The sequence below is a fragment of the Pantherophis guttatus genome, chromosome 6, assembly GCF_059756535.1.
Source record: "Pantherophis guttatus breed Tessera chromosome 6, ASM5975653v1, whole genome shotgun sequence".
In the NCBI taxonomy this organism is placed as follows: Eukaryota; Metazoa; Chordata; class Lepidosauria; order Squamata; family Colubridae; genus Pantherophis; species Pantherophis guttatus.
Genome location: NC_142068.1, coordinates 7,501,667 through 7,573,255, shown reverse-complemented (window position 1 = coordinate 7,573,255; position 71,589 = coordinate 7,501,667). Strand labels below are relative to the sequence as shown.

The following is a 71,589-nucleotide window of genomic DNA, read 5'->3' as shown; positions in this document are numbered from 1 at the left end:
TTTCAGCACCGTCGGCGCGCCCAACCCTGCTTCCTTTTCCCCCCCTTTTTTCCCCCCCTTTTTTAATTTGATTTATATGCCGCCCTTCTCCTGAGACTCAGGGCGGCTTACACTGCGTTAAGCAATACAATTCCTTAACGCGCCTGCAAGATTGGGGAGCCCCCCAATCAAGCCCCCCCCCCGACCCGCTTGGATGCACTGCCTGCGGAACCGTCCACCGCAGCCACAATTTGGGGCTATATTTTGTCTTGTCCTTAGCATCTTGCCCCTTCTTTCCCCTCTCCCCCCTTCTCTCACTGACACACACACACACACAAACAGACACAGACTTCCGGTTCACAACAGCAGCAGTTTGCGTCCCCTCTTGGTCTTGGGTGACCCCCCCCATGCCACGATATGACGGTGCTGAGCCACAGGATCGCCCCTAGTGCTCTTAATTTTATTTTGTTTTTATTTTTTTTAAAAAAAGGGGGGGTCTCCTTTAGCAATGCACTTTACGCCTTTCACTTTCTGGGGGTGGGGGTGGGGTGGCTGCATAGCTGACATCTTGCATAGGCATAGATACCCAGATAACAAATACCAGACCCACGCTGTACTCTTCAATATAATAGGTTTCATCGTGTCTGTATAATAGTCCACACTGGTAAACTGCTTCATTTAGAGTTCACTCCTTGATCCCTTATTCCCCCCACCTGTACAAATAAATAATTTTAAAAATAAAAATCTGTTTGCAAAATACCAGCAGTTTGGAAGCAAACTCAAAGCCAGCAGTGCTGAGTGGAAGAAGACAAAAAAAATAATAAAAAGATTCTGATATGGATGGACTATAAGTATAAAAGACAGTGATTATTTTGCTGTCCAGAGACATTTTTGCTCCATCTTTTATGCATGAGCTTCCTGGTCTCGGTGCCACGTCTTGGTGCCACTGGTCATCCCACTATGGCACGCTTCTTTTTAACAGAAAACTCTTCATATTTGTATTTTTATATCTGAATATTTGTTAACAACAATCTGCTAATGTCTAATGTCAAAACGTTGCATCAAAAGATTGTTTGTATTTCTTTTTCCATAAATGGAAAGGCAGACCAGATTTATATGGTGGGTTTCTCATAGGAAGGCAGAGATATTGAAAAAAGTTGGCTCTCTTAATTATATCAGTATTGAACAGGACTTACTGAATGTGTTTTGCACTCATTGTTGACAAGAAATGTATTTAATGAATCTTATACTGTGGTCATGGCTTAGTTGATGGACTTTGACGAATTTAGAAAAAAAAAATATTGCACTGTTTATGAATGTGTCCAGATAACTTGCTGGTTATATGATGCCTCTTTCTTAAAGAGGGGAATATTCAGAGCTGTTTTTAATTTTGTACTTTAGTTTAATTTATTTTTTTTAAGAAGCTTATTGTCTGTTGTGCATGGAAAAAAAAAAAGATCTTTTCAAGAATATACAATGACATTTTATGAAGACAAGCAAAAAAATAAATAAAAGAAAAAAAATGTCATGACATTCTAAGAATGACCCATTGTAAATTTTAATGCCATTTTTCACTGTATTGGTGAACAAAACTCAATGAATAAATACATACATGTATTAAAATGGAAGCATCTGGCTTTGAATCTCTCGTTGGCAAAGATCTCTAGGATGATCTGGAGGCTAGTTGGTAGCAGTGCAAAAATCCTCCTGCGATTTCTCTGTCGATAATGATTCTCATGGAGCTGCTAGACAGAATCTTGCTGAGAACTCTGCTAAGCTCTATCCTTTCCAAGAGGGTTGCTCGGATCCCTCTTGGGCAAACTCTTTGGGGTGTAGGAAATGCGGAAAGAGATCCAGGACTTTTTTGGGGGGAAGGGCACGATATCTCAGCGATGGCAGGCTAAAATCCCTGCAGTTGTTTGATTGGAATGGTAAACAGTAAATGACCTAGTTTTTTTACTTGACAGACAGAAATAGACATTTGGGTTGCTGAGCAGCTTGTGGAAGTTAAATAATTTAACGGAGCCTCTCCAAGGAGCAGCCCTTTCCTGCCTTTGGGAAAAAAGAGAGAGATGGGTCTGACAGAGAAGAAGGCAAAGGGGGGAAAGCTTGGAGGGCCACCCTCGGGAACATGGGAGAGAGGATGCTTGAGCCTGCTGGATTTGGGTGGTTTTTCTACCTACACAAAGGTGAATGGAACAAGGAATGGTCATTGGCAGGACCAAGAGCTGCAGCTGGAAGAACAGCACACCTGGGGAGGTTTATGGATCTCTTCCAAGCAGAAGGAATGTTTTGTAAACCCCTGGGAAGCGCTGGCAGTGAGGAAGGATGAGCAGGAGAGAGCTGCGTGTTTGTGTTTTGACTCACGTCAGAAGGAATCTAATTTTCAGTTGCTCTCAGACTTCATGGTTCGGGTTAGGGGAAAGGCTGCTACCATTTCCTCTCCCTTGCTCGACTCAAAAACATTATTTATTTATTATTTATTAATTAAATTTCTATACCGCCCTTCTCCAAATAGGACTCAGGGCGGTGCACAGCCTAAGTAAAAACAAAGCATACAAAATTTAATTTAGGTGCATTTAAATTAGGGTGCAGAGTTTCAGTATAATGGACTCCTGCTGCCTGTATCATTTATCTCTTTCCCACCCCGCCCCCCACCCCCCAGCTCCCAGTAAAACAGAATGAACCATACCCTCTCTATGTAAACGCACTGAGGTTGACCCAGGTATCGTGGTCCAGGTCAACACACATTCAAGGGAGCCGAAGAGATTCTTTTGCAGAGATCCTGCTGGGACCCAACAAAGCAGTTGGAGCCCGTTCCGAGAAGCAACCCTAGTAGTCAAAACAGCCTGTATTTCGAGCAAAAGATTACTCACGACGGATTAGGATAACCCAGACAAAGGCATCTTTGCTTGTGCAAACCGCTGTGGAATGCACTAACGATGGGCATGACGCTACGCCCATCATTAGAGGTGTCTAGAACACACTGACTCACATCCAGACATAATTCACACACCAATTTCTCTGTGTCTGAACAAAGAACCCCAAACAAATTCCAAAGTCTTTGGGTGCAAGCGAACTAAATCTACAGGGGTTTTTTTCTTCTTCTACGAAACATCTGCCTTGTTCACACACACACAAAAAAAGTCACAGGAAGGGAAGGGAAGGGGAGAAGGAAGGAAGGAAGGAAGAGGAATCCAGATTCTTTGGAACTTGTAGCAGGAGAACTGATGGGGAAGGGAAATTGTCTAGATATTTAAAGACTTTTTTTGTTACGGCATTCCATGCCATGCTGAGCTCTCGAACGGGGCTGTGCTGAACCCCAGCTAACTTTGCACAGAGTTTGCATTTTGCCATCAGATCTTTCTCTTCACAGGCCAGTCTGTCCCCTCCAAAAGCAGCATTTCATTAAATATCTCCTGGTGTACACAGGACATGCCAGCACCCACTTGGTCTCTTCTCTGGAGGCAGGCATGTCTTTCTTTTCTTTTCTTTTCTTTCTTTTTTTTTTTTGTTAACCTCTACTTTTATTTTATTCAAAAGAAAGTTAAAAGGCAACACTCCAAAAACTTAAAAACAAAACAAAACTACCCCCCCAACACACAAAGCAATCAAGATATTAGAAAACGCATTGAAAAGAAAAAAAATAACCCACGTTATCTCCCCCATTTGAAATTCTGATTAATACATTGCTACAATATTGGTTCCCGTTCCTTGTGAAACAGCACCCACCCACCCCATTTTTTTTAAAAAAAGTAGTAAATCTATTTGCAAATGATTGGCTTGTCTTCTATATAGCATATTGATGATGACATAGTGAACAGGAAGAACAATAATTATATATAAAAAGACAATGGTAAGGTTTCAAAACTCTCTGTTAACAAACTGTTAGAATAGAATAGAATAGAGTAGAGTAGAGTAGAGTAGAGTAGAGTAGAGTAGAGTAGAGTAGAGTGAATAGAATAGAATAGAATAGAATAGAATAGAATAGAATAGAATAGAATAGAATAGAATACTTGATTGGCCAAGTGTGATTGGATACACAAGGAATTTGTCTTTGGTGCATATGCTCTCAGTGTACATAAAAAGACATTTGTCAAGAATCATAAGGTACAACACAGTGATAGTCATAGGGTACAAATAAGCAATCAAATCATACTAGGAAACAATCAATATAAATTGTTAAGGATATAAGCATCAAAGTTACAGTCATGCAGTCATAAGTGGGAGAAGGAGTTATGAATCACTCGTAGAAAATTTGCCTCGGCATCTTATCTATCCCAAATCCATCCCAAAAGTTAAGAGTAATTCATCCTGGATCAAATATTCTGGGATAGCCACATCTTACTGGTGAGAGATACTCAAACCATTGTCAACAGTGGCACCGAAAGGATACCCCCCCCCCCAAAACACTTCGTCGACTATGAAGATTGTCCGAGAGGCGAAAGGAATTCAGCACGAGTGACAGCCTTGGGACACAACCGTATGAAGGCGACACGTTTTTCAAGAGAGGAAGACATTCTGATCATGATCGAGGGGAGGGACAATCCCCGCTTGCGGTGGGTCAAACAACACACTCCCTCCTCCCCGTCCCCATTTTTTAAAAACTTCACTGAGATCCGGGAGGGGGTAGGAGGAATCCTTGGGATTTTTGATGTGTAGTTGCTGAGTGTCGCTCCATCACTTGATGCTTTGTAGAAAAGAGGCTCATTCACTTTTTCAAACTTTTTCTTTCCCTGGGCACAAGGTTGTTAGTTTTCTCCCACCTTCACTTGTTTAGGTTTGTAAATCTTTAATGGATTATTTAAAAGAATTTTAACAGATTGGAGGTCTTCTAATCCAACCCTCTGCTGAACAGAAGACCCGGTACCATTTCAGACAAATGGTTATCCAACATCTTCTTAAAAACTTCCAGTGTTGGAGCATTCACAATTTCTGGAGGCCAGTTGTTCCACTGGTTAATTGTTCCCACTGTCAGGAAATTTCTCCTTAGTTCTAGGTTGCTTCTCTCCTTGGTTAGTTTCCATCCGTTGTGTCTTGTCTTGCTTTCTGGTCCCTTCCAACTCTCTTCTACTTTTTCTTCTCTCTTCCCTCCCTTTCCTCTTGTCCCCTCCACCTTTCCTCCACCTCCTTGTTCTTCTTTACCTTCTTCCCCCATGTTGCAACTTTCATTTCTTCACTGATGGGATAGCACAGTGGTGGCTAACCTTTTCCGGATCAAGTGCCAAAAGCACAAGTGCATGTGTGTGCAAATGCGTGCATGCACACCTGAACCCCCAAGATGCAATGTGCATCTGGCCCCTGTGCATGTGGCCTGCCCCCCATTCATGCACGTGCATCCCCCTGCATGCCCTCCACATGCACCCCACCTTCTGCATGCACACACGGCCCTCCCACACGCACCCCACCCCCCCGCGCATGCATGGCAGAGATCCGAAGACCAGCTGGCCAGTGGGAGGCATGTGCGTATGCGCAGCAGAGCTGAACTGGGGCAATGGCTCATGTGCCATCAGAGAGGGCACTGCATGCCACCTCTAGCATGCCTGCCATAGGTTCACCATCACAGAGATAGCAGATGTCTGAATTGCTTTTAAAGATGACACTAAGGCTCAGACACCCTTGATTTAAGCTCCAGACTTTTTATACTAGGCAATTTCTGGGAACATTCTGCATCAATTGCAATGTGTCTTTTTCCTTCATTACTTTAAGAGTGCATGTACCATTGTGTTTGCATCTTTTTTCTTCTTCTTTTTAAAATACATTTTAAAACACACATATATATATATATCTTTTTAATTGTATTTTAATGTTTGTATCTATGTTTTTTTTTATTTTGGCTGTACACCCCCTGAGTTCTTCGGGAGAAGGGCGGTATATCAATTTGATAATAAATAAATAAATAAAATAAATAAATTTTCTTGGAGTCTGTGATATGTATAAAAGACTTCCATGTACTTCTCCTTCTGCTGGTAGCTGCCATGATCAAATACCTTCAAACTAACAATTCATTCCTGGGAGTAACTTTCACTGGTTGAATTCACACAATACATTACCCAGTTTTCTCGGTTTGGACAATGCACTGAAGCAGCAACGGAAAAAAACATGCTGGTTCTTGCGACAAAGTCCTGCACAAATGCAATTTAACCAGGGTTCACACTAACCAAGATTTGTGCATTGTATGAGGGCATCCCCAAGGATTTCAACTGACAAGAGTCAAGAGTAGTGAATGTGAATCTAGCTATTGTGTATTTGGTGTTTGACCAAGCACTGGAAAATAGCAATTGTATATAACCAGGTGGAAATATTTTGTTATTATTGTTGTTCTACCCACAACTCTATCTTGGCACTTAGCGACTGCCTGGACAAGTTCCTACAGTTTTCTTGGCAAAACTTTGGAAGTACTTTGGCCATTGTCGTCTTCCTAAGGCTGAGAGAGAGTGACTGGCCCAAAGTAACCTAGCTGGCTTTGTGCCTAAGGCAGGACTCAAACTCACGGACCCCAGTTTCTCATTTTTTTAAAAAAATTGATTTATATGCCGCCCTTCTTCGGAGACTCAGGGCGGCTTACAATGCATTAAGCAATAGCCTTCATACTTTTGTATATTTATACAAAATCAGCTTATTGCCCCCACAATCCTGGTCCTCATTTCACCTACCTTAGAAAGGATGGAAGGCTGAGTCAACCTTGAGCCTGGTGAGATTTGAACTTGCAGTAATTGCAGGCAGCTGATGTTAATAACAGTGCTTTAGTCTGCTGCGCTACCAGGGCTCCTCATGCCTTAACCCTCTACACTAAATTGGCTCATATAACTATAGCTGCACAGCCATAGGGTATTTTTATTTATTGACTTCCTTTCATAGCAAATAAATAATATACCTCTGGAATGTTTGTTTTCACCTCCCCGGAATAAAATATTCTACAGGATATTAAAAGAGGCAGGATAGAGTATTTCCCCTAAAGAAGAAGAGGAGAAAAAAATCTCCTTAACGAAGGCAGAAAGCAGCCCCCAGTCTTTCTGCTATAGGAAAACAGCCTCCAGCAGAAGCCTGAAGAGGTTAGGCTTTAGGAATGGATATTCTGTATCTGTTCATAAAGCCAGGCCACTCTATTCAGTTTGGCAGTTCGATCCTGACTGGCTCAAGATTGACTCAGCCTTCCATCCTTCCGAGGTGGATAAAATGAGGACCCAGATTGTTGGGGGCAAATAGACTCTGTAAATCGCTTAGAGAGGGCTGTAAAAGCACTGCAAAGCGGTATACAAGTGCTATTGCTATTGCTAAAATGGGGGCAAAACACACTTAACAAATGTCTCACTTCACAACAGAAATTTGGGGCTCGGTTGTGGTCATAAGTCAAGGACTACCTACAAATTAAAAAATTGGAGGGATAATGGCTCTACCGTTAGGCAACCAAGGTAGAAAATTTAGAATAGAATAGAATAACAGAGTTGGAAGGGACCTTGGAGGTCTTCTAGTCCAACCCCCTCCTTAGGCAGGAAACCCTACACCATTTCAGACAAATGGTTTATCCAGCATTTTCTTAAAAACTTCCAGTGTTGGAGCATTCGCAACTTCTGGAGGCAAGTAGTTCCACTGATTAATTGTTCTCACTGTCAGGAAATTTCTCCTTAGTTCTAAGTTGCTTCTCTCCTTGATGAGTTTCCACCCGTTGCTTCTTGTCCTGCCCTCAGGTGCTTTGGAGAATAGCTTGACTGCCTCTTCTTTGGGGCAGCCCCTGAGATATTGGAAGACTGCTATCATGTCTCCCCTACTCCTACTTTTCATCAAACCAGACATACTCAGTTCCTGCAACCAGTCTCTTTCCCCCCCACCCCCCACCATTGTATCCCAGGACCAATTCTAGCAATTGAGGGGGGGGACCTACATCACCCGTGAAGCTTTCGTCTCTCTGCTTCTTCATCTCCCTACCTAGGATAAAGAGGCTGTCTTTGTGAGCCTTTGGAGCGCAGCCAGGGAAGCCAACAGCAAGCAGGAGACTTAAAGGAAGAGCAGAAAGGGGAAGGCCATCCCTTGAGGTCAGAAAAGCTGAGCGAGGCGAGGGCACAACCTGGTCTTCTCTAAATCAACGCAAAATCTTGTTAAAGGACCACCAGGCAAGCAGCATCACCGCAGGAGCAGAGGCGAGATGGATGCTGACAGATCAGCTGTGGCTCCCAGCAATTTTCATGCTGCGGTTTGAATATCTGTCTTAGATTCCTCACTGGGCTTGAACTGACAGTAACGAGAGTTCAACTATATTTCACACAAAAAAGGAGGGAGGGAGAGAGAATGGTCCTTTACCTTCCCAGCATCCTCTCTTCAGTAAAACGGTTACCACAGAGCGAGGAGAAGTGGCGCATGTGAGGGCAGTTCAAAGGGTGAACGTGGAAAGAAAAAAAAAACAAAACAGCCCAACTCTTAAGAAAATACAGAATATAGAAGGACAGAGTTGGAAGCAGGGTGGGTTTGATTTAAATCGAGTTGATTTAAATCACAATTTAAATCACGATTTAAATCACTAGTAAAAAGGCTTGATTTAAATCAACTCGATTGAAATCATAATTTTTAAAGAGCAACTGTCATCTCTGCTACTCCTTTGACCCACTGTTGACTCACCGATAGTCCCAGTGTTGCAGAATATATAGCCTCCTGCTACATAACTCAGCTCCATTTCATGCTGAATAAACTAAATTATTTATGCATCTTAAATAGAAAACTATCTTATGATAGATTTTTACCCCAAAAGTTTTTTTATTAAAATAAATTCGATAAAAATCAAAGAAATCCGATTTAAATCAAAAAAATCCGATTTAAATCAAAAAATCTGATTTTTTTTATTTTTTTAAAAATTGATTTTTATCCACCCTGGTTGGAAGGGATCTTAAGAGGTTTTCTAGTCCAACCCCTTGCCCAAGCAGGAAACCTTACACAACATTTATTTATTTATTTATTGGTTCGATTTATATGCCGCCCTTCTCCGGAGACTCAGGGCGGCTTACAATGCGTTAAGCAATAGCCTTCATACTTTTGTATATACCTGCTTAGTAGGGCTTTCAGGCCCCCCCTAAGCGGTGTTCTTTTTTATACAAAGTCAGCTTATTGCCCCCACAATCCGGGTCCTCATTTTACCTACCTCGGAAGGATGGAAGACTGAGTCAACCTTGAGCCTGGTGAGATTTGAACTTGCAGTAATTGCAGGCAGCTGGCAGCTAAGTCAGCTACTTTAACAGCACTATAGTCTGCTGCGCCACCAAGGCTCCTTGAACAAATGGCTGTCCAGTCTCTTCTTAAAAATTTCCAGTGAATGGACCATCCACAACTTCTGGAGGCAAATCATTCCACTGATGAATCGTTTTTACTGAGAGGAAATTTCTCCTTAATTCTAGATTGGATCTCTCTTAGTTAAGTTTCTACATACAGTAGTGGCCAAAATTTTTGGGAAACCTTTTGGGAAAAGTGTATTTTCTAAAACTAGCTAATAACACCACTTTTTTTTTTTTTTGGAGTAGTACCATAAAATTATATATCAATGGAAAGATAATGTAATCGAGAATGTAATGCAATAACTTTTGTGAAGGATTTGCTATTAGAATAGCAGTTACAGGGTAAAGAAGAAAAGTGAAACACGTAGAAAAAAAATGAGATATACAAAAATTATCACCATAGAAAAAAACGGGATATACAAAAATGATCGTGTCAAGTTAATACTTAAGATGGGTAACCTTTAGCATGAATTACGGCCTTACAACGTCTTCCCATGGAGTGAACCAAGTCTTTTCGTTCTGCAGCTGGTTATAATGTGAAACCAAGATTGAAGGATGGCTTCGATTAACTGGGTTTTATTGCTGGGTTGCTTCTGACTAACCAGTTTCTCTAGTCGGCACCATAGATTTTCAATTGGGTTAAGGTCTGGGCTATTCCCAGGCCATTTCAGCAGTGGAATAAGATTATATTGAAACTCCCCCAAAAAGTGGTGTTATTAGCCATCAAACTTCAAAAATACACTTTTCCCAAAAGGTTTCCACAATTTTGGCCACTACTGTATGTTACTTCTGGTCCTTGGGAGAATAGTGTGACTTCCTCTTCTTTGTGGCAATCCCTCAGATATTGGAGCACTCTTATCATGTCTCCCCTGATTCTTCTCTTCACTAAACTAGCCATGCCCAGTTCCTACAACCATTCTTCATACCATGTTTTAGCTTCCAGTCCCCTAATCCTCTTTGTTGCTCTTCTCTGCGCTCTTTCCAGAATCCCAACATCTTTTTTGAAGAGCGTTTCTCCTTCTTAGCATGGAGAGATGACCATCTTGGCAGTTCCCTTTTGAAGTTCCACCCATTGTTGGGTTTGTTTTTTTGACAGGGTCACTGTGAGGCTGCTTTCCCTGGATCTTAATTCTCATGTGTGATTTTTCTGTAATGCCTCTGCCTTGGAAGTTATAAGACAATTGCTGTGTTTCCATCCTAGATATAACCAGGTTAATTAAAAGCCAGCAGATCAGAGGTGGGTTTCAGCAGGTTCTGACCAGTTCTGGAGAACCGGTAGTGGAAATTTTGAGTAGTTCGGAGAACCGGTAAATACCACCTCTGACTGGCCCCGCCCCCATCCATTCTCTTCCTCCCAAATCCCAGCTGATCGAGAAGAAATGGGGATTTTGCAGTATCCTTCCCCTGCCACGCCTACCAAGCCACACCCACCAAGCCATGCCACACCCACCAAGCCACGCCCACAGAACCGGTAGTAAAACAATTTTGAATCCCACCACTGCAGCAGATGTGTTTGCGGAGTAGGGTTAGGGATTAACCTGAGTTAAGATTGGGATATCTTCTTACTAAACTCTGTTTAATAAACTTGATGTTGAAAGCATTGTGAAAATTGCTCCAAACTGGTAAATTTAATTACTGGTTGAAGTAAGGTGTGTGAAGGTAGCCAGTGCTTTATAATGTCCTTTTTTTGCAACTTTCACTCTTACTTTTGCAACTGCTCCTATACGCAACTTCCTTCCCTATAAATCTGGAGCGTTCAACCTTGGCAACTTTAAGACTCGTAGACTTCAACTCCCATAATTCCCCATGTTGGTTGTGAAATTCTGGGAGTCAAAGTCTACGATGGTGGTACAATTGTTAGAGTGCAGTACTGCAGGCTACTTCTGCTGACTGCAAGCTGCCTGCAATTTGGCAGTTCAAATCTCACCAGGCTCAAGGTTGACTCAGCCTTCCATCCTTCCGAGGTGGGTCAAATGAGGACCCAGATTGTTGGGGGACAATAGGCTGACTCTGTAAACTGCTTAGAGAGGGCTGTAAAGCACTATAAAGTGGTATATAAGTCTAAGTGCTATGGCTATTGCTACAAGTCTTAAAGTTGCCAAGGTTTGATACCCCTGTTCTAAAGCCTGGGATTGCTTCCTTGGGATATTTTTGTTTATTGCAATTATTTAGGGTACAAACTGTATGGAGATGATTTCCAAGTAGCAACAATCAAAACAAAAAGCCTCAGCAAATATTTGAAAAGTAGAATAACCACGGAAGACCTCCAGTAACAGGAAGGGTTAGGACAATTTAACCACCCCTAATTTTCAGCTCCCCTCCTCCCCCATTTTCTTGCAAGCCAACTAGCTGAGAAGGACCAATAGATCAAATCTACCTTGTCCAACCTCACCTCACGCTGTCAATATTAGGCTAGATGGAACAAGTTTAATTGGTTCACCCACAGAGCTAAGCCATCATGCCTTTACTTGGGTTTTGCTGGGCATAATGTGTGAACATTGCCATGCTGGGTTGAAAACATGAATTCTGGCAGGGGATGCAACATATAAATAAAAGCCTGCAAACTACAATCATTCCCTTATGGCCCAAAGGGCTAATCAATAAATAAAAATTGAAATACAATCATTCCCTCTGTGGTCTCTACAGAATCTTCTCCAAGTAGGGCCAAAAATTCAGCATTATTTTAAAAAACAAAAAAAAACAAAAAAACACCATATTTGATTGGCAGAGTTATGCAGCAAAATGAACCTTGTACTTTATTACTTCTTTATAAATCTTCAGTCCTTTTAAAATTGTACCCATTTTGATTTCTGGCTCAGTTTATTTTTGACATGTTCCTGTTGACAAGCTGTGAAAAGTCCAAGATGGCCCCTTAAGCTATCATAGTTATGCTTCCCGTCTTATGGCTCGATATTGTGTACCAGCTAGATTATAATGGCTTGTTGGACAAAGCATCGTTGAAATAAAACCACAGCTTCGTGTGATGTCTAAGCTCAGCCGTAGAATTAAAAAAAAATGTATCCTGCCATTCTTACAAAGATGAAGGCCTTCATACGTTAGCATCCTCTTCTTTTTTAGGAATGAGTCATCATCGGCCACCATAGGGGAAGAGAAGTTGCTGAATAAAATTGGCCAACAACATGGCATATTTGAAGCTTTGAAGCAGTTGCCTTAAATTCAACGCAGGCTTCTTTTGAGAGCGCCAGGTACATTTTGAGGTGTGTTGAGCTCAAAGGGGTCTTTTCAAGCTTCCAGAATGGACAGAGAATCCCATTTCTGAATTTGGGTGGGAAATCTAAATCAAAAACAGGGTGTTTGAAGATTGAAACATTTCAAACATTACCAATTTAAAATGTATGGCGTACCTCCTGGCAGTTTACAGGCCTTGCACGTAGAAAAGTCTAATTTCAAGGCCGGGGGAGGGGAAGGAGGGGGAAATCTTGCCTTAAATTCTGTGTGTTGCATCCCGTAAGCGCAAGTGGAGCAATGTACCACATTGTTGGATGTGATGGCCTCAGAGGTCATCTAGTCCCGCCCTATTCAATGCTGGGATGGAAAAAGGAAGCGTTCTCCAAAACACCTGAAGGCAGAACAAGAAGCAATGGGTGGAAAATAATCAAGGAGAGAACTAAGGAGACATTTCCTGACATTAATAACAGTTAATCCGTGGAATGGAAGTTGCCTTCAAAAGTTGTGGGTGATCCATCACTGGAAGTTTTAAAGAAGAGATTAGACAACCATTTGTCTGAAATGGGTTAGGGTCTCCTGCTTGAGCAGGGAGTTGGACTCAAAGATCTCCTAGATCAGTGGCAACTTGAAGATGAGTGGACTTCAACTCCATAGCTGGCTGGGGAATTCTGGGAGTTGAAGTCCACTCATCTTCAAGTTGCCAAGGTTGAGAAACACTGTCCTAGATCTTTTCCAACTCTTGTCATTCTATTATTCCTACGTGACTGTATGTTCCTCAAATCGTTGTGCATGTAGAAAATTAGCAGTTCTTTAAATAATAATAATAATAATAATAATAATAATAATAATAATAATAATAATAATAATAATATTTATTCAATTTATATACCACCCTTCTCCTATTGGACTCAGGGCGGTGCACAGCCAAGGATAAAAAACATACCAATACAAAATTTAAAATCAATTAAAAGAATTATACAGCTTTGGCCCACAATTTAAAACATTGAAACTAAAACCCATTTGACAATTTAAAAAGCTAAAAAAGGCTAAAAAGAGGGGGGGGTTCACGCCAGCCCTGCTTGATGGAAAATAAAAGTTTTTAGGGCACAGCGAAAGACCCAGAGATCCGATATCCTTCGTATCTCCGGGGGCAAATCGTTCCAGAGGGCAGGAGCTGCCACAGAGAAGGCCCTCCCCCTGGGGGTCGCCAGCCGACATTGCCTAGCTGACGGCACCCTGAGGAGTCCCTCTCTGTGGGCGCGTACTGGTCGGTGGGAGGCTATTGGCGGCAGAAGGCGGTCCCGCAAATACCCAGGTCCTATGCCATGGAGCGCTGATGACAAGATGACAAATGACAAGCAATGGATGGAAACTGAATAAAGAGAGAAGCAACCTAGAAGAACTAAGGAAAAATTTCCTCAGAGGGAGAACAATCAACCAGTGGAACATCTTGCCTTCAGAAGTTGTGGGTGCTTTTAAGAAGGGACTGGGCAACCATTTTTCTAAAATGGATGAGCAGGGGTTGGACTAGAAGACCTTCAAAGTCCCTTACAATCCTGTTACTCCGTTCTTCTGATAAATGTATTTGGAGGACTGGAAAACTAAGCATTGAGTTGGCATGCTGGCTGGGGAATCCTGGGCGTTGAAGTCCACAGGCCTTAAAATGGCTGAGGTTGAGAAACACAAGCTGAGGTTTTGCTGCTTGCTTGTCAATTCCCACAAGCAACTCATCCCGAGGGAGAAATGCCTCAAAACCCCATTGCACCTTCCGTGGAGATTCAGCCCCACAGGGAACGAGGCCTGCCCCAAGTTCCTCTCCAGCAATTTTCCCTCCATGCTCTCACACCAGAGTGGGGAGGGAAAAATATATATATATTTCATCCGCCGTCTTTGAACAAGTCTTCTCTGGGCTTTTGTTGCCAAAAGACAAAAAAAATAATAAAAATAAAATAAAAATCCCTGGAGAGCGTATAGAAACAAATCAACTTAATTACCTTCGACTCTTCCCAGAGTGGCAGCTGAGAAGTGAGGTATTCATTTTCTCCCCCAGCCTGGTTAAGGAGAAATATATTATATATATATAAAATTTGGGTCATGAGTGACACTAATAAGGCTATGCACACAAATTCTGATTTTTTTTTTTTAAAAAAAGGAAAAGTAAAAAAAAAAAAAAACCCGCTCTTGTAATGCAGAGTTAATTAAAATAGAACGATGCATCACAATGTTGATCAAGCTGGTGTGTGGGTAGCCGGGCCTCTCACACCTTCTGGAGATGGAAGAAGATCAGCCGTGACTCTTCTGCATGTTAGAATAATGGTGGAGGAAGGGAGCTGAACAGGCTAACAGGCAGCTGCAAACGTTGTGCTTTTCCACAAATTTTCTTTCTTCGTTTAATCAAATTTTGTAAAGCCGCCCATCTAGCGGTGGGTTTCACATTATGTTACTACCGGTTCGCCGTGTGTTTGCACGCGCACTTGCCTTCCATATATGCGCCCGGCCTTCCATGCATGTGCTTTGCTCACACGCGTGCCTTCTGCATATGTGCCCGGCCCAGGGGTGGGGTCTACTTACCTTTATTACCTGTTTGCAACGGAATTGCGTGTGTGCGCTCGCTTCGCACACGTCTTGCTTTTGCACATGCGCAGATCGCTTCTGATGATGTCAGGGTTACTGGGCGGAGCCTCCCACTGGTTTATAGAACTGGTCCGAACTGGGGGCAACCCGCCACTGGCCCGGCCTCAAAAACATGCCTAAATAGGATGACAGACCCACCTGCGATTTCCACTACCGGTTCGGGCGAACCAGCTCAATACCACCTCTGCACCCATCTCACAAAAAGCCACTGGAATCTTAGAATACACAGCATGGAGTACAGATAGTCCTCGACTTACAACTGTTCGTTTAGTGACCGTTCGAAGTTACGACGGCGCTGAAAATAGTGACTTATGACTATTTTTCACTTTTACTTCCGACCATTGCAGCATCCCCATGATCACAAGATTTACATTCGGATGCTTGACAACTGACTCATATTTATGACGGTTACAGTGCCCTGGAGTCACGTCATCCTCTTGTGCGACCTTCTGACAAGCAAAGTCAATGGGGAAGCCAGATTCACTTAACAAGTCAGAAAAGTCGTAAAATGGGGGCAAAACTCGTTTAACAAATTTCTCAGTTAATCACGTAAATTTTCAGCTCGATTATGGCCGTAAGTTGATGACTACCCGTACTGAGGTCATCTAGCCCAACCCCCTGCTTAGCATAGGAGTCCCTGTGGATTTTACTCCGCTAGTTGTTGCCAACTACAGGGGGTGTTGCTCACCTCTGTTTCAAGGCCATTGAGCCAGTGCTGTCTGAAGACATTTCCATGGTCATGTGGCCAGCATGATGGCACGGAGCGCTGTTACCTTCCCACCAATGTGGTACCTATTTATCTACTCGCATTTCCATGCTTTCAAGCTGCTAGGTTGACAGGAGCTGAGCTCCTTCACATGGAGCTTGGGTCTCGAACCTTGGCTGCTGGCTTTCCAGTTGACAAGCCCAGCATCTTTAACCATTGAGCCTCTGTGCAGCCCTATGCTTAGCAGTTGCTGTTAGTTGCGAAGTCATGCCCGACCCATCGCGACCCCATGGACAACGTTCCTCCAGGCCTTTCTGTCCTTTACCATCCTCTGGAGTCCATTTAAGCTCACACCCACTGCTTCAGTGACTCTATCCACCCACCTCATTCTTTGCTGTCCCCTTCTTCTTTTGCCCTCCATCGTTCCCAGCATTAGGCTCTTCTCCAGGGAGTCCTTCCTTCTCATTCGGTGGCCAAAGTATTTGAGTTTCATCTTCAGGATCTGGCCTTCTAAAGAGCAGTCAGGGTTGATCTCCTCTCGGACTGACCGGTTTGATTGCCTTGCAGTCCAAGGGACTCGCAGGAGTCTTCTCCAGCACCAGAGTTCAAAGGCCTCAATTCTTTGGCGCTCAGCCTTCCTTATGGTCCAACTTTCACAGCCATCCATTGCAACTGGGAAAAACCATAGTCTTGACTATATGCACTTTTGTTGGCAGGGTGATGTCTCTGCTTTTTAGTATGCGGTCTAGAGGAATGCATATTAAAGGAGCCCCTTCAAACTATTCAAAATTTTAAATCCATCTCTGCTTTGATTCTCAACGTTCCTAGCCAAGGTCTCTTGTTATTCTTCAGTCACTAAGTCATGTCTGACTCTTTGTGATCCAATGGACCAGAGGACATCAGGCCCTCGTGTCTTCCATTGTCTCGTGCCCAAACCCATGTTCTTTGTGTAGCTGACACTACAGGTAGCCCTTGACTTAAGACCACAATTAAGCCCAAAATTTCTGTTGCTGAGCAAGGCATTTTTGCCCTACTTTACAATTTTTTACAATCAGCTGGGACTTGGAAGGCAGAGAATAGATGGGGACGGGGCCAATCAGAAATTTTTACTACCAGTTCTCCGAACTACTCAAAATTTCCGCTACCGGTTCTCCAGAACTGGTCAGAACCTGCTGAAACCCACCTCTGGCCTGGAGGCTAAAACAATGGCAGGAACTGGGTACGTCTAGTTTAATGAAAAGAAGGACTAGCAGTGTCTAAGGATCTAAGCAATATCTCAGGGCCTGTCACAAAGAAGAGTTGACCTGTCCTCCAGAGCACCAGAAGGCAGGACAAAAAGCAATGCATGGAAACTAATCAAGGAGAGAAGCAACCTAGAACTAAGGAGAAAATTCCTGACAGTGAGAACAATTAACCAGAGGAACAGCTTGCCACCAGAAGTTGTGGATGCTCCATCATGGGAAGTTTTTAAGAAGAGATTGGACAACCATTTGTCTGAAATAGTATAGGGCAGTGATGGCTAACCTTTTTGCCATCGCGTGCCAGGAAGGGGGTCGCGAGCACGCATGCCCACACCCATAATTCTATGCATCCATGCTTGTGTGACACCCCCTCCCGCTCCAGAGCCTTTCTAGGAGTCTGGGGAGGGCGAAAACGGCCTTCCCCACCCCCACCCCCCGGAGGTCCTCCAGAGGCTGAAAATGGCCCATTTGCTAACTTCCGGTGGGACCGGAAGGCCCATTTTTTTGCTGTCCCCAGCCTCCAGAGCCTCTCTAGGAGTCTGGGGAGGGCGAAAACGGCCTTCCCCACTCCCGGAGGCCCTCCGGATGCCAGAAATGGCCCATTTGCCAACTTCCGGTGGGACTGGAAGTTGGCAAATGGGCTGTTTTCTGCTTCTGGAGGACCTCCGAGAGGGGTGGGTAAGGTCGTTTTTGCCCTTTCCAGACTCCTAGAAAGGCTCTGGAATCAGGTGAGAGAGAAAAACAGGCCTTCTCCACCACCCCCTGAGGCCGTCTGGAGGCAGAAAACAGCCTGTTTCCCTCCCTCTGGTGGGCCCAGAAGGCCCGAAAACCAGCTAATGATCAGTGAGCTCGCATGCCCACTTATATGGTTATGCATGCCACCTGTGGCACACATGCCATAGGTTCACCATCACGGGTATAGGGTCTCCTGCTTGAGCAGTGGGTTGGACTAGAAGACCTCCAAGGTCCCTTCGAACTGTGCTATCGTTATTCTGCACCTAAATCCAAACACACTAAAACCTGCAAAAGCTGAAGTTAATATTGATCCCAGAGTGTTGAGTAACACAGCTGCTGTGTCTTTAACCAGGCTGATAAAACATATTGTATTGCATATGGCTGTCTTTTTACTCACAATGACTTCTGCTTAGTTGTTCCACAAGCAAAAAAAAAATAAAAAAAAATTGTTTACTGCTATAATTCATGGCTCCCAGCGAATCTCCTTTGTGGAAGTGGGATCGGTACTGAAACACGTCTTGAGAACTGACAGTATTTAACTGCCACCGTTCAAACCAAGGAAGAGAGAGCAAATGATGATTTGCTACTGATTTTTTTTTATTTTTACAGTTTATTAATAATACAAAATTTAAAAAACATTGGACATAGATATGACATCACTGGTTCCAAACACCTTCCGTCACTTTACAATAATATTAGTACTCATATAAACATATAGTTCTTAACCTTTGTTCACTATTTAAGCATAATATGATACGATATTAATTCCTATTCCCTTATTTCTGTATATTTATTTATCTCTTATACATTTATCTATAATAACATCTATATTTTTGTTCTAACGCTATACATTTGTCTTGGCTACCGTCTTGTTATCTATCCAATCATAAAATTGTTCCCAGATTTTGTAGTACTTAGTTTCGCTTTGATCCTTGAGTTCCAAAGTGAGTCTGTCCATTTCTGCGCAGTTAAAAGATTTTCAGTAATATTTCCTCTTCAGTTGGAATATCTTTCTCTTTCTATTTTTGAGCGAAGGCTATTCGTGCCGCTGTGAGCATATGCAGTAATAAATAATTTGTATCTTTCTTATATTTTCTTTCTATAATTCCCAGTAAGAAAAATTCCCGTTTGACTTCTACATTTGTTGGCAAAATTTCTTCCAGCCAGTTCTTTAATAATGTTTGCACCTTTGGGCATTCCCACCACATGTGGTAGTAATTCCCAACTTTCTCTCCACACTTCCAGCATATAGAGGATTTCCCCTTATTCATTTGTGATAATCTTGTGGGGGGAGGTGCCACCTATAGAACATCTTATAGAGGTTTTCCTTGTAGGAAGTTGCTAGTGTGATTTTTATATTTTTTTCCCATAAACTTTGCCAATTGTCCAAATAGATATTGTGCCCAAAATACTACTACTGCTACTGATTTTTAAAGCAGTTTGAACGATGTTTTAAAGAACATTTTATTAAACAATATCAACTTTAGCCATATGCCTGGGCATTCTGTGAAATCCAAAAAAGGGCCTGGTGGCTCAGCAGACTAATAGCATTGTGATTAACACCAGCTGTCTGCAATTACTGTAAGTTCGAATCTCACCAGGCTCAAGGTTGACTCAGCCTTCTATCCTTTCTAAAGTAGGTAAATTGAGGACCCAGTTTGTGCGGGCAAGAAACTTACTTTGTATAAATATAAAAAAGTATGAAGGCTATTGCTTAACGCATTGTAAGCCGCCCTGAGTCTCCGGAGAAGGGCGGCATATAAATCAAATTTTTTTTAAAAAATCAACACCTGAGCTATTCAATACTTGAAAATAACCTTAAGGAAACTTATGGATACGATAAGCAATAAATCGGTTATCCTATATAGATAGTCCTCGACTTACAACAGTTCGTTTAGTGTCCGTTCATAGTTACAGCAGCACCGAATGAAGTGACTTATGACCATTTTTCAGAGTTACAACATTCTTTGCAGCATTCCCTCAGTCGTGAGATCAAAATTCAGATGCTTGGCAGCTGACTCATATTTATGACGGTTGCAGTGTCCAGGGGTCATGTGATCCACCTAGTCAATGGGGAAACCAGGTTCACTTAACCAGGTTACTAACTTAACAACTTCAATGATTAACACCTACGACAATGAATGTCGTAAAATGGGGCAAAACTCACTTAACAAATGTCTCACTTGATTGAAATTTTGGGCTCAATTGTGGTCGTAGGTCGAGGACTATCTATAGAAATATGATTCCTTCAGGTTATTTAAATTGTATGCTACTTTTCACATGGATTTATTTTATTTTTATCCCAGCTTTACTATTTTTACTAATAACCGACAGTGGTAAATTTTTACAAACAAGTCAAAGTGGTTAATATATCCCAATACAACCTCTTTCTGTTTTCCCCATAACAACAATCTTGTGAGGTAGGTTGGACTGAGAGGGAGTGACTGGCCCATAATCAACCAGTTGGCTTTGATGGCTAAAGTGGGATTAGAACTCACCATCTCCTGGTGATTGGCCCAAAATCTCCCAGCCGGCTTTCATGGAAAAGGCAGGATTAGAACTCACCATCTCCTGGTGATTGGCCTAAAGTCTCCCAGCCAACTTTCATTGCTAAGGCAGGATTTGAATTCATGGTCTCCTGCTTTCTAGCCTGCTGCCTTAACCACTAGACCAAACTGCCTGTATGTCGCCTCTAGGTTTCTTCTTTTAATATTTCTTCTTGTTGTTGACTCTTGGCTCCAATGCAGGGAACTCTCTGCCTAGTAAATCCTTCTGTAGCTTCTTTGATTTTGCCCCAAACCGCACTTAGAAATACAATTGCATTTCATTCTTTAAAACAAGCCAGACAGTAAATCGTTTCTGACATGTTTTAGGACTGCAGCTATGAAACCTGGGCTGCCTTTTAGGCTCACCAAGCATTTAATTGGCTTGTGAAAGGCTCCTTATGCAACTGTCCATTTCTGGTTTGGGTCCCAGCTCTTGACAACAGTGGTTGCCTTTGTGTATAGTGAATTCAGAGTGGCTATACTTAGAAACTCAAAGGACGTACATTTTTTTTTTTAAATAAATATCTTTTCAGCGTGCTATTTAATGTTCCTGTACTTCGCTTCGTGCCAACGAACAGAATGGGGCAAACAAAACAGAACGCGAGTAATGTTCGTAGGCCGCCCAGAACTGCCTCTGAACCAGACGGGTGACACATAAATCTAAAAAATAAGATACAGGTAATCTTTGACTTTCGACCATAATTGAGCCCAACCGGTGGTGAGCTAACAACCGGTTCGGTGAGCGCGAGCCTAATGCGCTTGCGGGCAGCGTTCAAAATACAGCAATTTGAAGCTCAGCTACTTACCTTCTAAGGCAGCCCCGTTAAGTAGAACAGCGGAGGTGCGCAAATCAGCTGAGCAAGAAAAAGAAAATATAGAACAGGATAGACCAGGTGCGGGTGGGCAGGGCCAGCTGATCGTCGGAACTACTGGTTCGCCCGAACTGGTCCGAATCGGCAGCAGCCCACCAGAGCCCACCATTTCTGTTGCTAAGTGAGAGAGCTCACATGACCCTGGGGAATGCTGTGTAACGGTTGAAATTCTGAAAAATGGTCATCAGTCGCTTTTTTGGGAGGATGTCACAACTTCGGTCACTAAACGAACTGTTGTAAATCGAGGACTATCTGTATCTGAATTTTGACCACACGACCATGGGGATGCTGCTACGGTTGTAACTGTGAAAAACAGTTGTAAGTCACTTTTTTTCAATGCCGTTAAAGCTTTGATCGGTCACTAAATGAACTGTCATAACTCGAGGACTACCTCGAGTAAATAGAAGATGAGATATTAAGAATACGAAAGCCTCCTTCGTTAAGCACAATCACGGAATCATAGGCTCAGAAGGGATCCCGAAGGTCTTCTAGTCCAATCCTCATATTGAGCGGTATTTGCGTTTCAGTTTTTTTTCCTTTCGGCTTTTTAACACAGAGCAGCCTGAGTTCAAACAAGATTAGTGTTTTATTTATTTGTTTGTATTCCCCCTTTATTATTTGATTGATTTGACTTCAGACCTTTATGGATTTCCTCATCCCTTGTTTTTCAATTTAAAAGGTTACGGAGGTGGAGACAACAGTGTTTATTTCTGCAGAATTGGCAATAAAGTTTTTAAAGAGGCATTTATTGTTTCAGGAATTGAGGTTTTAAACAGTCCTGCATTTTCCAGAAATGTTATATGTACTGCACCTGGGTTTTTGCTCTATATTCTTCCCCTGAATATCTTATACCTTGAATATAGCATTTCCACTTTCAGTATTATTTTTTTCACAATCTTTTAAATCAGTGGATCATTCCGGCAAATGTGTCGAGTTACATCTTTGCATCTTTTGGTGTAATTGGGAAGATTTTTATGTACACGCCAAACATTTGCTCTGCTTTCTAGTTTGTTTGTATTCACGGTTTTTGGATTCTGCTCCTCTTTGTAGGATTTTGCGTTTTAATTTAATTATTGTCCCCCCTTTCTTTTTTATATTTCTTATCGAATTCCAAAGTTTCCCCACACATTCCTGTTTTATTTCCCGGGTATTCTGTTTTTCATGCACAACCCACACTGTTTTGTATTGGCTAGGATGCGTTTTATTTAATTGAACACATTGCAAAGATATCATTTTTAAACGAAATTCAATTTCAGCACCACCCAATTCCAAAATAACTCAATTGTTCGCAGTCACCTCTCCACTCCTCTAAAATAGCTTTTGTTGAAATGCATTGCAAACTAAGATTCCAGAAAAAAATATATAAGGGCGTCATTTTCCCTCTCCCCCATTCTCTCAAATTTGGTGTTTAATCTTTTCATTGTCTTCCAAAAGCAGAGGGGAAAATAAATTCAAAAGCAACTCCATTTTCCTGGTAACTATTTTGCACAAAAATGTGAAGGAATACAGCTCAAAACGGTTTTGGATTTCCTTAAGCTTATTCAAAGATATTTTCTTCTTATGCAACACTTTTTGTAGCCTCCAGAGGGAAGTTTTATTGAGAGGTGGGCTCACTTTGCGGCCTTCTAGGAAATAGAAACCTGTAATGATTTTTTTTTTTAAATGTAGAAGCCTTAGTCTTTTTGCAGTTTTTGTAATATATATGTCATTTTCCTTTGATTTAGCACCATCCAGTCATTTGTGGACTACAGTTCCCAGAATTCCTAGTCAACACAGGTAGGGAATTCTGGTAATTGCCGTTGGATCCTTTTAAGGATTCCAAGTTGATCCCATCAAATCTGCATTATCTCATTTGTTCATCGTACTTTTATTCTGCCATTTCCCTGATTTTATTTTTTTGGATCCACTTTAGGCAGCTGGATGCTATTTGTATTGCTTTTGACAGAAAATCAAAGCTAATGGACAGGGATTGGACAAAGCCCACATCATTAATCTACAGAAAGGCTTCATCTTGAATGCAGGCCTCACAGGTCCAAATTTCACCATTCTAGCTGGCCAGGACCCATAAACCACCAGGAACAGATTCCGTCCAATAGCAAACATGAATATGCAAATAGTTCCACTAGATTAAAAAATAAAAATAAAAAAAAAATAGAAGCACGCAAAATGTGTCATGACACATGAAGCGAAGTTTCAAAATACATTTCTTAGAAAAGTATTCACAACACAGATTGCCCGTTAAGGCTTTGAGCAGTCAAGCGTCACCTTTTTGACACTGTAACTTGTACTATTTCCATTCTGAGAACGAGCAGCCCCCAGCAAAACCAGGATCTTTTGAGACCAAAGATCAGATCTTATTCCAAATCCTCCATTAATACGTCTAGTGGTTAAGGTGATGACCTAGAAACCAGGTAACGGTGAGCTCTAGTCTGTTTCAGGCATGAAAGCCGGCTGGGTGACTTCGGGCCATTCACCAGGAGACAGTGAGTTCTAGTTCTACCTTAAGGCATGAAAGCCAATTGGGTGACTTCGGGCCATTCACCAGGAGACAGTGAGTTCTAGTTTTACCTTAAGGCATGAAAGCCAATTGGGTGACTTCGGGCCATTCACCAGGAGACAGTGAGTTCTAGTTCTACCTTAAGGCATGAAAGCCAATTGGGTGATTTTGGGCAATTCACCAGGAGACAGTGAGTTCTAGTTCTACCTTAGGCATAAAAGCCGACTGGGTGACTTGGGCCATTCACCAGGAGATGGTGAGTTCTAGTTCCACTTTAGGTATGAAAGCCAACTGGGTGACTTTGGGCCAATCACCAGGAGATGGTGAGTTCTAGTCCCACCTCAGGCATGAAAGCCAACTGGGTGACTTTGGGCCAATCGCCAGGCGCCGGTGAGTTTTAGTCCACAAAAGATGCAAAGTGGGTTGAACGCGATCCAAATTTACCTTCAATTAAAAAAACCTCCAATGAAACATGATGTGGTTAGGTCTCAGGCATTGCAGAGTTTGTCCTTTCAAGTCATTTTAAGTTTACTATTTGGAACTATTTAGGAAGGCAATGCTGGGGGACACACATACACACATACTTCCAGATGTCTAACAGGGAGATAGAAGTCGCTATTTTTCACTCGTCGCTTATCACGAATGGTTTGTGTCGAGCGCTGAAGTTGCAGTTCTCAAAACTCTTCCTGCATTGCATCCTCTTCAGCATCTGAATGTGAGGGGGAATAACTCCGAGCAGCTGTTGACACTCTTAAGTGTGAGGGAAAAAATGCTATTTCTAGGGTGTCCTCTCACGCATAATGCCTGCCTGTTCTTCTTTATGCATTAAGATGGGTTGGGGAAGAACAAGAGATAAGATGGCAGACATATGGTACCCCTATTTCCTTTTTTCTCACAAAGATCCCCCCCCCTTGAAGTAGGTTCAGGTGAGGGAGATCCAGGGATGGGCTGCTGTGGGTTCGCGAGAACCTCTAGCTAAGATTCTGTGCAGTTCGGAGAACCCCCAAATTCCACTCCGGGCTGGCCCTGCGTACCTCTCCCCTCCTAGGAGTCCCCACGCGGCCCGTTTTGGATGCAGATAAGTGCAGGGTGCGCGCGGAGGCTCGGGGAGGCCTACCGGAAGTTCAGGAAGGCCAGAAATGGGCCCGTTTCTGGCCTCCAGAGGGCCTTAGGAACCTGGGGAGGCTGTTTTCACCCTCTGGAGACTTGAGGAAAGCCTCTGGAGCCTGGGGAGGGCAAAAACACTCCACCGCCATGGTGCAGGAAGTCGACTAGGCCACACCCACCATGACCACGCCCACCCAGCAACCAGGCACAGAACCCCTTGCTAAAATTTTTGAAGCCCACCCCTGGGGAGATCCCACAGATGAGACTGTACTTCAGATCTCCCTGGCCCTGCCCGGCTCCCTAATCTCCAGTTTTCAAAAATTATGAATTTACAGGTAGTCCTCAATTTACGACGTTCATTTAGGGACTGCTTTGAAGTTACAAGGGCACTGGAAAAAGTGACTTACGACCAATTTTCACATGTATGACCGTTCCTGCATCCCCATGGTCACGGGATCGAAATTCAGACGCTTGGACACTGACTCGTATTTATGACGGTTGCAGTGTCTCGGGGTCAGGTGATTCACTTTTGCGACCTTCTGAGAAGCAAAATCAATGGGGAAGCCAGATTCCCTTAATAGCCGTGTTACTAACTTAACAACGGCAACGATTCACTTCACAACTGTGGCAAGAAAGGTTGTATAATGGGGCAAAATTCATTTAATAACTGTCTCGCTTACAAACAGAAATTTTGGGATCAATTGTGGTCTTAAATCGAGGACTACTTGTATAGAAACAGGAAACCCTCCTTCCCCAGGATACAATCCAAAGATCACTCTATTTTAGCACCTATATATTTCTTTGAAAAAAATAATAATCCAGGATTGGTTTTTAACCATTCATGTATACAAAATTTGCATAGTAGAAAATCAATGGCAGAATTTCAGTTTCAGGCTGCAGAATTAATCTGAGATACTTCAACGGTACATGGAAAGGCCATTGCCTACCAGAGGCATTAAGACTACAAGCCCCATCGCTCCCGGGCCATTTGAAAGGCACCAAGTTGGAGAAAATTGGTCAAAAAGGACCGGCAGAGAAGACATCGATGGCTGGGTTCTCACAACAGGTGAAGCCCACGTTAAAATGGGGTTTAGGAGTTCATGAATTGTACATGGCAACTAGACTTTTGTTAAAGCTTTGTAGAAGATTTAAAAAAACATTAGAAGTCTTAGACAGTCTTCATGTACTCTTGATAGACAGATTGAGGGTTACTGTTGTGGCCCGCCAGTGAAGCTGGCAGCAAATTCGGACAGTGAGGAGGTTGGGGAGGAAGATGGGCCAGTCCTGGAGTCTGGGGAGGGCTCTGATGAGGGCTCTGCATCAGAGGCAGAGAAGGGGCCAGGGCCGTATGCCAGCTATCAACTGCCTTCGGAGTCAGACATCAGTGAGGCAGACAAACAGCTGGAACCTGTTCCCAGTGTGCGCTTGCGCAGAGCTGCCAGACGAAGGGAACAGCTAAAGAACAAGGGTCGACTTGGGAGTAAGGCCACAGGTGGACGATGAACGGCCCCTCCCAGAGGGAACAAAGAGGAGCAAAAGGGGAGTAGAGTTTGCAGGAGACAATTAGTTCGCTTAGTTGGTTCGTGACTCTCAGATTTCTTGCCAAATTTTGAAGATATCGGCCTGGCAGCTCTCCAAGACAGATAAGGTCTGTGATTGTAAATTCTCCCTTGAAAGACTTTGCTGGATGTGAACGAGAGGAATTCACAGTAACTTAATAAAAAAGGGTTTTTTGTCGGGACAAGGAGTCTGCTTCATGCTCTTGGGAAGCCTAGATCAGAACAGCTCCTCCCCAGAAGAACCAGAATAATGTTGAGTTGGGGCACCAACCCTCTGAGATGGTCTCTCATTGGAGATCTGGATGGTGTCCTTCTTCCTGATTTTTCAGAAGGTCTGTTAAAACAGAGGCGGACGAAAAGGGCCTTGAAGACACTTAAGGATTCAGAGCACAGTGGCAAGATTTTAAAAAACAACAACTTCTCGGCTTCTAACCCCTCCCTTCCCTGCTTTCCATAAACTGGTTCACAACTCCACAATATGAGCAAGAGGATGAGCTTCGTGGGGTGGAAGGGAAGAGAAATTACTTTCTGCAACTAAGTTGGCAGCAGAAAGCGTTCCCATCCAATTCCCCTGAGAACAGGCCCCTCCTTGCCAATTGAAGAGGCGGCTTTTTTATTTTTTATTTTTTAAATTGTATTAAAAATGCAGGGAATTACCCCGGGTGACCTAAGAGCAGGGCTGTCCAACCTTGGCAACTTTAAGACTGGTGGACTTCAACTCCCAGAATTCCTCCGCCAGCAGTGAAGTCCACCAGTCTTAAAAGTCGCTGAGGTTGGACAGCCCTGCCCTAAGCCACTCCCTCTTTCCTTTACATCCTGTGTGAACGGAGTTTCCTCTATTGCCGTGATGGCGAACCTGTGGCATGTGTGCCAGAGGTGACACGCAGTGCCCTCTCTGTGGGCACGCAAGCCGTTGCCCCAGTTCAGCTCCGTTGCGCATGTGTGCACGCCTCCCACTGGCCAGCTGGTCTTTGGGTATCTGTCGTGCATGCACAGGGGGTGGGGCACATGCGGGGGCCCACACACGCATATGGGGGGGCACTTGCACATGTGCAGGGAGAGGGACACAAGTGGGGGCTGTGCACACATGTGAGGGGGGCGTGGGGTGTGCGGGAGACAGGGGGCTTGTGAGGGGCGTGCACGCATGCGGGGGGCATTTTGAGGGTTCGGGGACACGTGCTTTGGCCACTTCGTCTGGAAAAGGTTAGCCATCATTGCTCTATTGTACCTCATCATCTTCTTTTAATGACCCCATAATCCCTTGCGAGGTGGAGTCTGGGCAACTGAATGGAGCCGAGTGTTTACTGACCGGATGCCTTTCCTGCCACCAGGGCAGAGTTATATTCAGCAGATATATTCTCATTGTGCCCAGAGAGAGAGAGAGAGAGAAATATCTGCCACTACCTAGGATCGAACTCACAGCCTCCTGATTGTGAGGCGAGAGCTACACCACTAGGCTACCGCACCACTCCTTGCTCTATTGTAACTATACCTGGTAAATTCAGACAGGATGTAAAGGCAACATGGATGGCTGAGGAATTCTGGGAATTGAAGTCCACAAGTCGTAAAAGTGGCCAAGCCCCATGTCCTAGAGGAGGTATCCTGGCACTGCCCTTTTGAGACCTTTGCTTTGCCCCACTACGGCTCCTTCCCTTGAGTTATTCCTTCTCTAGAGATCAGAGTTGAATATTGAAGAGGTAGTTTTCACAATCCGGCTCTTGGAGGGGGTACACAGGGCCGGGGGATGTGGGATGGCGATGGAGGCTCTGCCCCAGAGCCAAGTCGGAGGGGTTCAACACCCCACCTTTCTTCATGACGTAGAGGAAATAGTGGAAGTCCCTTCCATAACTGATGTGTTGGATGGACCAGTTGTAGGCACGCTGGGCGTAGTGGCGCTTGCGGAAATGCGGCTGGGCGAAGGTGATGGAGATAAACTTTCCTCTGGGTTGCAAGACTCGGGCGACCTGGGAGAAAATAGAGAGAGAGAGTTAATACAAAGTACTCTGGCCTCCCCCCAGGTAGTCCTGGACTTACAACGGTTCGTTTAGTGACAGTTCGAAGTTACAACGGCCCCCCAAAAAAGTGATTTTTCAGGGCCGTTGTAAACTTTGAACGGTCAAGTAAAGGAACCGTTGTAAATCGAGGACTACCTGTAATCTTCTCCGAGAACTTTGCTCCTTGAGAAAACAGCAATAAACCCTCACAATTGTCCCCATCCTCTCTTTAAGAAGATAAGTAGATGTCAATCATCTCCAGCTGGGAAATTACGGGAAGATCGGTCACCTTCAGGTTCTCTTGGGAAGAGAAAACGGGTGACTTAATGTCATGCAGCAAGGTTGTTTTTTCCTCCGAGAAACCATCACAAATACACAAATACACACACACACACCCCTCTGTGTCTTCCTTCCATGAAAGTACCAATTCTGCAGGAGAGAAAATGTGGGTTTTGGCAGAGTCAGGCCAACCAAGGGCTTCCCCACGTCAGCTGACCAAGTCGTGCTAATTCGAATGCAAGCCCTTTGACCCCTCCCTGTGCAGGTAGTCCTCGACTTACGACCATTCGCTTAGTGACCGACCGAAATCACACCTGCACAGCTGCAAAAGTGACTCGTGGCCGGGTTTTTTTTTCCACCTTTATAACCTTCGCAGCATCTCCAGGGTCAACTTCGGACACTCGGCAGCCGACTCTTATTTATGACGGCTGAAGCATCCCGGGGTCACAGGATCCCTTTTTGCCACCTTCTGACGAACGAAGTCAAAGGGGAAGCCGGTTTCACTTAACGACCGTCTTACTAACCTAAGCAACTGCCGCCGTTCGCTTAACAACTGTGGCAGCAAAGGTTGTAAAATGGGGCAAAACTCCGCTTTGCTACCTCGCTTAGCAACAGAAATGTTGGCCTCAATTGTCGTCATTAAGTCGAGGACTATCTGTAATGCGATTTCCGTTTGATTTTCTGGGAACGGTTGCTGGTATAGATCTCACTTTTGCTCAATGTGCAATTTGCACAAGCTTCCCATCACCCCCATCCACCCCCAAAACCTTCCAAGTGAACGACCCCAAAGCCAAGATCTCACACGGACATGTCGTCCAAGATACGGCTTTGTTTGCAGCTGAGTGGACTGACCCTTTTAATCATCATTTTCTCCTCTCTGGAACTAAACTCCTAATAGGATGGAAAAGAACATCAATTTGCTTGCTTGGCTTTATCCAAAGTCAAAAGGCACTTACGGCCACGGGCTGGGCATGATCAGCATGCTAACGCCAAGGCCGCAGGATCTCCAAGGCAGCCAACTTTTGGCTGGGCAGTGCCTCTCTCTCCTTTTGCTCCCTGCGGGGGTTCTGCTAGTGCAGCCAGCCTGGGGGACACCCCCATCCCCCAATACTCCTGAAAGACCCTCACCAGGACAGGTGGGGATTAATTTTTTTTTTTTTAATTTGATTTATATGCCGTCCTTCTCCGGAGACTCAGGGCGGCTTACAATGCGTTAAGCAATAGCCTTCATACTTTTGTATATTTATACAAGGTCAGCTTATTGCCCCCACAAACTGGGTCCTCATTTCACCTACCTTAGAAAGGATGGAAGGCTGAGTCAACCTTGAGCCTGGTGAGATTCGAACCTGCAGAAATTGCAGGCAGCTGTGTTAATAACAGGGTGCATTAAACCACTGTACTACCAAGGCTCTAAATGCTCAAGAGCCTGTATGAGAGGCTGGGACAGAGATAAGAACTGAGGCCCTCTGCATTCAACAATTTCAGGAGAGAGCGAGAGCAAGAGGAGAGCGAAGAGAGAAGGGAAGAGAGAGAGGGAGAGAAAAGAGAATAGAGAGAGAAAGGAGGAGAGGAGAGAGAGAAGAGAGTGGAGAGAAAGAGAGGAGAAAGAAAAGAAAAAGAGAAGGAGAGAGAAAAGAGAGGAGAGGAGAGAGAAAAGAGAGGAGAAAGAAAAGAGAGGAGAGAGAAAAGAGGAGAGAGAAAAGAGAGGAGAGGAGGAGAGAGAAAAGAGAGGGGAGAGAAGAGAGAGAGAGAAAAGAGAATAGAGAGAAAGGAGGACAGGAGAAAGAGAAGAGAGAGGAAAAAGAGAATAGGAAGGGAAAGGAGGAGAGAGAAGAGAGTGGAGAGAAAGAGAGGAGAAAGAAAAGAGAGAGAAAAGAGAGGGGAGAGAAGAGAGAGAGAAAAAAGAGAAGAGAAAGAAAGGAGGACAGGAGAGAGAAAAGAGAGAGGAAAAAGAGAATAGGAAGGGAAAGGAGGAGAGAGAAGAGAGTGGAGAGAAAGAGAGGAGAGAGAAAAAAGAGAAAAGAGAGGAGAAAGGAGAAGAGGGAAGAGAAGAGAGATAGAAATTTATTACATTTATTTGCTATCTATCTCACCGTGGGGCTATCCTGGGCGGCTTACAACAATAAAAACCAACAAAAGAACAAATATAAAAATAACAATAGCGAGGAATGAAACGACAAAAATAATCTGTGGAAGTGCAGTAATATGAAATTTAAAAGATGGTATCAAATCCACCCTGCATGCGAAGGGTTAACAGGATTAAAGGCACCCTGTGCTTGTTAAGGGGGTAGCCCCTCCAGCCTGGGTCCCCAAAGCTGTGCAGCTCCCCTGTTCTTGGATCTCTCTTCTATCCTGGCACGCTGATCTTGTATCGTGGGCACAGCTGGGCACTGCTTTACATAAGCACAGAAGCCACCGCTAAGACAGAGGCTGGAGGAATGGTTAAATCTCTCATTCGGTCAAAGGAAGAGATGCAAGATTTTTTTTTCCCTATGGGAAAATGCTACAAGGGCTACCAGTGTCAGAGATGGCCTATCCTGGTTAGCTTCAACTTAAGTCACCGAATTATCAGTGCTCCCACCCGGATGGGTTCACCCAACATGTTAGGTCGCCACAAGCTTAATCAAGGTTAGGACTAAGCAAACTGGGCACATAGTACTGTATAAAAAGAGGCGTAGAATCTGCCGCCAATAGCCTCCCACCGGCCAGTACGCTCGCACAGAGAGAGCCTCCTCAGGGTGCCGTCCGCCAGACAATGTCGGCTGGCGACCCCCAGGGGGAGAGCCTTCTCTGTGGCGGCACCCGCCCTCTGGAACGACCTCTCCCTAGAGATACGCATGATACCAGACCTCCGGACTTTTCGTCGGGCCCTGAAAACTCATTTATTTCACCTAGCCGGGCTGGCTTGATCCCATCCGTTTCGGTTTTAATTTGAAATTGGTTTTAATTGGGTTGTTTTAAATTGTGGGTCGAAATTATTTAATTACCTTTTAAACTGTTTTTTAAATTTTGTATGCTCTGTTTTATCTCGGCTGTTCACCGCCCTGAGTCCTGCTGGAGAAGGGCGGTACACAAATCAAATCAAATAAATAAAAATAAATAAAATCATGTGAAGTATTAGTACCGCTTTATAAAGCTTTAGTAAGGCCACACCTGGAATACTTGCATCCAGTTTTGGTCCCCCACATTACAAAAAAGATGTTGAGACTTTGGAAAAGTGCAAAGAAAAGCAACTAAGATGATTAAAGGCCTGGAGACAAAAAAACATATGATGAACGGTTGCAGGATTTGGGTTGGGGTAATCTAGCGAGAAGAAGGACTAGCGGGGACATGATAGCAGTCTTCCAGTACTTGAAATCCAGCAGGTTCCGACAGGTTCTGGAGAACTGGTAGCGGAAATTTTGAGTAGTTCAGAGAACCGGCAAATACTACCTCTGGCTGGCCCCAGAGTGGGGTGGGAATGAAGATTTTGAAGTATCCTTCCCCCAGGAATGGGGAGGGAATGAGGATTTTGCAGTATCTTTCCCCTGCCACGCCCACCAAGCCACACCACACCCACCAAGCCACACCCACAGAACCGGTAGTAAAAAAAAATTGGATTTCACCACTGCTTCCCACCTAGCTACTAACAAGCAAAGCCAACGAGGGGAAGCCAAATCTGCTTAATGACCACATGATTCCCTTAACAACCGCAGTGATTGACTTAACAACGGTAATAAGTCGAGGACTACCCGTAATAACCATTCCAGGAAGCAACTGAACTGATTTCAACAGGTAAGGACTTCCTAAATTCTGAAGCTGGGAGGTTGTGCTCATCGCCTCCTCCCTTCCCCATCCTTCCCCCCCTCCCCCCCGAATTGGAGTAAGCGGTGTCTGCATGCATTGCAAGCAAAGCATTTGATGTACCATGAAATTGTGGTCTCTCCCGGAACAGGGCCGGGCAGCCCTTTTAGGCTTCGGGCTAAGTTTTCATCTGGGCCAGTGGACAGTGGTTCAATGATGTCTCCTTGCCAACCAATGTGAGCAAAATATCCATCTGGCCTTTAAAGGGAGTTCAGGACATGGATTTGCATGTTAGTCATTGACGAAACGGGATAAGAGAGTATCGATGCCTTTACATGTTGGTGTTACACAACAGGATATAGAAAAACAATACTTGCAGTCTTCGGCTTACAACTGCTCGTTGAGTGACTGCTCACAGTGACAACAGCACTGACCCATTTTTTCACACGACCGTTCTTTGCACCTTTCCCATGGTTTACGGGATCAGAGGTTGGAGGCTTGGCAACTGGCATGTACTTATGCCTGTTGCGGTGTCCAAGAATCTTGTGATCCCCTTTTGCGACCTTCTGACAAGGAAAAGACGAGGCTGCAGGGAGGCCTGCTAGGTCCAAAATGGGGCACGGGGGGTGGGCACCCCCCCACAGCCCGTCTTTGGTCCCAGGAGGATGCAGGGAGGCCTGCTAGGCCCAAAATGGGGCACGGGGGGTGGGCACCCCCCCACAGCCCGTCTTTGGTCCCAGGAGGCTGCAGGGAGGCCTGCTAGGCCCAAAATGGGGCACGGGGGGGTGGGCATAGGTTCACCATCACGGTTATATGAAGTCTAAACTAAAAAAGATAGCTGAAAACAAAAAAGAAGGCACCTTCTATACAAGTAGTCCTTGACTTACGGCCACAATTGAGTCCAAAATTTATGTTGCTAAAGTGAGACATTTGTTGGGTGAGTTTTGCCCCGTTTTATGACTTTTCTCACCACGTTTGTTAAGTGAATCTGGCCTTCCCCCTTGACGTTGCCTGTCAGGACGTCGCAAAAGGAGATCTCGTGACTCTGGGACAGATGCAGCCGTCGTAAATACGAGTCTGTTGCCCAGCATTTGAATTTTGATCATGTGACCATGGGGATACTGCAAGGGTCGGTCATAAGTTACTTTTTCCAGTGTCATCGTAACTTCGAACGGTCACTAAACAAACTGTTGTAAATGGAAGACTACCTAGATAATAATCAATCCTGTGAATGGATCACCGAGGTAGGCAAGGAAGGAAAACAGGGTTACAGGAAAATAAATCTCTTAGTTTAGATCAGTGTTTCTCAACCTTGGAAGCTTGAAGATGGGTGGACTTCAACTCCGAGAATCCCCCAGCCAGCGATTTTGGGAGTTGAAGTCCACCCATCTTCAAGCTACCAAGGTTGAGAAACACTGGTTTAGATGGAGCAATGAGAAGGAACAGTTTTTCCACTGAAGTTTTCCTAATTCCATTACTTTGGTAGATTCCCCACTGGATTCTACAGTTAAGAAACAGAGAGGAACTTGTCTCCTTGCAAACTTGACCCAATCCTATCATAATATTTTTATTTACTGGATTTCTCCGTTGCTGCTGCTGCTGCCCAAAGAGCACGTGAGGATAAGAGAGGGCCGAAGCCAAGGGCAATGACAGCAAGGAGGTAGGGCCAAGTCAAAGCCAGGTCCGCCAAGTACAGAGGGACTATCAGCCAAAGAAGCATCATTAACTTAAGCCGGTCCAGAAAAAGGAAGGAAGGAAGGAAGGAAGGAGGAAGGAAGGAAGGAAGGAAGGAAGGAGGGAGGGAGGGAGGGAGGGAAGAAAGAAGGAAGGAAGGAAGAAAGAAGGAAAGAAGGAAGGAAGGAAGGAAGGAAGGAGGGAGGGACGGAAGAAAGAAGGAAGGAAGGAAGGAAGGAAGAAAGAAGGAAGGAAGGAAGGAAGAAAGAAAGAAGGAAGGAAGGAAGGAAGGAGGGAGGGAGGGAAGAAAGAAAGAAAGAAGGAAGGAAGGAAGGAGTGAGGGAAGAAAGAAGGAAGGAAGGAAGGAAGGAAGGAGAGAGGGAGGGAGGGACGGAAGAAGGAAGGAAGGAAGGAAGGAAGGAAGGAGGGAGAGAAGAAGGAAGGAAGGAAGGAGGGAAGGAAGGAAGGAAGGAAGGAAGGAAGACAGGCAAGACAACCTCTTGCCTCTCTTCCTTATGAAAAAAAATGACCTGCCAAAGGACAACTCCTTCCCTATCCTGGGACAGGAATGAGCCAAACTGGGGGAGGGCGGGGGGGGGGTTTGAGGGTGGGGGCGGCGCAGGGCAAGACAGACACTGAAAAATGTAATGCAACGATTCAGCAAAAGGTATACAGGGTTTGTCCTATTCTAATTGTACCTGGTAAGTTCACACATGATGTAAAGCAGGAGTGTCAAACTCAGCCGCCGTGAGAGGGGGGCTGGGTCCGGCTCTGCCGGATCGAAACAGCATTTTACTCCCGCCATTGCCGTGAGAGGGCAATGAGGTCCCACATGCTCCATTGGAATTCTATTGAAGTCCGGCATTTCACTCCTTCTGACTGTGATAACATCAAATTGGCCCCTGGCTATTGGCCATGGACTATCACCTCCCTTTGATGTTCAGATGTACTCGGTGAATGACCTTCGTGCCCTGCGAGATTCCCCCCTCTCGCAGGTCTGGCCCTCTTCGTTATCGAGGGCCTATCTTGATGACGGGCGATGGAGCCCCGAGAGATGGCATGCGGCAAAGAAGAGTTTGAGGGGTTTTTAAGTGGGTTTTTTAGTGGGTTTTTAACAAAAATTTTAAGGGGTTCGGGGGGGATTAGGGTGGGTTCTGGGGGAAATCCACCGGGTTCAAGACCAGCCTCAGCGAAGGGCTACGACACTAGGGACGTAGAACCGGAGGTCGGGGAGGGGGTTGGAGTTCGATTTAAAGAGGGCTGTTCCATCAGTATAGTGAGTGGGAGGGGCAGATATGGCGGAAGCTGGGGACCACATAATATTCAGGGAATGCGCACTCGCTATCTTAGAGCGATTGCACACTCCGGTCCCCAATGCTTTTCTCGTTCCCCAGGTTGTCCAGATTCTCAGGGCCAGAGCCTTCGGCTGATGTATGCAACGCCAGGTCCGTTGTTAATAAAGCCCCCCTCATTCACGATCTTATTCAGGAGGGGGAGGCGGACCTGGCGGGCATTACGGAGACCTGGTTGGGCCAGGAGGGGGGAGTCCCCCTCGTGGATATATGCCCACCAGGCTTCCGTGCATTTCATCAGCCGAGGGCTCAGGGCAGGGGCGGGGGGGTGGCGGTTATTATAAAGGAAGGTCTGGATCCAAGGGAGACCACTGTTCCACAGATAGCCGGATGTGAGTCCCTCTTTGTGAAGTGGGGTCGTGGAGTACAGATGGGCTTGTTGGTCACGTACCTGGCTCCCTGCCACGTGGCAACGGCCCTGCCCGAGCTGCTTAACGTTATAGCCGAGGTGGCGGTGGACACCCCCAGACTTGTCATCATGGGGGATTTCAACCTGCCATCTATCGGTGAAACGTCTGAAGTGGCTCGAGAGTTCATGGCTTCCATGACGGCCATGGACCTTACTCAGTTAATTCATGACCCCACTCACACAGGGGGACACACTCTGGACTTAGTTTTTGTCTCTGGTCAGTGAGTGGCCTTGATATAGGGGATATAGCCATCGAACCCTTGTCATGGTCTGACCACTCGTTCCTTCGACTGGACTTTCTAACCGCTGCACCCCGCCGCAGGGAGGCGGGACCGACCAGGTGGTTCCGCCCCAGGCGCCTGATGGACCCTGATAGGTTCCAGATGGAGCTTGGGCCATTTCCTGAGATTCTGGCTCATGACTCGGCTGAGGACCTGGTGGCCGCCTGGGATAGTGCGGCTGCCGGGGCCTTGGACCGAGTTGTGCCTTTGCGGCCTCTGACCCGGCACCGAACTCACCTAGCTCCTTGGTTCTCCGAGGAGCTTAGGGAGATGAAGCGCCGGAAAAGACGCCTGGAGAGTAGTTGGAGGACCAGCCGCTCCGAATCTGACCGAACACTGGTGAGGTCTCATATTAAGACCTACCTAGTGGCGATAAAAGCGGCGAAAACTAGCTATTTTGCCGCTCTTATCACGTCATCAGATAATCACCCGGCCGTCCTGTTTAGGGTGACCCGCTCCCCCCTCCATCTGGAAGTGCGGGATGACCCCTTGCAGGGCCGAGCTGAGGATTTTGTGCAGTATCTGTATGACAAAATCGCTCAGATTCGGGAAGGGCTGGCCTCTGACTGGGTATGTCCGGATGGGATGACTGAGGTAGGTCTTGAGAGTGTTATCTGGGGGGAGTTCGATCCTGTGGCTCCTGAGGACATGGACAGGGTCCTGGGACGGCTGAACGCGACCACATGTTTATTGGACCCGTGTCCCTCCTGGTTGGTACTGGCTTCCCGGGAGGTGACACGAGGCTGGCTCCAGAAGATTGTTAACGCTTCTTTGAGTGAGGGGGTCCTGCCGGCCGCTTTGAAAGAAGCGGTTGTGAGGCCCCTCCTCAAGAAGCCCTCTCTGGATCCGGCTGTTTTGGCTAACTATCGTCCAGTCTCCAACCTTCGCTTCGTTGCGAAGGTTGTTGAGAGTGTGGTGGCGCAACAGCTTCCCCGGTACCTGGATGAAGCTGTCTATCTAGACCCGCTCCAGTCCGGCTTCCGGCCTGGGCACAGCACGGAAACGGCATTGGTCGCATTGGTGGATGATCTCTGGAGGGCCCGGGATAGGGGTTGCTCCTCTATCCTGGTCCTGTTAGACCTCTCAGCGGCTTTTGATACCATCGACCATGGTATCATGTTGCACCGGTTGGCGGGGGTGGGGGTGGGAGGCACCGTTCTGCGGTGGTTCTCCTCCTACCTCTCTGACCGGTCGCAATCTGTGTTGACAGGGGGGCAGCGGTCGACCCCGAGGCACCTTGCTTGTGGGGTGCCACAAGGGTCGGTTCTCTCGCCCCTTCTGTTCAACATTTATGTAAAGCCGCTGGGTGAGATCATCCGTGGCTTCAGGGTGGAGTTCCACCAGTACGCTGATGACACCCAGCTGTACATCTCCACCCCAGGCCACCCCAATGATGCCCTTGAAGTGATGTCCCAGTGCCTGGAGGCTGTGTGGGCCTGGATGGGGAGAAACAGGCTCCGACTCAACCCCTCCAAGACCGAGTGGCTGTGGCTTCCGGCGTCCCGATATAGCCAGCTGATGCCATTGCTGGCTATTGGGGGTGAATCACTCGCCCCCACGGAGAGGGCTCGTAACTTGGGCGTCCTCCTGGACGCACGGCTGTCTTTAGAAGATCATTTGACGGCCGTGGCCAGGGGGGCTTTTTATCAGGTTCGCCTGATACGCCAGTTGCGCCCCTTTCTAGATCGGGACTCCCTACGCACAGTCACTCAGGCACTCGTCACTTCCCGCCTGGACTACTGCAATGCTCTCTACATGGGGCTCCCCCTGAGGTGCACCCGGAGGCTCCAGCTGGTCCAGAACGCGGCCGCGCGGGGGATTATGGGGGCGACAAGGCGCTCCCATGTGACACCTCTCCTGCACGAGCTGCACTGGCTCCCGGTGGTCTTCCGGGTGCGCTTCAAGGTGTTGGTGACCACCTTTAAAGCGCTCCATGGCTCAGGGCCGGGGTATTTACGAGACCGCCTTCTACCACCAATAGCCTCCCACCGGCCAGTACGCTCACACAGAGTGGGCCTCCTCAGGGTGCCATCCGCCAGACAATGTTGGCTGGCGACCCCCAGGGGGAGAGCCTTCTCTGTGGCGGCGCCCACCCTCTGGAACAACCTCCCCCCAGAGATACGTACAATAACAGGCCTCCGGATTTTTCGTCGGGCCCTGAAAACCCATTTATTTCAACTAGCTGGGCTGGCTTGAGTTAAATTTTAAACTGATTTTAAATTGGAATTGTTTTAATTACGGCCAAAATATTTAATTATTTTAAACAGTTTTTAGATTTTGTACGTCTTGTTTTTACTTTGGCTGTTCACCGCCCTGAGTCCTATATTGGAGAAGGGCGGTATAGAAATTTAAACAAATGAAATGAAATGAATGATTTCATTGAAGGCCGCATCAGGGTTTTGTGTTTGACCTCGGTGGGGTTGTGGTCAGCTGGGCGTGGCGAGGGTGGCCATGGCCAGCTCGATGTCACACAGGGGGCACCTGTGGTGGGCAAGTGCTAAGGTAGGACTTCCCTCAGATCCTCCCTCCGTCTCATTATAATCTCCTTCCTTCCTTCCTTTTCTTCCTTTTCCTTCCCTCTTCCTTCCTCTTTCCTTATTTTTCCTTTCTTGCTCTCTTCCCATCTTCCCATTTTTTCTTTGTCCTTCCCTCTTTCTTCTTCCTTCCTCTCTTTCCTTATTTTTACTTTCTTGCTCTCTTCCCAACTTCTTTGTCCTTCCCTCTTCCTTCTCCTTTCTTCTTCCTTCCCCTTTCCTTATTTTTCCTTTCTTGCTCTCTTCCCATCTTCCCATCTTCTTTGTCCTTCCCTCTTTCTTCTTCCTTCCTCTCTTTCCTTATTTTTACTTTCTTGCTCTCTTCCCATCTTCTTTGTCCTTCCCTCTTCCTTCTCCTTTCTTCTTCCTTCCCTTCTTTCCTTATTTTTCCTTTCTTGCTCTCTTCCCATCTTCTTCTTTGTCCTCCCTCTTTCTTTCTCCTTTCCTGTCCCTTCTTGCATGCTCAAATGCAAAAGGGGAAAAGCATTTCTCTTTTTGTTTTGTTTTTAGTTTGTTTTGCTAGCCCTCTGTCAGCAAAAACGGGACCCTCCTGAGCTCCGTTTTCGCTGGCAGATGTACCACGGGCCGGACCTTTTCTATTTTCAAGGTGGCCCCGCAGGACAGATCTAAACACCCCGTGGGTCAGATCCGGCGAGCGGGCCTTGAGTTTGACATCCCTGATGTAAAGGGAAGAGGGAATGGCTTTGAGCAGGGGTCTCCAACCCTGGTAACTTTAAGACTTGTGGGCTTCAACTCCCAGAATTCCTCAGCCAGCTGAGGAACTCTGGGAGTTGAAGTCCACAAGTCTTAAAAGTTGCTGAAGTTGGACACCCCTGGCTTTGAGGCACCATCAGGAACAGCTGCAACCGAAACAACTGATTTTATTATCTCTGCGTATTTTAAACTGCAGTTTAGTTCTTTTTTTTTTTTTATTTGATTTATAGGCCGCCCTTCTCCGGAGACTCAGGGCGGCTTACAATGCGTTAAGCAATCGCCTTCATACTTTTGTATATTTATACAAAGTCAGCTTATTGCCCCCACAAACTGGGTCCTCATTTAACCTACCTTAGAAAGGATGGAAGGCTGAGTCAATCTTGAGCCTGGTGAGATTCGAACCTGCAGTAATTGCAGGCAGCTGTGTTAATAACAGGGTGCTTTAGACCACTGTACTACCAAGGCTCTTTTGTGTTGTTTGTGTGGAAGCACTTATCGTTTCTAGGGGCTGCATTATGGCCTCTGCTGAGTCGTGAGCATGGTGATCCTACGGGTGTTTCTCAGTTCCTCTGAGTTCTCTGAAACGTTTTAAGTAAACTGAAAGACCCAGTAACAGAATAGAACCACAAAGTTGGAAGGGACCTTGGAGGTCTTCTAGTCCAACTCCCTGCTCAAGCATTTCTGTACCATGCTGTACCCCCTGCTGTACCATTTCAGACAAATGATTGTTTAATCTCTTCTTAAAAACCTCCAGTGTTGGAGCATTCACAACTTCTGGAGGCAAACTGATTACCGTATTTTTCGGACTATAAGACATACTTCCCCCCACCAAAAAAAGTGGGTGGAAATGTCTGTGCGTCTTATAGACCGAATAGGGACCCATTTCTGGCCTTCCGAATCTTCCGTGTGTCCCATTCTCACCCTCCACGGCCCCCAGAAGCAGGCCAAAAACAGGCCGGTTTTTGACGAAAACGGGATGCACAAAGTGCTTCTGGGGGCCGGGGAGGGCGAAAACAGGATGCGCAGAGGCCAAAATCTATTTTTTTTTTCTTGTTTTCCTCCTCTAAATCTAGGTGCATCTTATAGCCCAGTGCCTCCTATAGTCTGAAAAATATGGTAATTGTCCTCACTGTTAGGAAGTTTCTCCTGACTCTTAGGTTGCTGGGTAGCCCAAGGAGAAAAAAACCAGGAGTCATCTACAAGAGACAGTGTAAGGACTGCAACAGCCACTATTTGGACAGAAGGCTAGCAGAGCGCATCTATGAACATCAACTAGCAGTCAGAAAACAAGATGAAGATCCTTAATATCACAATGCAAAGACAGACTCAATCACAGTTTAACTGGGAAACTGTGAGCGTCCTAGAACAAGCTACGTCCAAAAGTACTAGGAAATTCCGGGAAGCTTGGTATTCAGACAAATCAGCCATCGACAGACACAGAAATATAAACCCATATTTAAAAACCATTCAAAACAGACAATAAAAAAGCTAAGAAACAAAAGGACATCCTCTCCAGCAGCCCACGTCCAGATAAGCGGGGATTAACACCAGGCAAATGATCAAGCAGAAAAACAATACCCTAATCAAGGAACTACCAAGAAGAAAATCAGACTACCATCATCTTTGGCGTGGAAAGTTACTGTATGTAAACAAGGAGTAAATACCACACTCACTGGCACTGATGAGGTTAGTTGAGTAATGAAACATCGGCCAGAAACAACCAAGCAAAGAAAGAATTTAACAAATGTTAAATGTTCCCCTAAAACAGGGGCGTCAAACTCAATTTCACTGAGGGCCGCATCAGGGTTGTGTTTGACCTCAGAGGGCTGGGTGGGCGTGGCCAGCTCAATGTCACTCACATTGAGGGCGCCTGTGGTGACCCCGACCGCTCTGCCAGAGAAAACGTAGCTTGGGACGGCCACACGCGGCCCTCCTGAGCTCCGTTTTCGCTGGTAGAGGATGGCAGAAGGCCGTTGTAGCTGGAAACAGAGTGTCAACTTGCAAAGCTTTCAAGTTGCATCTTTCGGCATCTTTCGGAAACTTGACACAGAGCTCAGGACAGTGGTGGGTTCCTCCTGGTTCGACCAAGCTGGTAGCGGTAACGATATGACATCACCGAACCTGTTCTCTTTGTCCAGGAGCTGGGCCCTCCCGCCTGCCCCGGCATTATTCCTACCTTATATTTCTTTATTTTTAGCCCAGCTTTTAGGCGTAGCATAGTGAATTGCCGCACTTCAGCTGGGCATATTCCTTCGAGCGCGTGCACGAAGAGAACTGGTAGTAAAGCCAGTTAGAACCCACCACTGGCTCAGGAGTGCCATGCACGGCCCTCCCGAACACCATTTTTGCTGGTAGAGACACCGCAGGCTGGTCCTTTGCTGTGTCCAGATTGGCCCCCGCGGGCCAGATCTAAGCACCCTGCAGGCTGGATCCGGCTTGAGTTTGACACCCCTGCCCTAAAGCATACGAAGATGGGAGGGTGGTGAATCTGAACAAAAATACTTGTATCACCAACCACACATTCTCATTTCAACGCATTTGTGTGAGCCCAGCCTATTTTTCTTGCAATTCTCACGTTGCAAAGTTGCCGGTGGGGCAGGAATTAATGACTCAGCCTTCCATCCTTTCTAAGGTAGGTAAATTGAGGACCCAGTTTGTGGGGGCAATAAGCTGACTTTGTATAAAATATACAAAAGTATGAGGGCTATTGCTTAACGCACTGTAAGCCGCCCTGAGTCTCTGGAGAAGGGCGGCATATAAATCAATTTTTTTTAAAAAAAATGAGCTTAAGCAGGCCTAATTAAGATGGAAATGACGCTCTCCTACCATGCCAACCAGAGATGGGTTTCACAGAATTTTACCACCAGATTGCCGCACACCGAAAATGTGAGCACGTGCCTTCCGTGCATGCGCTTTTGCTCGAGCGCGTGGCTTGCATGCATGCACGCGGATTAGAAAACCTGGCTAAAGAGGATTGGCATAGCCCTGGGGTGGGCCGCGGGCAGGTCACCGTTACCGGTTCAAACCGACTGAATACCACCACTGATGCCAACTTCCTGCCAGCACCACCTACAATCAAGAGCATTTTGTCAATTTTGTCTCTGGGGGCTGTTTAATCAGGGGAGGGGGTTAAATAGTAGAGAATGGGGTCCAGCCGCCTTGGAATTTGCATTTTCCACTTGGTTCACCTGGGGTTTGTTAGATACAGATAGTTCCTGACTGACCTCGTAGACAAAAAAATTGCTTCCACATTTCAGAAAGTTGGAAAGGAAGGGCAAAAACTCACTCAACAAATTTCTCACCCAGCAACATAAATTTTGGGCTCAATTGTGGTCGTCAGTTTATTTATTTATTTATTGGTTCGATTTATATGCCACCCTTCTCCAGAGACTCAGGGCGGCTTACAATGCGTTGAGCAATAGCCTTCATACTTTTGTATATACCTGCTTAGTAGGGCTTTCGGCTCCCCCCAAGCGGTGTTCTTTTTTATACAAAGTCAGCTTATTGCCCCCACAATCCGGGTCCTCATTTTACCTACCTTGGAAGGATGGAAAAGGCTGAGTCAACCTTGAGTTTGATGAGATTTGAACTCGCAGTAATTGCAGGCAGCTGGCAGCTAAGTGCTACTTAACAGCGCCTTAGTCCGCTGCTCCACCAAGACTCCTTTGAGCCTTGTTGAGGAGTTGCCTGTAGTTATTTGGGAGTGTAGCTGCGGGGATCGTATTTTCTGACTGCCTCCTCACACTAGGCAGCAAGATGATACAGCCAGAAAAAAAATTTCAATGGGTTTTCAACATTTTTAACCCTTTCTACAGCTCTGCCTCACCATGTACACACCTGGAGCTGTGACCGAGTGGTCTTCTAAGATATTCTGGTCCTTTGCATTGGATCATGGAAATCAGATGGGAGAATATTGGGCTGAACCAAGATCCAGGTGGGTAAAAGCACATTTCTGAAAGCTTCCAACATCAAGAACTCGGGGGTAGATAAGGGCAATTAGCTCAGCACATCTAAAAGACACTACAGTAGTGGCCAAAATTGTGGAAAACTTTTGGGAAAAGTGTATTTTCTAAAACTAGCTAATAACACCACTTTTTTTTCGGAGAAGTACTATAAAATTATATATCAATGGAAAGATAATTTAATCAAGAATGTCATGCAACAACTTTTGTGAAGGATTTGCTATTAGAATAGCAGTTACAGGATAAAGAAGAAAAGTGAAACACCTAGAAAAAAATTATCACCATAGAAAAAATGAGATATACAAAAATTATGACCGTGTTAGTTAATACTTAGTTGGATAACCTTTAGCATGAATTATGGCCTTAACAACTTCTTCCCATGGAGTGAACCAAGTCTTTTAGTTCTGCAGCTGTTCTAATGTGAAACCAAGATTGAAAGATTGCTTCTATTAACTGGGTTTTATTGCTGGGTCGCTTCTGACTAACAAGTTTCTTTAGTCGGCGCCATAGATTTTCAATTGGGTTAAGGTCTGGGCTATTCCCAGGCCATTCCAGTAGTGGAATATGATTATCTTGAAACTCCAAAAAAAAAGTGCTATTATTAGCCATCAAACCTCAAAAATACATTTTCCCCAAAAGGTTTCCACGATTTTTGGGCACTCCTGTATATTATTAAAAGCTGAAAGGTTTGATTGAGGACCAGAAATGTGAAGAGATTGAGAGAGAAAAGAGCACTCTTTTTTTTCGTGCATCACGCTAATAAACTATTCACTGTCAAATGGAAGCAAAAAAACAGTTTTTTGAACTACTTGCTTTTTGCACTAGAATAGCAACATGTCTAAAAACGAGCTGAAGAGCCCATTTTATGTGCCGAACACCATCTGTTGACTTAAATGGAGGGGACGAATCGAACCCACAATCCTACTGTTTGGATACTCCCACTGAAGGATTAAAAATGGCGCTGTGGGTGTAAAACGTGTCAATAGGCCCAAGTCGGTTTCTGTGCCACCGACAGGCAGTCCTTGACTTACGACGGGTCGCTGTTCAAAGTTACAATCCTGGGAAGGTGGGGGTATTTACCGTGTTTCCCCCAAAATAAGACCCTGTCTTATTTTTTTTTTTAATCCGAAATAAGCGCTTGGCCTTATTTTCGAGGAGGACTTATTATTTTGGGGCGCGTGGAGCAAGATGGGGATCCTCTTGCCGTCTTACCTGATTTCCAGCTCTGTCTCCCTAACCCTAACCAGAGGAAATGGTGGGGACCAGCTGTGCATGCATTTAAATATTTTTTGGGGAGGGCTTATTATCAGGGGAGGGCTTATTTTCAGGGAAACACGGTATGATCCAGTTCTGAGGTTCCAATTGCTGGGTACCCCACTCTGGTCACGTGACTGCAGGCTGGGAGCTCGGCAACCGGCCTGCGTTTATGGCCATTTGCAGCATCCCATAGTCACGTGGCCTCATTTTACTCATTTTCCTCGGCAAAACCAGGAAACTATGGGTTCACTTAACAACTGATGGCCAACTCTGTGACCGAGAGAGACAATTGGGGAGTTTGGCTCCAGTTTACGACCTTTCTTGTCACCATCGTTACGTGAATCGCCGCAGTTAAGTTGGTCACATAGTTGTTAAATGAATCTGGTTTCCCCGTTGTCTTTCCTTGTCAGGTCGCTAAAGGCGATCATGTGACCCTGGGGCAGGGGTGAAATGCTCCTGGTTTGGACCGGATCGCCCAATCCGGTAGCGATGGCGGCGGGTGGTTCGGAGAACCGGTAGCAAAAATCCCTGCCCCCCCCATGCCCAGCTGAGCTGTGCAATCATCAGAGGCTTTTTTTTAATTTTTAAAAGCATTTTTTCTACAACCTCTTCGGCCGAAAAAATGCTTTTAAAAGTAAAAAAAAAAGCCTCTGATGATCGCGTGGCTCAGCTGGGATCGTCAGAGGCTTTTAAGAGCATTTTTTCTACAGCCTCTTCGGCCGAAGAGGTTGTAGAAAAAAAATGTTTTTAAAAGGAAAAAAGCCTCTGCCGATCAGACAACTCAGCTGGGATTGTCAGAGGCTTAAAAAAGTATAAAAAGCCTCTGCCGATCAGGCAATTCACTGGGATCATCAGAGGCTTAAAAAAAAAAGAAAAAGCCTCTGCAGATCAGACAAGTCAGCTGGGATCGTCAGAGGCTTTTTAAAGCATTTTTTTACAACCTCTTCGGCCGAAGAGGTTGTAGAAAAAATGGTTTTAAAAGTAAAAAAAAAAAAAAAAAAAGGTGGCCACACCCACTGAGTCATATTACCCCACCACCAAGCCACGCCCACAGAACCGATAGTAACAAATTTTACATTTCACCACTGCCCCGGGGGATGCTGCAGGCGTCATAAATACGAACCGATTGCCAAGTGCCTGAATTTTGATCACGTGACTGTGGGGGAAATGCTGCAATGGTTGTGCGAAGAACGGCCAGAAGTGACTTTTTAAAAAAACTTTGGTCACTAAACAAAGGGTTGTAAATTGAAGATTTTCCTCTGAAAACTTGTTAGGATATGGTATAAGTCTAACAAGTTATCCAGGCAATATATGTATTCTATAACTTTATAAATGTATTCTGTAACTTTAAATGTAATGCTGAGTAATTGTACTGCTGAGTCATTGTAATGACTGACTGCTGACTGAATGCTAACTGCAATTATCCTAATTGTACTGTTGAGTCATTGCACTGCTGACTTCACTTATCTTAAGTGGATAATTACTATAGCTGAGCTATAGTCATTGTTGGACCTGCTCTCATCTTTGCTTGACTTGTTGCTTGACTGGAACTGTTGGTTGGAACTGTTACTGTTGTGTGTGAAGACGTGGATGGATATGCTACCATCGTGATTTGTTACCAGCGTTGAATTGCTGTTTATTACCAACTGCTGTTCGTCTGGTAAGAAGATATCTGTAACTTCGGATTGATTTGAATGGCTAAAGACTTGGATTGACTAAAAGACTATGCAACTGTTTTTCACTACAAAGTAAAAGCTTTGTTAAACCAGTTTGTATGTATTGTATTCATTGCTCTCAGTACCGTTTCTCTGTGCACTTACTCTGCTGGTTGGTAACACAACAATATCCTGAACAAAACTAATCTCCTTTTTAAGATTGCCCAAATCCTTGTCCTTTACTTCACCCTTGGTTTTTGTTTTCTTTTCTGACACTCTTTTAACATCCGCCTACGTTTTTCTTCCTTGCTCCCATATGTTCGAGATAGTTTGATGGCGATTTTGGTGACTCGGAGCTTGTCATCCCATATTACACTGTGCAAGGTTTTAGGCTGTCGCAGATGCACTTATACAAGATCCTGGGCTTAGCGGCTGCCTTCTGTTACTCCATTAGCAGAAAACCAGTCAATCATTTCCCTTCTTTCGGGTTTGTTTTTATAACCCTGGTTGAAAAAAGCCGAAAACAGTTAACTGCGCGATCACTTCAGGTGTCCAGGTTATGAATACAGGCCTGAGGTGAATTAAATGCCAAGTTTAATGCTGTTGTACAGAGCTACAGAAGGGAAAAAACCCCTAAATAACCCACATAGCAAAATGCAATTATTATATTTTGAAAGAAAAGGAGTTTTCAGTCAAGTATGCGTTAATAAACCCTAGATGTACTTGGAGAGCGTTTTCCTGGAGTTCTATAGCATCAGGTGTAGGAAATACATTTTGTCCCACATTTAAAATGATGGATTAGCACAGCAGTTCTTTGTTTGACCCAGTTACCCCTTTTCCTAGTCTAAATGTCATTATCGCTCCCGCCCTCCCACAAAAGAAACAGGCTCTGTGGTTTTACGCAAGGGAATCAGTGGAAGCAGGCCCAAACTGGACTCATGCATAAGCAATATATTTTAAATTTGATTTTTAATTATATGACAATCAATATTGGAGAGTCGGTTTGGTGTAGGGATTAAGGCGCTGAGCTGGAGACCAGGAAACTGTGAGTTCCAGTGCCACCTTAGGCATAAAAGCTAGTTTGGGTGACTTTGGGCCAATCACCAGGAGACTGGGAGTTCTAGCACGGGTGAAATTCAAAAATTTTCCCTACCGGTTCTGTGGGTGTGGCTTGGTGGGAGTGACAGGGGAAGGATACTGCAAAATCTCCATTTCCTCCCAAGTCCTGGGGGGAAGGATACTGCAAAAGAGCCGAGGTGGCGCAGTGGTTAGAGTGCAGTACTGCAGCTACTTCAGCTGACTGCTAGTTCAGCAGATCAGCGGATCAAATCTCACCGGCTCAAGGTTGACTCAGCCTTCCATCCTTCCAAGGTGGGTAAAATGAGGACCCAGATTGTTGGGGGACAATATGCTATTTAGTATACTGTCTTTGGTCAGAGTCCTTGGAGAGTGGGCGGCATAGAAATACGAATAATAAATAAATAAATAAATAAATAAATAAATAAATAAATAAAATCCCCATTCCCACCCTACTCTGGGGCCAGCCAGGGGTGGTATTTGCCGGTTCTCCAAACTACTCAAAATTTCTGCAATCGATTCTCCAGAACCTGTTAGAACCTGCTGAATTTCACCCCCGAGTTCTAGTCCCACTTTAGGCATGAAAACTGGCTGGGTGACTTCGGGCCAATCCCCAGGAGTCTGTAGTCCTCGATTTACGACCACAATTGAGGCCAGAATTTATGTTGCTAAGTAAGAAATATGTTAAGGGAGTTTTACCGCGTTTTATGACTTTTCTTGGTACATTTATTAAGTGAATCACTGCAGTTGTTAAATTAGTAACATGTTTGTTAAGTGAATCTGGCATCCCCATTGACTTTGCTTGTCAGAAGGTCACAAAAGAGGATCACGTGACCCCAGGACACTGCAAAGGTCGTAAGTGTGAAAACCAGTTGACAAGCATCTGAATGTAAGATCATGGGGATACTGCAACGGTCATAAGTGTGAAAAAATGGTCACAAGTGCCTCTTTTGCAGTGTCGTAACTTCTGTCACTAAATGGACTGTCGCAAGTCGAGGACTATCAGCGCAGTCGTAAGTCAAGGACTCTCTGCAGATGGTGTGCGCATCTTAAGCCAGCATGGTCCAAGGCTTTCTGAAAACAGGAGGTTTAAGAAAATTGTGGCAAATCGCAGAGGCTAATAAGCCTAATATAGGAAATCTTCCCAAAGCCATTTTAATTTTAAATCTATTGTATCTGAGTGAGGTTATAGGCTGCTTCCCTCATGGACTCCGAGCAGCGTCCATTCCAACCTTGTGGTGAACTGCATTTAAAAGCTATACAGTGAAAAGGAAAGAAATCGATTGGATTACCCAAGTAACAGAGGACGGGGAACAATCATTACAATCATAAAACCCCACATTCCAGCTTCCAAGACGTGATGGAATTACCAGGTTTTAATGACTAGAAAATCAAGAGGGAAGGCACTGGTAGCAGGCTCTGGAAGAAATGTTGACAGCCCCATTAATGAGGAAAAGAAGAAACAAGCAGCCAAGAGTGAACATAGTATAACGGGATTAGAAGAGACCTTGGAGGTCTTCTAGTCCAACCCCATGCCCATGGGAAGAGAACCCTATATGATTCCAGACTTTCTTTGGGCTTGGTGGGATGACACCCAGAATAACACAACGGAATAACATAGTTGGAAGGGACCTTGGAGGTCTTCTAGTCCAACTCCCTCTTCAAGAAGAAAACCCTATACTGTTTCAGACAAGTGGTTGTCCAACATTGTAGGAAGTTAGCACCCACCCCTTTCCTAGAAGAATGAAATATTTTAGGAAATATTAAAAAGGCAGAATATTATGTTTCCCTGGATGAGAAATGGAGAAGCATGTTTTAAAAGACGAAGCAGCTCCCACCTTCTTGCCCCCAGCCTTTGTCAATGGGCCAGAGGCAGAAACTCAACCTTTGTCAATGGACCATCATCTGCAACACAATAGGGCCCATCTAGCAACAGAAACTAACACAATAGGACCCATCTAGTAACAGAAACTCACCACATGGCACCTGGGAAGATTACAGCAAGGCGAGCTAAGACCCCCACCCCCTGGGAGTCTGACAACCAATCAGGATACTCTTTCTGGGCTCCAGGAAGTTCAAAGCCAGAGAGGGCATAAAACCCGGGGACTCACTGCGTCTCGTCCTTTTTTCTGTTCAGGAATACAAACCATGTGATCCTGTCCACCATTAAACCATCTTTCCAAGAAGTCTCCATGTTTCCAGTGTCTTTTTCCCCACTTGGAATTGAACCCAGAAGGATATTTCTTCTAACATCATCTTCTTAAAGACTTCCAGTGTTGGAGCACTTACAACTTCTGGAGGCAAGTTGTTCCACTGATTAATTGTTCTCATTGTCAGGAAATTTCTCCTTAGTTCTAGGCTGGTTCTCTCCTTGATTAATTTCCATCCATTCCTTTTTGCCCTGAGGTGCTTTGGAAAATAGCTTGACCCCACCTCTTCTTTGTGGCAGTACCTCAAATATTGGAAAACTACTATCATGTCTCCCCTACTTCCCCTTTTCATTAAACTAGACATACCCAATTCCTGCAATCATTTTTTCATATATTTTAGCCAAGAATCATCTTTGTTGCCCTTCTCTGAACTCCACCAAGGGACTAGCTGGGGAGGAGAAGAATTTGAGGGGACCCAGTGTAGGAAATTAAACCCCATCCCTCTCCTAGAAAATGAAATATTTTAGGAAATATTAAAAGGGCAGAATATTTCCCCCTAAAAGGGAGGCAGAAACTCATTCCCCAGCCACCTTTGTCAATGGGCCATCAAGGCTGAGCCAGCTCATCTGCAACACAAAAGACGTAATAGGACCCATCTAGCAACAGAAACTCACCACATGGCACCTGGGAAGATTACATCGGCCAGCACTCAAACAAGCCTGGGACACAGTCAACGCCTACAAAGTTAGCTAAGACCCCCGCCCCCTGGGAGTCTGACAGCCAATGGGATACAGTTTGTACACGGGAACAGGAAACACTAAGGTGGGGCCCAACAGAGGGCATAAAATCAAGGCACTCCCAGCATCCTTCCTTTTTCTAAATAAATAAATAAATAAAGTTTATTGTCATTGTACACGTATACACAGTATATCCATACAATGAAATTCACGTAACACCCAGAGACTAGACCCAACTCACATGACAATCCCCAGACATACCCCCACCCACCACAAATTCCCCACCCCTAAACCACCCAAACATCCACACAGCAGACCAGGTAATGCAGTCCAACAGCTCACTGATGGTGGCCCTTTAGTTCATGATTGAGTGCAATTATAGCTCTGGGATAAAAACTATTCAGAAAACGTGTGGTCCGAGTTTTAATTGTTCTGTCTCTTCTGCCAGAAGACAACAGTCCAAAAAGATTGTAAGCAGGATGGGAAGAGCCTCTGAGGATGTTATGCAACTTTCTCAAACAGTGAGATGCGAAGATGTCGTCCAGGGCTGGTAGCTGGAGCCTGGATGATATTCTGGGCAATTTTAATGATTCTCTGTAGAGCTTTTTTGTCTGCTGCAGAGCTGCTCCCATACTATGAAAGAATGCCGTATGTCAGGACACTCTCAATGGTGTTGCGATAGTAAGACAGAAGTAGATGCTGAGATAGATTTATCTTCCTGAGCATTTCTGCTCAGGAACTCAAGCCGTGTGATCCTGTTCATCAATAAACTTTCTTTCCAAGCAATTTCCATGAATCCAGTGTCTTTTTCCCCACTTGGAACTGAACCCAGAAGGATATTTCTTCCAACACCAGAGTATGGAGTGGAGGTGGTAGCAAAATGGCCTCCTTAACAAGCTTGCCTAGATTTATTTATTTAATTTATTTATTTTTATTAGGCTTATACGCCACCCTATCTCCAACGGACTCAGGGCGGCTCACAACAATAAAACCACAATAATCCATTATACAAAGTTAAAATGCCTAATTAAATCAAACAAAGCTTAAAAAACCCATATAAAACCCCATCAGTCCAGGCCTGGGGACTCAAATAGCCAAGTTTTTAATTTGCGGCGAAAGGTGCGAAGGTCAGGTGCCAATCGGAGCACCAAGGGGAGTTGATTCCAGAGGGTGGGCGCGCCCACAGAGAAGGCTCTCCCCCTGGGGGCCGCCAGCCGACATTGTCTCGCCGACGGCACCCTGAGCAGGCCCTCCCTATGGGCGCGAACCGGACAATGGGATGTTGTTGCTGGCTGCAGGTGGTCCGCCAAATATTCTGGACCTAAGCCATGTAGGGCTTTATAGGTCATCACCAGCACCTTGAATCTCACCCGGAGGGCAACCGGTAACCAACGCAGGTCGCGCAGGAGAGGTGTTACATGGGAGTATCGGGATTCTCCCATCACAACCCGCACGGCTGCATTTTGCACCAGCTGAAGCCTCCATGTCTATGGAGATTCTCAGTCACCCAGATCATGGTTGCCCCCAGGGTGGATAAAAATCAATGATTTTTTTTAAAAAATCAAAAAAATCAGATTTTTTAAAATTTAAATCAGATTTTTTTGATTTAAATCGGATTTTTTTTATATTTTTATCGAATTTATTTTAATAAAAAACTTTTGGGGTAAAAATCTATTGTAAGATAGTTTTCTATTTAAGATACATAAATAATTTAGTTTATTCAGCATGAAACGGAGCTGAGTTATGTAGCAGGAGGCTGTATATTCTGCAACACTGGGACTATCGGTGAGTCAACAGTGGGTCAAAGGAGTAGCAGAGATGACAGTTGCTCTTTAAAAATTATGATTTAAATCGAGCCTTTTTACTAGTGATTTAAATCATGATTTAAATTGTGATTTAAATCAAATCCACCCTGGTTGCCCCAAAGGTGCAGTTTTTTCAAGAGGCAACTGGACTGATTTTTCTTTGAAGGCGTTTCGCTTCTCATCCAAAAAGCTTCTTCAGCTCATCCAAGAAGGAGACGAAGAAGCTCCTTGGATGAGAAGCGAAACATCTTCAAAGAAAAAAAAAAAACCAGAAAGTCCAGTTGCCTCTTGAAAAAAAAGCACCTTTTGGGACAAGCTTGCCCAGAATCACTGACCGGAGTGGACACCTTTCTCAGGCCAACGGGGGACAAATTTGATGTGAGTTTTCACATTTCTCCCACTTGGAGCCAAAGGAGCAGGCTAAAAAAAAAAAAAAAAAAAACTTTGGAGACTTTTGCAGCAAGGGAAAAAAAGGAAACTGGGGAAGGGAGGGTGGAATGATGACTAAAACAAAATAAAAACCCATCTTTCTCCCTTCCTGGAGCACGTGGACGGCAAACACGTGTAAACACAAACACACACACGCCTGACTCCCTCTCCCCCCCCCAGGCAAATTCAATATGGTTGCCGCAGCTCAATTAGCATCCCTGAGAAAACCTTCCTTGTCCCTCCTCCCCCCCCTCACCTAGTCAATACCGCCAGTCAGGGATGGGGGTTGCCATGGAAACAGGGAGAGCCAGCCTGGCGGATTTTTTTTTTCCCCCTGGGGAGGGCAGGGAAGAAACCTCCAGCTAATGAGATGCAAACTGGGGAAGGGGGAAAAAAAAGTGGGGAAGTTGGACAACTGAGAGAAAATGGCAGAGGGGGGGGGTTGTATAAAAGGATAAATTGCACCTCCTCCACCCGCCACCCCGTGAAAGAGATTGCACCCCCTTCAAAAAAAAAAAAACTTGCAAAGCCAGGCTTGGGGGAGGGGAAGGGGGGGCACTCTTTTTGGCAGATCCATAGCTGGTTCCTTCCCGCTCTAAATCCCTTGTCAGGGTTGCCAGGCGCTTCCCCGGGGGGCTGCACCCTTCATCAGAAACCTAAAGAGGCCTGATTGGAGTGAAAGGCCCGCCATCTGCAAGCTGCTATTTATGACAGAGAAACGTTGCCGTGGCAACAGCAGGCAGCTGTGCTTTGTTTTGGTGGCGGTACAAAGGGGGGGGGAGGACCAGAGGAAGCGGGCGGGGTTTTTTTTGGCAATGGAGGGAATCTCTTCAAAACGAGGACGGCCGCCCCGCAGGTGCACCAAACACGCTGGGCTTCCTTTGCCAGCCTCTAAAATGTATTTATTTATTTTATAAAATTTGATCGGCTTGGGATGATTGATCCCCGGTCCCCTTTCTGCCTGGAAACTTGCTCAACGGGCGCCCTCGTAAAAGACCTTCCTGGCTCAACTTCTGGAAGGACACCGGAATCCATCCATCGGCCAAACTTTTCCTGCTTGCCAAAAGGATGCCAAGCCAGGAACGGCACGGGCGATCTCCACCAAAAGGGCCGCCCCGATCACTCGGATCTTGTCGTCGCTTCCCAATGTTGTGCCGAGAGGAAGAAGGTGGGCTCTGGGCGGGGGCTTCGATGTCCCCTGTTGGGCTCAAACAAAAAAGCCAATGCAATCCTAAATTGCATTAACAGGGGTTGCCACAAAAAAGAGGGGGGGGGCGCGTGTCAACCTGTTCTCCAAAGCACCTGAAGGCAGGATAAGAAGCAATGGAAGGAAACTAATCCAGGAGAGAAGCGATCTAAAACTAAGGAGATGTTTCCTGACAGTGAGAACAATTAATCAGCCTCCAGAAGTTGTGAGTGCTCCAACACCGGACGTTTTTAAGAAGAGATTGGATAACCATTTGTTTGAAATGGTATAGGGTCTACTGCCTAAACGGGGTTAGACTAGAAGACCTCCAAGGTCCCTTCCAACTCTATTCTATTCTATTCTATTCTATTCTATTCTATTCTATTCTATTCTATTCTATTCTATTCTATTCCACTCTACTCTACTCTACTCCTCTACCCTACCCTATATTACCCTACCCTACCCTATTCATGTGAAGTACTAATACCGCTCTATAAAGCCATAGTAAGATCACACCTAGAATACTGCATCCAGTTTTGGTCACCACGCTATAAAAAAGATATTGAGACTCTAGAAAGAGTGCAGAGAAGAGCAACCAAGATGATTAGGGGACTGGAAGCTAAAACATACAATGAACGGTTGCAGGAGCTGGGCATGGCTGGTCTAGTGAAGAGAAGGACCAGGGGAGACATGATAGCAGTCTTCCAATATTTGAGGGGCTGCCACAGAGAGGAAGGGGTCAAATTATTTTCCAAAGCACCTGAAGGCCAGACAAGGAATAACGGATGGAAACTGATCAAGGAGAGATTCAAGCTAGAAATAAGGAGAAATTTTCTGACAGTAAGAACAATCAACCCATGGAACAGAAGTTGTGGGAGCTTCATCACTGGAGGCTTTCAAGAAGAGGTTGGACTGCCATCTGTCAGAAATGGTGTAGGGTCTCCTGCTTGGGCGGGATGATCTACAAGTTCCCTTCCAACTCTTTTATTCTAAATACTTCTAAATCCCAAATTCAGGTAGTCCTCGACATTCGTTTAGGAACATCTGAAGTTACCATGGCACTGAAAAAAATGACTTATACTACTTCCATGTCAGTGCTTCTGGGATGAAAGGTGTCAAGTTTCCGAAAGATGCCCTATTTAATTCATGAACCATGATCCAAACTTCAAAGGAAATATATTCATTTATTAGGAGCAACATTTCGGCAATACTCGGATGCAGTTAGGACTGATCCTACGTAGATTTACGTTCCCCTATGACCCTGTCTCTCCCCTCCTCTCTGGCCATGTCATAAATCATCTACTGGTGACATCATCTTGTCCAGGGAACACCCAGTTGGAGGCTCCTTTTGTGTCCCCATGAAGAGACCATTTTTCATACTTATGACCACTGCAGCATTCCCATGGTCATGTGATCAAAATTTGCATGCTTGGCATTCGGTTCATATTTATGACGGTTTGCAGGGCCCCGGGGTGTGTGTGTGTGTGTCACATGATCCCCTTTGGCAACTTTCTGACAAGCCAAGTCAATGGGGAAGCCAGGTTCACTTAACAACCGTGTTACTAACTTAACAACTGCAGTGATTCACTTAACAGCAGCAGTAAGAAAGATCATAAAATGGTGGCAAAATTCACCTAACAACTTTCTCGCTTAGCAATGGAAATTTCCAGTGGAAAGGCCAGCTGGGGAATTCTGGGAATTGAAGTCCGCACCTCTTAAAGTTGGCAAGTTTGAAAAACACTGCTGTAAATGATCAAGAAAACCACCATGTAGGTAGCAGAGACAGACAGAGACTTCAGAGGATAATTAGAACTGCAGAAAAAACAATGGCTACCAACCTGCCTTCCATGGAGGACCTGTATACTGCACGAGTCACAAAGAGGGCAGTGAAAATATTTACAGACCCCTCACATCCTGGACATAAACGGTTTCAACTCCTACCCTCAAAGCGACGCTATAGAGCACTGCACACCAACTAGACACAAGGACAGTTTTTTCCCGAACGCCATCACTCTGCTAAACAAATAATTCCCACAACACTGTCAAACTCTTCACTAAGTCTGCACTACTATTAATCTTCTCATCGTTCCCACCACCCATCTCCTCCCACTTATGACTGTAACTTATTGCTGTATCCTTACGATTTATATTGTTTCCTAGTATGATTCGATTGCTTATTTGTACCCTATGACTATTATTAAGTGTTCTACCTTATGATTCTTAATGAATGTATCTTTTCTTTTAATGTACACTGAGAGTATATGCACCAAAGACAAATTCCTTGTGTCCAATCACACTTGGCCAATAAAGAATTCAATTCAATTCAATTCAATTCAATTCAATTCAATTCAATTCAATTCAATTCTATTCTATTCTATTCTATTCTATTCTATTCTATTCTATTCTATTCTATTCTATTCTATTCTATTCTATTCTACTCTACTCTACTCTACTCTACTCTACTCTACTCTACTCTACTCTACCCTACCTTACCCTACCTTACCCTATCCCATCCCATTCTACTAACCTCAGTTAATACTTGGTTCAGAAGTATCTTGGCCTCTTGGGAGACATTCCAGAGGTCTTTTTCTTCCACCATGATGGAATCCAGAAAGCCTTTCTCCAAGACCACGTCAAAGCTTCCGTCCAGGAAAGTCAAGAACCGGGCATCCATTACCGCCCAATGCAAGCCTGAGCAATGCGCGTAACGGTCTTGCATGCTTGAAATGCACACCGCGGAATAATCTATGTTGGTGATGTCTGTGTATCCAAGCTGGAAAAGATCGTAACTCAGGGCACTGTTCCCACAACCTGCAGAAGACACATTAGTGAGTTGGTTATTTCAGACTAATGTCTTTTCTAAAAAACTTCCAGTGTTGGAGCATTCACAACTTCTAGAGGCAAATTGTTCCACTGGTTAATTGTTCTCACTGTTGGGAAGTTTCTCCTTAGTTCTAGGTTGCTTCTCTCCTTGATTAGTTTCCACCCATTGCTTCTTGTCCTGCCCTCAGGTGCTTTGGAGAATAGCTTGACTCCCTCTTCTTTGTGGCAGCCCCTGAGATATTGGAACACTGCTATCATGTCTCTCCTAGTCCTTCTTTTCATTAAACGAGACATACCCAACTCCAGCAACGGTTCTTTATATGTTTTAGCCTCCAGCCCTTTAATCATCTTTGTTGCTCTTCTCTGTACCTTTTCCCGAGTCTCAACATCTTTTTTTATAATATGGTGAGCGGATCAAGCATATGGGATTGCAAAAGAATCACGCTGAAAAATTAGACAAGGAATACTATTCCAGATGTCAGGGAACGGTTGCCAAAAATCTGGGATCTATGTTTTGGAAAAGACAATGTTTTCTACTGATATTTTCAAAGGATGCAGCAGTATGTCATATTCTGACAGAGATCTGGGCAGATTTTATGGTAATATTTTGTACATATTATAGTAATGTGTTATTAGTAAACCAGAAACTATTAGTAAATTACAAAATATAATGTAGATTCCCCCCCCTTTCCCCCCCGCTAGTTCTTCTTCGTTTGTATTTTTAGTTTGTTTGAGGTTTCTTGTTTCTATTTTTTTGGGGGGGGGGGAAATCAGGCTTAAAGATTTTGATAATTGTATAATATTTTTAGGCAGGCAGACAGACTGAAAGATATTTAAAAACTCAGATCTTTGTTTCATGCCAGTACAATGATCTAATCAGCTTAACTACAGGAAATGCCGCTAAAATACAGCTCCTGGGTTTAAAAAAAACCCAAGTAAAAAGCTTTTGTACGAGACTGAAATTCTCACCTCACCCTGAAATATTTGTATTTTAGATGGCATCCTTGTTTTCCGTAACATCAAGCTGTTCAAGAATTTGAATTTCGAAAATTCAACTGCCAAGAGTGTTAATGCCCGTATTTTATTCTGTTTCAGAGGCAAACTAATCCAGAGCTGCGTAAGCAGAAACACCTATGATCTAAAAAAACAATCTAAAATTAAGATGGTTATTCTTAATGCGACAGAAGGGGAGATTATTAAAGTCAGAGCTTGAGAGGAACAATATTAATTAAATTTAATTGTAGTTACCTTTAAATGTTAATGGACTGAAATAAAATTTAGCTTTTGTCCTAGTTTCACACATTATAGGTCCGTGATGGCGAACCTCTGGCACGTGTGCCACAGGTGGCACAGGGAGCCCTCTCTGCGGGCACACGAGCTGTCACCCAGCTCAGCTCCACCATGCATGCGCGCGTGCCTCTCGCCGGCCAGCTGATTTTTGGGTCTCTGACGCGGGGGCGGGGCACATGCGGGAGATGCATGCACATGCACAGGGGGTCTCGCCCACATGTGCTGGGGTGGGAGGGGGTCTCACACATATGTGCAGAGGGTAGGGGGAGAGCAAGGTGAAGCGGTGCGCCATCCACACCAAAATGGGCTGCGGGGTGTGTGTGGCACAGATCCCCACGGCCTGTTTTTGGTCCCAGGAGGCTTCAGGGAGGCCTGCCAGGCTCAAAACGGGCCGTGTGGGGGGAAGGGGGGGGTCGTGCATACATGCGCAGAGAGGGTGGGGGAGCGTGGGGGGGGTCACGCTCATGTTCAGGGGATGGGGGAGCACGGGGGGGTCACGCACGCATTCGTGGGGAGCATGGGGGGGTCACACACGCATTCATGGGGAGCACGGGGGGGTCATGCATGCATTCATGGGGAGCATGGGGGGGTCACACACGCATTCATGGGGAGCATGGGGGGGTCACACACGCATGCGCAGGGGGCATGGCGTGCAGGGAGCATTGCATTATGGGTGTGGCACACGTATGCACGACCCCACCGCCCTCCCACCGCTTTTGGCACGTGACGGCAAAAAGGTTAGCCATCACTGTTATAGGTAATCTTCAGTTTACTGTTGGTGACCATTTGAAGTTATGAGGGACAATCCACCCACCCACCCCTCAAAAAAAGTACAGGCAATCCTCAACTTACAACAGTTTATTGAAGTTACCACAGCATTGAAAACAGTGATGTCTGACCATTTTTCACACTTAACGACCGTTGCAGCATCCCCATGGTCGTGTGATTGAAGTTCAGACGCTTGGCAACTGGCTCGTATTTATGACGGTTGCAGTGTCCCAGGGTGACCTTTAAGGTTGCAGACCTTAGAGTCTGGTAGAAGGTTTCCTGCCTGAGCAGTTGGTTGGACTAGATGACCTCCCATGGTCCCTTCCCTTGTTACTCTGTTATTAAAAACAACGAACAGCCAAAACTCTGAACTAGGATGATTTTTTTTTTCCTGGCACCCAGAATGCCTCTGAGCATGTGCAGAGGGCATGCATAAAATCCAGAGGGGTCTTTCCTGAGAATCACAGAACAGGAGATCTCTCTCTTCCTCCTGGTTTAAGCCAGAGCTAGAGACATTTCTGCTTCTGAGGGCAAGAACCTACCACTCTGCTTGCTTGCCCAATTCCAGATGTGGCCAGTTTAAATGAATTTCTACTCTTTTAACATTTCTCTGAGAAGATTTTATCCAAAGAAACACAAGTGGCAGGACAGCAAATGGAGGAAAAGAAGAGAAAAACGGGGCAGAGTGGGTGCTGCAGATCACAATTAACCTAATTAGTGAGGAAACAGCGGTTAATGAGTGGGTTGCAATAAGCACTTTAATTACTTTTTGCAGAGAGAGAGCTTGGAAATTCATACGTCTGGCACCTTCTCGGAGGGAGAGAGAGGCACAGAGGCCTGGCGTCTAAAGACAAGACACCTGGATCAACTTGATTCCTTGGATTCTTGATCTAAGGCAGGGGTCTGCAACCTTAAACACTCAAAAGAGCCATTTGGACCCGTTTCCCACAGAAAAGAAAACACCGGGAGCCACAAAACCCTTCCTGTGCCTGACTATTTCCAGAACGGCCACAAAACTAGCATATGTAGTTGAAGTAAACGTTCTGTTTTCTTCTGAAACTTTTCTTTTCTTGGATTTATCCATGGTTGGCCTACCGGGAGTTGAAAAGCTCAATAAATCGCGTGCCGGCAGGTGTCGCGCATTGGCAGTTGTGACGTACATTTTGAGTGACAGGGAGCCGCAGCAGAGAGGTGACAGGGAGCCGCAGGTTGCTGACCCCTGATCTAAGGGGTCCCGACTGCTCACCTCCTGGAGGATAATATGCCACTGCAACCCCCAAAATAATATGCAGAAGAGAGCTGTGGTGTATACGGATTTGGAGCGGAATTCTCTTGCTTTTTTGCTTTGTAAGTTTCTGGTGCTCATGAGTGGTGAGAGCAGCTGGCCGATGTTGCAAACATGTGGCCACCAAAGGACACATCAAACAGGGGGAATTCCTACTACACCCCCCCCCCCCGAAACCAAGGAGAGATTAAAAAGAGGCTTAATGCGCTGTGCAAAGCAGGATCTGGCCAGGAGCCATTGGCCTATGAAAATGCAGAAAGCTGCAGCTTTTAGTATAATCCCTGCCACAAATTCCATCATTTCTGGGAAGAATAGAAATGGTCGGAACATTTCTCTTCTGCTTTGCAAAACCAGGGTTTCCTTTCCATGCTGATTCCACATTTTTGGAGGAACAACATTGTCCCCCCCCACCCTCCAGGGTGGATAAAAATCAATGATTTTTTTTAAAAAATCAAAAAAACCAGATTTTTTTTATTGAAATAAAAAAACTTTTGGGGTAAAAATCTATCGTAAGATAGTTTTCTGTTTAAGATACATAAATAATTTAGTTTATTCAGCATGAAACGGAGCTGAGTTATGTAGCAGGAGGCTGTATATTCTGCAACACTGGGACTATCGGTGAGTCAACAGTGGGTCAAAGGAGTAGCAGAGATGACAGTTGCTCTTTAAAAATTATGATTTCAATCAAGCCTTTTTACTTTACTTTTCTTTTTTCTTTTCTTCTTTTTTCTTTTCTTTTTTCTTTCTTTTCTTTCCTTTCTTTTTTCTTTTCTTTTCTTTTTTCTTTCTTTTCTTTCCTTTCTTTTCTTTTCTTCTTTTCTTTTCTTTTTTTCTTTTCTCTTCTTTTTTCTTCTTTTCCTTTCCTTTTCTTTCTTTTCTTTTTTCTTTTCTTTTCTTTTCTTTCTTTTTCTTTTCTTTCTTTCTTTATATCCCACTTCTTATTTTTACAACGCATCCGACGCGCCATCCTCCTCCTATTTTTCCCACAACAACCCTGTGAGGTGGGTAGACTGAAAGTGTAACTGGTCCAATCAAACAGCTTTCATGACTAAGGCGGGACTAGAATTGATGGTCTCTTGATTTCTAGCCCTGTGCCTTAAACTGGGGGTGGGGGAGGGGTGTGTGGCAGCTATGACTTGTAGACTTCAACTCCCAGAATCCCTGAGCCAGCGTTGCTGGCTCAGGAATTCTGGGAATTGAAGTCCACAGGTTGTAAAGGGGCCAGAGTTGCTCACCTGTGTGCTAGCCCCACACTGGCTTTCACCTGTAGTTGCTAGAGTTAAGAAATTGGTCTAATGAACAACCGTATTTTTTTTTCTAATTCTCCCATCTGAGACCAGTGGTGAGTTACTACTGGTCGTAGCGGCGGTGGTGGGAGGCTCCGCTCACACATCCGGACGCTTCTGCGCATGCCCACGAGCGAACTGGTAGCGACGGGTTTTGAAACCCGTCTGAGACTAAACCAGACCCGATCTTGCTTAGCTTCCAAAAAAGCAGTCCAGGTTGGAGATGTAAAGCCAGCCAGCATATGTGAGTGTATGTGGAGGCAGGGATAAAAATATCTTAATTATAATGCCACCGGCAAGGGGAAAAAAAAAAAATCACTGACAACCTCTCTGTATGTACCGTATTAAAAAAAAAAATCCCAAACGCTGGAGGATATGATGGCTTTTAAGCTACCCATTTGATGCAAGAACAAAAGAAACATAAATTGTCCTTGCGCAGGCAATGTTGTCTGATTACGGCCGCTACCAAATAGGACCATTTCCAATGCTTGTCTCTGGATCGGGCCCAAAACAAGTATTCAACTGATATTCAAACGGAGCATGTTATGTATATAGGTAGTCCTCAACTTACGACCACAGTGGAGCCCAACATTTTTGTTGCTAAGCTAGTGTTGTGACCCTAACCCTAACACTAGGCCCAAGTAGTTATTACCAGACACAAACAGTCCTAAACAAACATATTTTATTAGAACAGCTGAGAATTACTTCATTCTCAGTTTAGTCCAAATTAAGTCCAAAACAAATTCTTCATAAACAATCCTTCAGCCTTATCACCAATCTTTGTCTTCTTTGGCACCCTGCCAAAGGCTTTTCTTGGTAAAACCCCCACAAAGTTCAGAAGCAAGAGAAGACGACAAGAAACAAATGTAGTAACGTTGCTTTCCTACAAAAAGCCAAGAGGCTTTGTTTTAAGCCTTCTGGGAGGGGCCAATCATCTCCTGGCCTTACTCCTGAGTCGTCCTTTTTGCTTTAGCTGCTCTTGCCTTCTGGCAGCTCTTCGCATGCGTGCACTAGGAACAGGCTCCTCCTGTTCCTCTGCCTCTCTGCTATCCACCTCTGGAGGCTCCGGAATCCACACATCACTCCCAGATGGCCCCATCTCTGCCTCCGACGCAGAGCCCTTGTCCGGGCATTCCTCTGACTCCATGACTGGCCCATTGTCCTCCCCAGCCTCATCACTGTCCGACTCCGCTGCCAGCTCCACAGGCTGCTGACGGACCACAACAGCTAGACAGTTGTGCCAGTGCACTGTTTTACGGCCTTTCTTGCCACAGTTGTTAAATGAATCACTGTAGTTTTTAAGTTAGTAACATGGTTGTTAAATGAATCTGGCTTCCTCACTGTCTTTGCTTGTCAGAAGGTCGCAAAAGGGGGATCACATGACCCCGGAACATTGCAGCTGTCATAAATATGAATAGCAAGAGCACTTAGATTTATATACCGCTTTACAATGCTTTACAGCCCCCTCTAAGCGGTTTACAGAATCAGCATCGGTGGTGGGTTCCTCCCGGTTCGGCCGAGTCGGTAGCGGTGACGATATGATGTCACCGAACCGTTTCTCTTTGTTTGGGAGCTGGGCCCTCCCACCCACCCCAGTGTTATTCTTACCTTTTATTTGGCCCCGCCCCCAATTTTTTGCTGCCTCCCGAGTACCAGCTGATCAGCTAGAAGGAAAAAAACTGTTTAAACTCTTGCCGCGGGGCTTCAAAGGGCCACCCTACAGCTGATCAGTGTTAAAAGGCAGTGTGGTGGTAGACCAGTGCCTCCAAAAACAAATGAGTAGACGGGAATGCTCCAAGAACAAATGGTTAGACCGGTACAGCTAAATCCTAAAGAATTGTCACATGACCATCAAACCACACCCACAAAATAAGCCACGCCCACAGAACCAGTAGTAAAAAAATTTAGAACCCACCCCTGGTCAGCATGTTTGCCCCCAACAATCTGGGTCCTCGTTTTACCCACCTCGGAAGGATGGAAAGCTGAGTCAACCTTGAGCCTGGTGATATTTGAGCTGCCAAATTGCAGGCAGCCGGCAGTCAGCAGATGTAGCCTGCAGTACTGCACTCTGACCACTGAGCCGCCATGGCTCATAAGTTGCCAGTTTTGATCAAGCAACCATGGAGATGCTGAAACAGTTGTTAGTGTGAAAAATGGACACACAAGTCACTTTTTTCAGTGCCGTTGTAACGTCAGACGGTCACTAAATGAACTGTTGTAAGTCGAGGACTGCCTGCAATGACAGAGCTAGTAGGTTCTTAGCGTTCCTGGCTCTGAGCAAAATCTCAACTTCCGCCGTGATGCGTAATTGGGAGGCTGGATGCCTTCCTTACCTCTCCCGACCCACCTGGGGATCCTTCCTGCCACTTTCTTTCTAACCAAGGATGCATCTCCCCTTAATCACAGATCAGACAGACGGGTCGCCTAACAGGATCAGGGCATTAGTCTGCATTAATCCCAGAGTGCCTCTCTCTCTCCCTTGATCAGATTAAGGAAGGTCCGAGCTAAAAGCTAGAGCAAAATAATCAGATTAAAAAGATAAACCACTCTAGGTCAAATCGAGGCTCGGAGCTGCTCTCAGGCTGGTGGGACTTCCCAAACCAGCAAAATCCTGTTTTATTTTGGTTTCTCTCTCTCTCTCTCTTTTTTTAAAGCTTAGAGATCTATTACCATGATGGCGAACCTATAATACACGTGCCAGAGGTGGCATGCAGAGGCCTCTCTGTGGGCATGTGCACTGGTCGCCAGCTGCTCTTTTGGTTTCCAACTGGTCTTCACTGGTGCCAGAGCAAAACGGCCTGAAAACGGCCCAAAAACGGCCTGAAAATGCCGCATAAAACAGCCAAAAAACAGGCATGCGCACTGGCTAGCTAGTTTTCGTGTTTCCAGCTCTCCGGCCTGCATTCACGCACGTTCCGGTTTGGGCACTCAGTGCCAAAAAGCGATAGGCCATCACTGACCTATTAGAAGCAAGAATCCCAGGAAACAAACAACGGGATCAGAATCCTTCCTTAGGAAATCAGAAACACAACCGAGCTGCTCACGAAGTCCAATCCGCATAACGAAGGACGGTGCCTGAGGATAGGTAAACTGCAGACATTTCCTTTATAGCAGAGGTTCACAACCCCTGGTCCGCGGATCCGGTACCGGTCCGTGGCCTGTTTGGAACTGGGCCGCGCAAGCGATCGAAGCTTCATCTGTACCCGCACGGGATCGAGGTAACACGAGAAACTACCTTCCCCGCCTCCGTGGGAAAATCGTTTTCCATAAAAGCGGTCCCTGATTTAAAAATCGGTTGGGAGCTGCGCGCAGCTAGAGGCTGCCGTGTGGGTGTGTGGTGCATGTGTGCTTTGCTCTGGGAGCGTTTGGGGAATTTTGGAGCATTAAAGGGGAGATTGAACTCTCATCTGGCTGTGTGGCCTTCGTGCCTTGTCCTGGGTCATCACCCCGACTTCCTCGTTGACTTTGCTTCTCAGGAGGTCAGAACAACTCATCTCGTGATCCTGGGATCCTGCAACTGTCATAAATACGAGTCAGTTTGCCAAGCGTCCAAATTTTGATCACCTGACCATGGGGATGGTGCAATGGTCGTAAGCGTGAATAAGAGTCGTGTGATTTTTTTTCAATGCCAGTCACTAATTGAACCGTTGTAAGCCAAGAACTACTTGTAACGAGGGGTACTAAATGCACCAAGGAGAGAAGGAAAATTATGCCAGCTGTTTGGATGCCAAGGTGACTACTGTGGGTGCTGTCAAGTTGGGTGACATCTCTGGAAACCCGCTCTGCAGTGCAAGGGATGACAACGGTTTCTTGGAAACACTGAGAACTAGAAACTTGTGACTGGCCTTCCGCTAAAAAAAACAGGGACGAAGATTCCACAGAAAAGCCTCTGCCAATGCAGGACACTCAGGTCTGCAAAAATGGAACCCCAGGATAAAATCATACCTGTTAGCTCTTCTGCATTTCCAAAATTAAATATTGCATATTTATTTATTTAATTTCCAAGTATTAAATATTGCGTCTTTATTTCATGGAGGAGGAAAGGGGACAAGACATCTGAATTTTTACAATATATTTTTTTAAGGGAACACGATTTTACAGGAACGGTGCCTGAAATTCTGGATTAAGCCTCTGAGTCAGAGTATACATTTAAAAAAAATAAAAAAAATTAACGGACACACCATTTGCTGGTAAATACTAAAATGGGTGTATTTTTATTATTGAGACACAGGCCAAGCTGACGCAAATATTTGAGGCTTGTGAATTAGCAATCTGCATATCATTTTTATGGCAGATGTCAAACCACCCTTGGCGAACAAATGATTCTTACTCCACAATACACTTTGGAAAAGCTGTGGGTGAAGAAATCTGAGCCAGATTTTAAAATAATCCTGACACACGAGCTCCGATCACGTGTACAGAGAAAAACAAGCAAAGCAAAACACCACAACCAGAAAGGGTGTGTGTGGTTTGCGGTTCTTCCTGCTTTTTTAGCATCATTTGCTCAGTTGCAACAATCACAAACAGGTGAGTCCACATGTCCCTTTTGATTTTTTTCGGTATTGTAAATGGAAAGCAAGTTGCTAGTCCTCATGTTGTTACAGGAATGTAGAAACTAAGGCAGAAATCCAAAAGTGTTTTTTTTTCCCCCTTGTATTTGTTCATCAAAGTAAGTTCAGGAGCCAGACAGACTAATTCTTCCGTATTTGTAAGAGCGTTCTTATCGTATCTATGATGAGAACAGATAAAATAAGATCCAATTTAGCTTAAAAAATGGAAGGAATGAGTAGAATGGATGCTACCGTTCTGGAAAGGCCATTATAAATGGAAGAAATAAACCCCACATACTGTCAAGAAAACTAGAGAAAAGGTCTAGATCAGTGATGGGTTCCTCCCGGTTCGGTCCGGTTCGGCCGAGCCGGTAGCGGGGACGATATGATGTCACCAAACCGGTTCTCCCTGCCCGCCCTCCCACCCCCCCCCACCCACGTTATTCTTACCTTTTATTTGGTCCCACCCCCAATCTATTGCTGCCTCCTGAGTCCCAGCTGATGACTAGAGGGAAAAAAAACTGTTTAAACTCTTGCCGCGGGGCTTCAAAGGGCCGTCCTACAGCTGATCAGTGTTAAAAGCAAACAAATGAGTCGGGTTGTAAGTGCGAGGACTGGTCGTACGTGCGAGGACCTTCCAGAAATGACTCTGACCAGCTAGCCACGCCCACCTAGTCACATGACCTCCAAGCCACACCCACAAAATAAGCCACGCCCACAGAACCAGTAGTAAAAAAATTTAGAACCCACCCCTGGTCTAGATCTGTGATAGTGAACCTATGGCACGCGTGCCACAGGTGGCACGCGGAGCCATATCTGTGGGCACGCGAGCGTTGCCTTAGCTCAGCTCCAGCATGCATGCATGTGCCAGCCAGCTAATTTTTGGGCCTTTTGAGCCCACCGGAAGTCGGGAAATGGGCTATTTCCGGCCTCCAGAGGGCCTCGGGGGGGAGGGGGGCTGTTTTCGCCCTCCCCAGGCTCCCAGAGGCTTTCTAGGAGCCTGGGGAGGACAAAAAGCAGGCCTACCAGGCCCTCCGGGCCATCGCGTGCCAAAAGCAGGGGGAGCGTGGGGCACATTGAATTATGGGTGTGGGGCACGCACGCACGCGTCCCTCCCGCAGTCTCCCCCACTTTTGGCACGCGACGGCAAAAAGGTTAGCCATCACTGGCCTAGATCAAACCTGACAACCTTAAAAAGGTATGAACTTCAACTCCCAGAATTCTCTAGCCAGCTGGGTAGAGAATTCTGGGAGTTGAAGTCCATCCTTTTTCAAGTTGCCAAGGTTGAAAACCGTTGACCTTGGCACAAGCCGAGGTTTTGAAAGAAAGGTACGGATGTCCCAAAGGTGTTTTTTTTTTTTTTTTCAAGAGGCAACTGGACATTCTGGGTTTTTTTCTTTGAAGACGTTTCGCTTCTCATCCCAAGAAGCTTCTTCAGTTCGGGGAAGCTTCTTAGATGAGAAGCGAAAAGTCTTCAAAAGAAAAAAACCAAGAAGTCCAGTTGCCTCTTGAAAAAAAAAAAAAAACCTTTGGGACAACCATGACTTGGGACAACTGAGAATCTCCATAGACAAAGATACAGGTGCGTTCACAAAATGGCAACTATGGTGGGTTCTTTCCAATTCCTCAGGATGCTCCTAACCCTAACTTGGTCCTTTTTTTTCTGGGAAGGTGGCCACACTTCGAAGCCAAGGGTGAATGTAGAGCCAGTTTGCTGATGGTTAAGGCACCAGGCTAGGAACTAGGAGACGGTGAGTTCTAGTCCCGCCATAGGCATGAAAGCCGATTGGATGACTCTGGGTCAATCACCAGGAGACGGTGAGTTCCAGTCTCACCTTAGGCATGAAAGCCAGCTGGGTGACTTTGGGGTAATCACCAGGAGACGGTGAGTTCTAGTTCTGTCTTAGACACGAAAGCCAATTGGCTTTCACTGATTTTAGGCAAGTCACTCTCTCTCAGCTCAAACCACTTCACAGGGTGGTTGTGGAGAAAATAGGAGGAGGAAGGAGTATTAGATATGTTCTCTCTGCCTTGAGTTATTTATAAAACTAATAAAGGCAGGTATAAGTAAGTAAGTGCCAGTTTCTGGCCTTCATTATTTTTTAAGAATGGTTCTAAGATGTACATAGGACAGAGGCATTGTTAGAAATAGTTAACGCCTGAGGCTCTGGCATGTTTTCCAGCCTATTTAGCCTGTTTTTTTTTTTAAAGACTCACAGAATAAAATGAAGTAGGGTAGAATCTGGTTGCTCCTGGGCACCGCGTTGGGGATCCAAAAGCTAATGCACCTATTCTGGGAATGCCATATTGCCCCCAAGTGGTCCTAAAGAGCAAGTGGATAATTCCTCTTTTTTACCAGAAGTTTCGCCATCCTGAAAGCTGTGTAAATTAAGAAAACAGAGGTTTAGCAAGCTAATCTATTTGCTTGCCCGTGGTTTATTGAATAAACCACAATTCAACAGGATTTGTATGCGATCTCAGGTCGTAAACCGTGGTTGATGAATCACAAGGGATGGTTTTGCACCGAAAAAGCCACATTATGGGTTAGCACGAACGCTGCCTAAGGCTAAAATAGAAGTGAAGTCAACAAGGACATTTCTTCCCTTGTTCGTTTTAGTTTCTGAATTCCGCAGAATTTGGAATTGTCGTTAGACCATGAAGCAACCAGATTATATGTTGCTCGTTTAAGGAATCCGGCAACTGCCAAATTTATCCAAACCAATCAAACTATTGGTCTCACATTTCACCTGGAAATTGCAGGATTGCTACACAGACGTAATCACTGATCGTACTGTATGGGTAAAGATATAGATAGTCCTTGACTTACGTCTGTAATGGACCCTGCCAATTACGGCCATACATTGTGACAGTTGTAAACAATGAGTCGTCATGTGAGCTTCCCAATTTTACAACTGCCTTTTACATATGGTCATTAAATGAGCCCATTGTTCACTATGGGGCATGCTTCCCCCCCAAAAAAAAACAAAACGGAACTAAACACCAATTTTTGGCAAAAAACATCATAAATCACAGGTGATCACAGGAAAAGTTGCAAATGGCCATAAATTTGACATTGCTGAGTGCCCGAAACGTGGTTGGAATTTCAGAATTGGATTGTAAGGGCTGGGGGTAATTTTGAACGGTTGCTATGCAACCGGTTGTAGGACAACAACTACCTGTAAGGCAGGGTTGTCCAAACATGGCCACTTTAAGACTTGTGGACTTCAACTCCCAGAAGTCCCCACTCCCCAGACAGCGTTGCAACGTTGGCTGGGGACTTCTGGGAGTTGAAGTCCACAAGTCTTAAAGTGGCCATGTTTGGACACCCCCTGCTGTAAGATCTTTTGTGGCTCAGTTCTTTCAAAAGGCACCCAGTCCGAACAATATTTCAATTCATTAATATATATATATATATATATTTCACAAGTCGTTTGAGCCTCTGCTGGGCTTCACAACCACCTTGTGAGGTATTTGCGTGATTTCCCCTCTGAGGAACAGCAACCAAATGGCAAATTTGATCAATCCCATCCCATCATTCTGTGACTGATTCACGTACGACTCTAAATCAGGGTTGAAAAATAAATCAAAACTGATTTTCTTTTGGGACAGGCTGCCATCACTGGACTAGGGAGAAACATGATAGCAGTCTTCCAGAATTTGAGGGGCTGCCACAAAGAAGAGGGGGACAACTTATTTTCCAAAGCACCAGAGGGCAGGACAAGAAATAATGGATGGAAACTAATCAAGGAGAGAAGCAACCTGGAATTAGGGAGAAACATCCTAACAGTGAGGACAATTAACCAAAAGAACAGGGTCCCTTCCACTTCTGTTGTTGTTGTGTTGGAGAACTGATTGTCTAGGTCAATATTTCTTGAATTAGGCAACTTGAAGGTGTGGGGATTTCCCAGCCAATTTTAATATTCTGGAGGAATAGAATGGGAATGGGAATGGGAATGGGAATGGGAATGGAATGGAATGGAATGGAATGGAATGGAATGGAATAGAATAGAACAGAACAGAACAGAATAGAATAAGGAAAGGGAATGAGAATGGAATAGGAATTGGAATAGGAGTAGGAATAGGAATAGGAATAGGAATGGAATGGAATAGAATATAATTCTTTATTGGCCAAGTGTGATTGAACACACAAAGAATTTTTCTTTAGTGCATATACTCTCAGTGTACATAAAGAAAAAATAAAATATATTTGTCAAGAATCATAAGGTACAACACTTAGGGATAGTCATAAGGTACAAATAAGCAATCAAATCATGCTAGGAAACAATATTGACAACATTGTAAGGATACAAGCAACAAAGTTACAATCATGTAGTCATAAGTGGGAGGAGATGGGTGATAGGAACGATGAGAAGACTAATAGTAATGCAGATTTAGCAACTAGTTTGACAGTGTTGAGGGAATTATTTGTTTAGCAGCAGCAGCAGAAAAGGAAACGCACAGGATTCCGATCCAGGTTTTGATCCCCAAGTCCTTAAAAAAATCAGTATTTCCCAAGCCTGGCAACTTTTAAGGTGGGTGGGACTTCAACTCCCAGAATTCCCCAGCCAGCTTTTAAAACTCTGGGAGGAAACAGGAAGCGCGCATGCGTGCCTTGAGCCGCCACAACAGGGGTCTCCCAAGCATGTCGACTTTAAGACTTGTGGACTTCAACTCCCAGAATTCCTCAGCCAGCAAAGCTGGCTGAGGAATTCTGGGAGTTGAAGTCCACAAGTCTTAAAGTCGACATGCTTGGAGAGCCCTGCTCCACGACACAATCCCGGGGGGGGGTCGCTTACCCAGTACCAGGATCCGGTCCCCCGGCTTCAGTTCCGCCTCCAGCTCTTCCCGAAAAGCCTCCAAGCCCCCGAACCACTCGGTGGGCTCGGCCCCCTCTTGCTCGTACCTCGCGTCCCAGAAGCCCCGCTCTCGGTACCCGGCGTTGGAAGCCGGGCGCTGCCTCCGCGGGGCCTCCTCCATTTGGGGGGAAGCCTGGGCGGAGGAAAGCCCGGCGGCCAGCCAATGGATGGAATTGCCCCCGCCGCCTGTGCTTGGCAGCCCTGGGACACCTGCTCGTCCACGTGGCCTGGCCAAAGCACGTGGAGCTTCCGGTTGCTGAGCGGGGAGGGTGGATAAAAGCGCTCCCCCCGGAAACGCGAGCTAGGAGGGTTTGGGTCCGCTTTCTGGCTGCTGTAGGTCTTGTAGGGATTCTCAGCCATCCAGGTCATGGTTGTCCCAAAGGGGTTTTTCCAGCCAAGTTCAGAGAGCACCAAGGAGCCTTCATTTCAATCCTGAACTACCAATATCCCTCTTTATGTAATAATATGAAATATGTACTTATATGTTAGGGTGTAGCAGTGGTGAAATCCAATTTTTTTTTTACTACCGGTTCTGTGGGCGTGGCAGAGGAAGGATATTACAAAATCTCCGTTCCCACCCACTCCAGGGGGAAGGATACTGCAAAATCCCCATTCCTACCCCATTCCAGGGGAAGGAGACTGCAAAATCTCCATTCCCACCCCACTCTAGGGGAAGGAGACTGCAAAATCCCCATTCCCTCCCCACTCTGGGGCCAGCCAGAGGTGGCATTTGCCGGTTCTCCGAACTACTCAAAATTTCCGCTACCGGTTCTCCAGAATCTGTGAGAACCTGCTGGAATTCACCCCTGAGGTGTAGGTATACACATCCCCCCATTCGTAAGAGATCTGTAAGGGGTGTGCATAAGCACACCAACGTGGCTACCGTCCCTGTCCTGTCCCCATTTATCCGTATCCATTTCCTGTATACATAACCGTGTTTATACTTACATCTGTTATCTTATACATGCTTGACAAAATAAATAAATAAATAAAAATAAATGTATATAGCATATCTATATGTGTGTTATGTATGTCTACCCTTTTCAAGAACAGGCAACAATTTCATTTTTAATGTGTGCTGGAGTGCCACAGGAAAAAAAAAATGACGATAAAAGTTATCTCTCT

At 45.2% G+C, this 71,589-nt stretch overlaps 2 protein-coding genes across 3 annotated transcripts in view; one reads left to right on the top strand and one right to left on the bottom strand.

Annotated features, from left to right (window-relative positions):
• Nucleotides 1–1,607, top strand: part of CAMK2N2 (calcium/calmodulin dependent protein kinase II inhibitor 2) — a 4,185-nt gene extending 2,578 nt beyond the window's left edge. The window contains exon 2 of the mRNA XM_034441988.3: nucleotides 1–1,607. This exon is cut by the window's left edge and continues 549 nt beyond it. The gene's annotated coding sequence lies outside the window, so the exon portion shown is untranslated.
• A 23,938-nt stretch (nucleotides 1,608–25,545) lies between these two features.
• Nucleotides 25,546–70,715, bottom strand: EEF1AKMT4 (EEF1A lysine methyltransferase 4). Of its 2 annotated transcripts, XM_087872438.1 has the most exons (4): nucleotides 70,405–70,711; nucleotides 64,019–65,787; nucleotides 56,134–56,417; nucleotides 25,546–28,292 (listed from the first exon to the last, which is right to left on the bottom strand). In XM_087872438.1, the coding sequence occupies exons 2-4, from the start codon at nucleotides 64,116–64,118 to the stop codon at nucleotides 28,005–28,007; spliced, it is 672 nt and encodes a 223-aa protein (XP_087728564.1). In that variant the 5' UTR covers nucleotides 64,119–65,787; nucleotides 70,405–70,711; the 3' UTR covers nucleotides 25,546–28,004. The 2 variants fall into 2 exon arrangements, with proteins under 2 accessions (XP_087728564.1, XP_034297878.2); XM_034441987.3 differs by lacking the exon at nucleotides 64,019–65,787 and having other exon boundaries at nucleotides 70,405–70,715.
• Nucleotides 70,716–71,589: the final 874 nt, after the last annotated feature.

Excerpts from the sequence above, each read along its gene's own strand:
- EEF1AKMT4 (XM_034441987.3), bottom strand. The coding sequence starts at position 70,585 with ATGGAGGAGGCCCCGCGGAGGCAGCGCCCGGCTTCCAACGCCGGGTAC. Across the intron at positions 56,418-70,404 it reads GGACCGGATCCTGGTACTGG|GTTGTGGGAACAGTGCCCTG; the intron begins GTAAGCGACCCC and ends TGTCTTCTGCAG. Across the intron at positions 28,293-56,133 it reads TGAACCAAGTATTAACTGAG|GTCGCCCGAGTCTTGCAACC; the intron begins GTTAGTAGAATG and ends ATTTTCTCCCAG.